Genomic DNA, 72,089 nt, shown 5'->3' with positions numbered 1-72,089 from the left:
GCAGAAAATGACGCGAAGCTTGGACAGCTCGGGTGTGCCTACTGGATTTTGATCTCTTTGTCAAAGTTGGCAGTCGAATCGCAAATCAGTTGACATGCTCCATGATCCAACCTAACCAGCGGCATGGTCCGCACTGAGCATTACTGCACGTCGGTTAGCAAAGCTTGTCAGGTGTGCTGTCGGACTCAACAGCTTGAGTACTAATTCCACAGGACCGTATATACTGGGGCCGATGCCTGCGGTCCAGCGAAGAAGTCGTCTGGGTGGTCACAGTTTTCTGCAAAAATTCCTGGCTGGTGTTATTTCTGACTGCTGTCCCCGCTCCAGTGCCTTAGCGCCGGGAAAAGACTCTCCAACAAGTAACACAACAGCGAGTGCGAAAGTAAACGGCGTCGCGCTACATCATTACGGCTTAACCTTGATTCAAGGCTGTCTGATCGGCGTTTAGTGTAGCCTGACGGTCTCGGAAGGTTTCGGGAGTCTGCTCTTCCTGACACTGTATGTACCCGAACGAATGCAAAGGTTCAACCTACCCCAGTGAGTCTGACGCCTTATCAGCTACAAACCATATACTACAATCGCATTGGTTCCACCCGCTTTAGTGTCAGTCACCGGGATATGGGACAGCGTGTAAGCGGAAACAGATTCACCGGTGACTGCGCCACTGGACAATTTCTGTCAGTGTCATTAACCATTGGTGATTTGAGTCCAGGAGTCCCTATCTAGAGAGGTAGCAGTTGTCGACCTGAGTCAGTTTACTAGCTAGTGTTTTCATACTTCGTTGCCAGCTCATACGTGCTCGGTTGCCTTTACCCAGCGCAAGGCTGGGCGAAATTAGATCTCCTAGGCGGACGGTCCTTTGACATGCGGAGTACACGTCCGACCCAGCGTAACCCACCTATCATGGGAGAGTTTGTTCTTCCTTAAACCCTCTGCCGTACCGTGGCATTGCTAATCCTATGTTCCCACCAGACCCGGACAATTATTCGGAGACACCGACCGTCAAACACTGGCATCTTTCGTACGTCCTGCGAGCGTAGAGGTAAGGGTTCTGATCCATGAATCGGTGTGGATCGCACTGTCGTGGTGTAGACTGTGCCCTTGATAGGTAAACTAACTTCATGTTAGTGCCGTAATTGCTGGAGATTGGCTTTTTTCTGATTTAAGAAGTAAACTCATTTCTAGTTAGTCTCCCGAAACATATGCAGCGGTCCAGGTAATTACCACGTCCATCGGCTCACTTGAAAGCATGAGGTGTGGGTTCAATCCTACCTCCTTGAACAAGCATTTTACACTTTGTAGGTGCGAAGCGCATGTCAAACCGTGTTAAGACCTATTTAGGTTATTTTTAGGTTATTTTAACTAGTTCGGATTTCTGAAGGACCGGAACCGTATGCTCAATGTCAATTAGCAAATGTGACCGGGTGCATTTCGACTCCTCAAAGAGAAATTCCAGCAGCATACCAAAGAAAGAAGGCAGTCTTGTCTTACACCAGTGGACGTGGTGAACTCAGGTGGGAGCTCCCCGTATACTCGTACGCGCTCACAGGAGGTCGCGTACATTGCCCTCAAAAGCGATAAAAAATTTGGTAGGGACACCCTCGATCAAACAACACAGCCAAAGATCCTGACGATCAGCAGGATCAAAACCAGCTTTCAGATCGAAGAGGATGGACGGCATGGAGCGTCTGAAAAAGTAGCGTTGCTCAACAAATTGTCTCAAGGTGAACATCGAGTCGGTGCGTCCTCGGCCAGGATGAAACACACACACTGGGATGACCTTCGACGAGCTCTAGTCTAATGGTATTCTAATTCTGAAGTATGGAGGTCATGCTGTTCACTAGAACTTCACTCTCTTCCATGAAGAATGCTGAGTGCAGACCTTCCCGGTCAGATGCCTCGTCGCGCATGAGGATTGATATCTCACGCTTGATTTTTGCTATTGATGGCAGACTGGTGTCGATGTTCCAATCAGACCCGTTGGGTTTCTCCAGAGGTTGTGCTGAAGGTGGCCAGCAGAAATATCCCCGAAAATGCTCAGCCACTGCACAAAACTTCAAGGAACGACACCATGTAGCTAAGGCTTTTCATCATCGCTAACTGATGGCCACATTGCTCAATGGAGTCCATGACTGTCTTGCGGTTGGCGGGCTGCAGCACCAGAAGCTGCGTTGGTTGGGACATGTGTTACGTATGCCAAACCATCGTTTGTCAAAGAGACCGCTGTTTTCCATGCCCAATTCAGAGTGGCGTAAACAGCGAGGTGTCCAACCCTTGACTTGGCAGAGGTGTATGAAGGAGATCACGAAACGCTTGGGTGCTGTCGGTGCTACTCGCCTTCGAGGGTGGGGACCGCGTGATCCTCACTGTGCCTGGTTGGAGACACTACAAGATATGGCTGCCAACCGATGTCAGTGGTGTTTTTGTTGTCAGTTTCTATCCAGATCTCCTGAGAGAATGTCTGGAGGTATATGCACCTCGGAATGATTGTGTTAAGCTAGCACTGAGTCCCTTCCCCGTCCAACTTTATTCTTTTCCTTTACAATAACGTTTTCAGATGAATCATGGTTGTACGGCAGTGAAGCATCGGTGTTGAACACTGATGTTATGCTATCGACGATGATGATGATGATGATGATGATGATGATGATGACTCCAAGTGATTCGATGTGTGTTCGAAGTTTGTACTGGTCAGTAACAGACTCTGTTCTGCAGACAACTGAATGATGTTGCCCACCATCATCCGTACGCTGAGCATCGACTACAAAACCTTCATATAACTGGGCTAATTCCTAACTTAGTCATTCATCTTGGTCACCTCCAGGATTACTACGTCCATCCTTCACAGGTCTCGATTAGACTCTTGCTCCTCAATCTCAGAACTGCAGCCTGTCGGACGTATGCTGGCCAAGTCAAGCAGAGCGCCCTCCGCCCTAGGGCTCAGTACTATCAGGAAGGTCAGATTCCTGAAAGTAACATCAGAACACCCGAAACTTACTGCTCCACCAAAATCTCAAAAGGAAAACCGGCGAGCATCCAGGCCAGTCAATCATTCAATCAATTCAGCAAAAGCTGATGAGTGTTCATGCACGCCACAGAAGCACGACCGAATGTGATCAGCGATCAGGCATTTCATAGAGGCACAAACAATGTTGATGGGTGTTCACTAACGCCTATCAGACAGCCTGGATCAATATCAGAAAGTCCCCTTTAAATAGCGTGGGGCCGTTGTAACTTTTGCTCTCGCACTCGCTCGTTCGGAATATAGCTGTTGTGTTCCCTTCAGCATTGGGCACTGGAGTAGGTCAACAGCAAATACCACAGATGGACGAATCAGCAGATATATCAAGTACATCCGTAGTACACCGTGGAGATCACGAGGCATTGGTCAGGTTCACCTGTAGAGGGAATTGTGGAATATGTGACCTCGCACTAAGCTGCTTGAGGACCGAGCTGGGCTACTGTGTGCAAGTTTTCGGACCCGACATTCACAGACCCGAAGGGAAAGCAAGGTTTTAGCAAGAGATCCATTTTGCCCAATTTGACAAGAAGGCTACGACGTGGATCAGATCTTTTCAGGTTAATAAGTGTTCACTTTAATTTGTTGTCTTAGGTGACTGTTTAGACTTGGAACAGTGTTTAACAAACCGGCAAGTTGACTGATCGCACTGCATCATTCGGTGATTGAGGAGAAGTTGTGCAGTAGTGCCGGCTAGCAAATAGCTGTGAGGATAAGTGATACTCACCGGTTGCCCAAGCCGAAGAATGGAGTCCAGTTGAAGTTCTTTAACTTGAGCCTTTGACTCAAAGTCTGAACGGTGAGCCCGTGGCTGTTGGGGCATTCTCGTGAGACCCTCCTCACAACGAACGACTCAATAGTTTGACCCACTTGATGGGCCAGCCTGCCGCGATGGCGTAGAGAGTAAAATATTACTGCCTCACTTCCAATGCGGCTGTGTACAGTAGGTGACTTTTGGGCAGCACCGGAATCTTTGGTTTTAAATGTATTTCGATCTTATCGAATAATGCGATTGGAGTGTGCAGATTTTAGGGTCGATTTTTCTTAACCCGTCGTCCCTCGGGAGAAGGGAGCATCGCTGCTTCCATGAAAATGAACATGCTAGTTTCCTTGGCAACGACCCTACTGCCTTCGTTGCGGAGGACAGTGGGTATTTACCTCCAGGAAGCCCGCAATACGATTACTCTCAGTACAGGGAGTGGATCTGCTTCATCAAACCGCCCCCCGTGAGCCTTCCTAACAAGATTGAACTGAGTTCAAGCCAGTATGGCCTTCAGGGTCGCTGCAGCGCACAAGCCCCCCTCCCACCAGGACAAGGTAGTTGCTTTAGTTCGGGATTAGAGCCAGTACGATGAAGGACAATAAAAGTCGGTGAACGAGTATCAGGTAATGATACTCAAATGATACCTGAAACCAAGTTAAGGAAAATATGAAAAAACCATTGCTAGGAATGAATTTTGAAGCAGCCCGTCGATGTAACTCCCCGCAAGATCATTGCGGCACCGGAGCCCGACCACAAAGACATGGTGAGAGGCTTAGGGCGGAATCAGTCTAGTTATATTGAACTTGACCAGTTGTGAACGATTCAATAGTCTATTAAGAAGTGAAGATGATGAAAACTCAGAAGCCAGGCTTACTTTTCGAGCCCCAAGAAGGTCGAAACCGGCAGTACATTGTCCGAGAATCTTCACCGGGCTTGTGTATAAAAAGCCTTCAGTTCACTCGTCCCAAATGGAACATAAGGTGGCTTCTGTGCAAGACGCAACGAAAGTAAGATGGATTATGAACTAATTATTACTGGTTGAAAATGTACGTTTAACCACAATCATAGGCAGACTGATAATATCGCTTCGGCGTCAACATATTCACCCGTTAAATGTTGTAGTCAGTAGGTTGTGTCCACTGTACGCCGTGAACACGCTCCCCTTTCGTGTGCGATGACCGATGTTCAAATCCCGAATTGGCCAAGGTCGCTCAAGGTACCGATGTGCCCAATTAGGAGGATAATACGAGTTAAGCGCCGCTGTCCTTTGGTACAGATTCAGTTCACGTGAACACTTCGCAGCAATGCGCGACCGTTTCAGGACTTGGTCGAAACTAATCGATGCTTCGGTGGCAAGGAATGAGCTTGACGAGTAGAGTTGGTCGTTAGCCGCCCTGAGTAGTCTGTTTCAGATTGTCAGGAGTAACTGAAGAATATCCAGCTTCTTGGTTGCAGTCCCCAGTGTCTTGAAAACAAGAGGATATATATCTCCAGTTTGACGGGAAACAAAATGCCCCGCCCTACATGACAGCGATGAACAAAACGCTCCGGGCATACACAATTCGTGACAAAAAGCATTAAAACTAGGGACCAAATGGGAGGTCACAAGTAAGGAGCATCGATTTACTGGGATAAAAAAGGGAGACACTGAAAAATATGGCGAAACTTTAGAAGATAAACAAGGAGAATTCAACTCATTCCTAGTTACGTTACCGTAAGGCATTCGAAGGAGCTGTATACACCCGGGGACCAGCGAAAAAACGCTTATCTTTTCTGGTAGTTGTTCAGAACTGCTCCGGCGACGAGAGATCAAGGTGAGTATCAATTAAATCCGTCAGAACGATGCTAGCACGGGAACGGTGACCTCGAAGGCAGACAAAACCGAATAACGTAACAAAAATGTGTATGACGCGGTTCATGGATTCAAAGAGTTCGAATCCACCAAGCATGTAGCTCATTTAGCCTATTGCTAACAAGTCCTCGTGTAGATGGGATATCAACTTATCTTATCGAGGAAATTTATGCAGCAACTTCCATCCACACACCATCAGCGGCCCAGTTACTGGGGCAAAATTATTCCTCAGACTGACGAGAAATTACTTCATCACTGCGGGGAGTCCTCAGTGTTATGCTGTCCATGACGATGACGAAACGATCCGAAAAGTAGTCAGCAGCAGGGCAGCAGGCAGGGCACAGCACAATTATGACACTGAGGCTGGCAGTCGTGGTAGTTACCCGACGATCTGAGTACGAACCCAAAGGTGTCATTGAATTATACCGTAATAGCGTGGTTGACGAAAACGATGAGCACGAAACCCTCTGCTATGTTTGTTGAACTACGCAGCACTGGGTACCTCACCAAGACAACAATCATGGTAAAAAGTCGCGAGGTAAAACCTTCGACGGCGGTTGGAATGGTTTCCCTCACGTCTGACCTTCAGCTTCGATCCATCAGAACGTCATCAATGAAATATTTCTGTGCAGATCGAAAACTATACCCATCTTTGGTGCATCGGGGTGGTTCGCCGATCACCGCAGAACGAAACGCCGGATCTGGAACAATTCAAAAGTCTGTAATGTGTCCGAGGGATCTTCGGAAAAAATCTTTGCGATGAGAGGTTTTGGAGTGGGGATGGCTGGAAAGATCATCTCTTGGAAGGTTTTCTGTCTACCGGTGAGGGTAACCTTTTTCACCAGCATAGAAAAGTACGTTCAAAAACATACGAAGACCTCATGGATATTTTCCAGATAAGCCCCGCCACCAATGCAAAAAGTGCATTTGCGAAAACCCCCCGCCCCCAGTCGCGAGGTAAAATCTTCGACAGCGGTTGGAATGGTTTCCCTCACGTCTGACCTTCAGCTTCGATCCATCAGAACGTCATCAATGAAATATTTCTGTGCAGATCGAAAACTATACCCATCTTTGGTGCATCGGGGTGGTTCGCCGATCACCGCAGAACGAAACGCCGGATCTGGAACAATTCAAAAGTCTGTAATGTGTCCGAGGGATCTTCGGAAAAAATCTTTGCGATGAGAGGTTTTGGAGTGGGGATGGCTGGAAAGATCATCTCTTGGAAGGTTTTCTGTCTACCGGTGAGGGTAACCTTTTTCACCAGCATAGAAAAGTACGTTCAAAAACATACGAAGACCTCATGGATATTTTCCAGATAAGCCCCGCCACCAATGCAAAAAGTGCATTTGCGAAAACCTAAGCCCCGCCCCCATATTCTGCCAGCCCCAATTTAATGCACACACACAACCTTTAATTATTTTCGATGAAAACAAGTCCTTATTCGCATCTAGGTTCATTTTGTGCAAACACTTTCTCCGTTCGGACGTAAAAACTCAAATGAACTCTTGACGCTTTCAACTCTCGTTCATGACAAGGAGACAACAATGCGTTTTTCGCAAAACCACGGATTGATTCATCAGCAGCGTTCATGCAACAATGGCCACCAAACGACACTTTCAACTGTTTCTGACTGGTGGAGGTGTAATGCTCGACAGTATCGGCATGAAATCGGTCTTCGAAAGGGAACTCGGCTGGAGCGGTCTACGATGGCGTTCAGGACAGTATTCTATTCAAAAATTCGGCAAAAATCAAATTCTGCTTGATCCACACGACCGCTGTTTACTGGAAGAACTTTCTTCGCGAAGTTTGCGCCTGGCGGGTTTTGTAGATTCAAACAGTTATCGGTGGCCCAGGTCTACACGTCGAGATCGATGAAACGCCAGTATCTCACCGTAAAATCCACGCAATACGAGTCTTCCCCCAGCAGTGGATTTTAGGAGAGATCTGCCGGGAAACTAAAGATGTGCATTGCCAGATCGAACTGCGGTCACTTCGATGGACACAATACAGGCCTTCATCGCTCGCGGCTCAGTCATCCTCTCCGATATGTGGGCATCATACCAAGGAATCGGAACGATGATTGACGTGAATTATACTCACAAAACGGTTAACCACACCGAAAACTTTGTGGATCCAACGACTGCAGCTCACACACAAACCATCGAATCTCTTTGGCACGTCTACAATATGCAGAATAAACGCCAATGTGGCACACACCGATCTTTAGTGGACAGCTACTGGTGTGAGTTTGTTTGAAGGCAAAAATACCGAAAAACGGACCTTTTCATGCAAATTATTAATAACACCCTCTTCAACGAAAACTAAAAGTACAAATTGGATATCCTTTTTTCTAATCTATTTTTTGTGTGGCGGGGGTTATCTGGAAAAGATCCGACTTCATTTGTGTGGACCTTGTTTTAAAGACGTTGCAGTATATTATTCATCTAGGTAACTAGACATCGGAAGTCGTATAAACAAGTTGAACAACTGAGAGTACGATACGAGCTGCCATACTTCTGAAATAACTCGGTTCAAATTGAACTCAGGTTTTAGGTGACTGCCTACGACATATTATTACGTGGCCCCAATTAGAACGTCGTATTGAAGATTGGAGCCTGAACACAACTTCTTAGGACCATATTTTTAAGAGCTTCCCATGAGTTCCAGTCGCCTACGCTTGCACTGTGGCTAATTGTTGAAAAACCACGTTCATTTCACGCCTAATTATACTGTCGATCGATTTCAGCAGTCCATACATACACATACACAAGCACGGACGCACGCACGTACCAGCACGCTCAGTCTGTCAGTTCACTCAGCCTGAGTGCCATTCACGATCGGGACACGTTCTAAGTCGTTCATAAATCAAAATCACTGATCGATTTCTCCTGCTGTCTGGACATTCCGTTATCGATTGCGTGCGCTAAACCCTGCCACAGCTGTCCAGGATTTTTTGCGTTGTCAAACTTTCAATTGAAGTTTTGATCTGTAGATGGACCCAAACTGTAATGAGTAGCATTTTGGACGGGGATGCAACTCAGCGGCTCCCTGACACTATTGTTTATAAGAACGGTCAAACGGTTAAACATACTACTAACTCATGCACTCAGTCTGAAGATGACCATAAAATCACACCTTGATCTAGGCGTACGATTCCATATGCTTCCATGTAAACAAACAATCATTTGTTCGTGAGCGTCAGCTTCAACGCCGCTATCTTGCCGACGCGGTATCCACAGACAGTTTGTCACTTGAGTATAGAAACTCGGACGATCACCCACAATCATATCTCTGTACTGGTGAATCAATCAACGGTGAATAGAAACTTGTGAACTGACAGCGCTCGTCAATAGTTTCTTTTAATATTCGGATGACCCTACCGACAGAGCTCATCCAGGTCGACGCTGGCACATTTAATTGTATAACTGTTGTTTTAAACTAACGTCCATAAACGGAGATAGTCTTATTACCTGTCTCTTATTTTTACTATTTTTCAACAAACCCGCTGCTCGAAACCTATTTTGTATTTTATTTGCTTTGATGTTGTGCGGTAACTCACTTTTTCTTGATAATCCATTGTATATAATGATGTGGAGGAGATTTCACCCAGCTTAGTAGTCACGTGACCGTGGCCGGTGTGCTGGACATTTTGATGAAACTACCTATTTCATGGTACCTACTTGATTGTAGTTTTTCTTCGGGGGGATTGAAGTTGACTTGTTCGACTGCACTCCCAACAAATGTTTCAAGTCGGCATTTGGCCAATCAGTCGCTTCTGGTACCAGTGTAACGGTGGATACTACTGATGAGACATGCGAGTAGTATGTTTTCTCGTAAATCCAATTCTGGTTAAAGAGCGACTCCACCACGGGAGGATTTCGCTGTCCAGGAACTCCGTTGAAAACCTCATCCATCGCAGTGTGGCGGAGCCCGATTACGAACAAGTTAAGCTCAAGACAAGACTTGGTGCACTTGGGATGTTGAAATTCAGCTATCGTTTGCATAATCGATCTCTGTGCTCGTCCAATGTGGGCTTTGGCATATTCTAAGTGGAGAGTAAGCCAGTGGTCCATCTCAGAGCCTTAGCAGGATCCGGTACAGGATTACAGTGGGTTGGACAAGACTTTAATCTTCTGAGAAGAACGGTTCATTGTAAGAAATGTTGAAAAGAAGCGGTAGCAACGTGTTACCCTATTCACATGTAGGGTTGCGTACAGATGAACAAATATCAGAAAGTTCAAGAGCAAAAAATGTTAACATTAGAAAGTAAGCAATCAGTGGGTTACTACGCACCTCAGCCAGTAACCTCACGGTTCAGAATGAGTTGAGGAACTGTGTTCGTGCAGCACTGTGTGTGTGGGGGAGTCTCAGGAATAACGAGCGCTGAATCCGTTCGGATTGAACGACAGGGGAGAGAAGGACTAGGATTCACGATTCCTCGGTAATGGAGTAGTTTTGGATGTAAGATTTGTGTGTCTTACTTGAGGTCTCTTTGTCAGTAAAAAGATGTTTCGGATGGCTTCAGGGCTTTCTAGGACCTGGTTGATTAAGTGAAAAGCATTCTTCTCCGCCGATATGCAGTCGTACGTATCTTGGGTCACATTCCGATAACTCATCTTTTTCAACTTGTAGCTCGCAGTCGGATTATCTGTGGCATGTGGTAAGTGATATAGGACCACCCTGCAGCAACTACGTGTGAAGAAAGGTCGAGGAAGTTGACCGGTGACAACCTCTTGGGTTCTGACAGGTACGAAAAAAGGATGTGATGAAATGAAAGCCGTCAGGATCAATGTTTCAATTCCCGAATATCTCAGTCTGTTTTGTTCTTGTTTTGATCTCACATTTCAAGGGACGCGAAGTGGATTTACAAGAAGACATACTACTTGCACGCCCTCCCATCAGTAGTATCACCGTTACACTTGTAATGTAAAGAGGAAAGCCATTCACCATAAACCTGAACACTAGAAAAGAACCCACTAAACGGTTACAAACTATTGGACAAGAAAGTAAACATCTCATATGCACTTTGTTTTTCTAACACGGAATATCCGAGTCTTACTTTACTGGGTATTCATTGACTAGTACGCAGTTGTAAACGAATGCTTCAAAGCAGTACCACAAATTCCGTAATTAACCCCACCTTCCGTTGGGTGCGAACCAGAGTTTTGAGAAAACCACATACTACTCACATGACGCATCAGTAGTTTCCGCCGTTACATTAGCATTGTCATTACTAATATCGTTGAAGGACCTGACCACGAGGACGGAACGAGCAAGTGACAGAATTGGCCAGTTAGGCAGAAAAATACGGCCAGTTGGCTAAGGAGTGTCTCCGCACACTTCAGCGTCAAACTCTTTGAAAAAAGGCATACAAGTATACAATATCTAATCATTCGTTTCTTGATGATGTTTAGCACTTTTACGGCGGTCGCACAACTTGTAAAATAGGTAAAAAAAAACTCTGTCACAGCCCTAGAGACAATATAGAAGGCAGAAAGATAGTTAACTCTCCACAAACTCGGAGAAATTAAACCACAAAATGCGCCTTGAACAGCAGAGAAACTGATGAAACAAACAACCTATTGGAGCCAAACTTGAACATTACCTCGGTTTACCGACAAATGTGTAAAATAACAGTGATACAATCTAAAAGGTGTTTGCACGGCTCATCGCGCGCGTCAACGGATCGTGTCGGCTTCGACCTCGATGCGTTCCGTCGGTAGGTTATCCAACCTTCAAAAGAAGATATTGACAACCGCTGTCAGTCGACAAACTTCTATTTACCGTGGTTTTGTCGTTGAATGATCTGCCGGTGATGAGCTGTGTTTACCTACTCCATTGACACACTGTCTGTGAACACCGCATCGGCGAGTCACTAACTATGTAAGAATACGGAATTGTACACCAAGATTAAAGTTTGATTGATTTGACCGTCTTCAGACGAAGCGCATTCATTATCAACTTGTTTGATCGTTTGAGAACCACGGAGATCGAGTCACGGTGTGATTTGATTCTGGACACACTTTTTGAGTAGAGTCTCCGGTGCACAGCCCAAAGCTTACTAACTGTCTGTTTGTGGATTTCCCCACATTGGTCTACACTCTCATCAAATTTGAAGCTGGGGCACTCACGTTATTACCGGTTAGCTAAACCGTTTCCGGGCGTCAAATTCAAGCTAGCATGTTAGACTGGCGAGAGTAAACACCGCACATGCGTTTTGAGCCTACTTCGGCAAAATATGGAGCGGGGCCGAGAAACTTCAGGAGCAAAGACAGACCACCTCAGCGTTGGCTTCGATATCTTCAGATAACCGGGATTCTAGTTCAGGCACTTAACTCGCTCTTAGAAACTGTGAACTGTATGGGACCGCGGCGTTACTGTGGACTCGTGCGACCATACTTAATATGATAATACAAACTCATTTCTGGCAGAGGATATTGGACTGCGGCTGGCCAAACATAGCCGATAGAATTACCGTGCAACTGTGCCCCAATCTTTTACAACGCCCTAACTGTGTGGCTTTCTGTCATTTAAAAACCTCTAGTGGAAATTTGCAGCTTGTCGTATATCAGGTGTATGCTGAGACAACGTTCTGGAAAGTCTGATGCGTTCTGGATGCGCCTATGGCAACCGGAATTCGGCGAAAACTGCCTCCTGATTGGCGGTTGGGTTCAGACTTTTGACCAATCGGCTTGATGCCGGACCGGCAAGCTGCCCTAACGTTTGGCCATTCACCGGCCGGATGGGCTTCTTGGCCAGAGCACCACCCAATCGCGAGCGGCAAAGCGGTTTCAGTGTGAAATTCCGTCTAACAAAAAGCCGGTTCTGAGGACTCAAATGAACAAAATATAAAATGTGAATGATACTCACAGTCCGTTGATAGCTAGTTCAATTGAGCTGATCCGCATTATTTTACATCCCCAGTGACACGGGTAACTGTTTTATCCTACTGCTCTCTATCGCCATATAGCCTTGGTGTCGGAAAAAGCCTCACCAACGATCAACACAGAGGTTTTGTTGCTAACGGGGGAATGGAACAGTTAAATGGGGCCTAGCGCTATTTGAATGGCACTTTTAACTGATCCAGCCTGCTGCTGAATTGCTTGCTTGCTTGCTTGCTTGATTGATTGATTGATTGATTGATTGATTGATTGATTACCTGGCCTAGAAGCTTGCCGGTGGTGAAGTTTGAGGACTTCATTAGGTTCCGGGCATAATTTGATCACTTTCAGGATTCTGATCATCATGACGACCACCATAGCGGGATTCATTTCACATAGTCTAGAACCAAAAACCCGTACAACAGGCGAGAATCGATGAGCGATATTGATCTGCGGTCGATTAAGAATGGGCCTCGGTTTTGAGTGACACTCCGGCTGAGCGAGGTGGCAGACTGAATGCGTGCTTCGCGTGTGTTCTTCACGGCAGATTGTGTTGACTGACCCGGTTCTGCAAATGAACCGAAAAAACCTCATGGAACAGGGAGATCAAAGATACAGGAAACCGACGTGATAAATAAATAGGGCTGACGCGAGAGGAATACACTTATTTGCAAACCAATTTGGTTTTGCGAGAGACTCACCTGAAACCCAGCTGAATTTCTCGTTTATGATGCTTCTAAGCAACTGAATGTGCTGCACCAGACCGCCTCACGTCTCCGTTGGTTCGATATTCGAGGTATCGCGATATACGTACAGACCTAATACACTACTCACAAGATTGCTGAAAAATCTCCAAAAATCCAGGTGAGTCTCCAGTCAAACCAAACTGCTATGCAAATGAGTGTATTTCGCTACTTTCGTGCAATTTGGTTTCAGGTAGAAAGTAAGGATGACCGGATCTCGGGGACTGTGCCTACTTGATGGACCCCGAGATAGGCGAAACCAGTTGTGGGCTGTCGGAGAATTTCAGCAACCTTATGAGTAGTGCATTATGTCTATACTGCGTTGACGCTAAAATTTGATTGGCCAGTAAGTTGAGAAGGGTGACAAAGGAGAAATCAATGAAATTCCAGCTGAAACCCCCTTTCATGGTTTTCTTCAACGGAAAGTGTTGGATATTGATCGCGTCCAGTTTGATGCTGGAGTGGGACGTGAGGTTCGATGGGAAATGAGGGAGTATGGCCACCTGATAAGCTCCAAGAACCGGCAGTTGGTTGACGAAATATGTCCTATAAGGAGTGCGATGTTGGTCGTTCACAATAAAGATGGCTGATCCGTCGTGCCTTGCAAAAGATGTTGCCAGATATGGCAGATTTATGATCATCTTTGTCTTTCTAACTCACTGAGTAGTTTTCAGTAAGACATACGTGTAGCCGCGGTGCGGTGTGAACTACTGACACGAAGCATCTGAACCAGTAGACCTCCGTGAATCTTGGAATGACGCGGCTAATTCTGACTTCCTTCCGACTGTCCAACCTCACGACCGTTGATGAAGAGCGCAGGATTATTACGACAACTCGGTACACTCCAAGGTGCGCACGAAAGTGGACAGCCTACACAATCAACTGCGGTTTCATTCAGGGTAGACGTTCGGGCTGTCTTTGAGAGGAGGAAATGTGGAATCTTGAACTAAACCAGGGTCATAAGTCGTAGCTTAATTTTTCGCCATCCGAATTGCACTTGGATCTTGTGAGGGATCCCCGTCGACGTATGATGATGACTAGGACCGGGTTTTTAATATTGTCACATGAATCGAATCTGCAGGAGCTGCCCGAATTTTCTGTGTTTGATTTTCTGCTAAATCGACTTTAAGTTCCCGGCCGAATGCAACATGATGAATTAGTTGAGAGAAGATTTATTGCACTTGTTTATGCTGAAAAAAGCCCGTGTGTTCCAATGTTTCTGCGATGACTGGACTCGAGCTGGTGAATCACGGACAAGGGTCGGTCTTTCCGGTGTACTGTTAGTGGGGAGGAAGTACATATTCCGTTAGAGTACAGTGTCTGAATTTGAAAAAAATTCTACATTTGAATTGGGCGCAAAACAAATACAATTTTTCCAACTATTTTGTCGACAGAGGCAATTAGAACTCTAGCCATTCGTCAGCACGACGTTTTAATTAGGACCACGTAATAAGTACGTCCTTGACAGTTTCTTAGGCAATCGCCTAAAATTTGAATTCAATAAAATTTGATTTATATAGTTAAGTTTATACTTTCCTTTTCCCTTTTTATTTCTTTTGTTCCTTACCAATACGTAGCCTTATGCGTTTGTAGTTTCATATCGCCCTAGAAGAAAGCTCTAGTGAGTATAACGGTTTGACTGACTGCTGTCTCCGCTCCAGTTCTTAGTGCTGACATTGATCCAGGCTATATGACAGGCGTTTAGGGAATATCGATCGACATCGACCGTGCCTGAACACTTATCATGGTTGGTCGTGCGTTTGTGGCGTGCCTGAGCACTCATCGGTTTTCGCTGAGTTGATTGAGTAAGTGAAATAGCTTGAATGCTTGCCGGACTCCCTGCTGAGAACTTGGTGGTTTTCGGGTCCAGAGAGATTCCGAACATTTTGGAATTACTTTAAGGAACCTGACAATCCTGTGACATGTTGAAATGACTCTTTCTCCAGCCGAACATAGATCACGTATGCCTTTCTGGTTACGTAGACTGCAGTGTTCTGTTACTTGCCACTCTGGGAAGTGCATTCTTTTGCGTTCAAGCCACGCAGAATGGTCACAAACTGCATGCTGTCCAGTTCCTCGAGACCATCCGGAAAAGACTATTTACGGTGGCTGGCGAGCAGCTCCGTTAGTCTGACTCATTCCTCGTCACGTCTTCCGCAGCACGAATCAGTTTCGACCAAGCCCTGAGACAGTCGCGCATTGCTGCCCAATGTTCGCTATGCCAGGTCATGTGTACTGATATTACAATACATACGGAGAAATTGCCAGCGTCTAGTCAAAAGTAACGTGAGAAAAACTGTTCATTTGTGGGTTTGGGTGAGCCGGCCGTGTGCTGGTAAGTCTCAAGTGAAAATATGGAATGAAGACCATGGGTTCTCCCTGCGGATATAACCATCAAACTGAAACGGTGTTAGCGTGAGGTGCGAAACGATAGCTTGTGCATAGTTTTTCCCACTGGAATGTGCCTTGCAAAGGTCGTCTCTCGGCTTCGTTGCGCAGGCGAACAGGTCAACTGTAAACAGTTCGAAGTGCATACCTTCATCGCACCTCCCCTCAGTCTAATTAGCTTAGACTTCTTTTGCAGCCGAAGAAAGCTATTGAAATGAATACGTTGAACTGACCAGATTTGCTTTCGTGTCATTTGCGCTGCATGATCCGGGCAGTCTCTTTTTGAAGAGACTTCCCAAGAGTTGAAATGAGAATATTGGAGCCGAGATTCCTCAGCGTTTCTTCAAAAATATGGGATAAACATGTCTGTTGGTCAGACGTCAACCACAGCTACCAGACTACCAAGAACATGCTTGATCTGGTGGCACTTCCTACCCACTTGAACTGCTGAGAAAGTCCGATAAAAATCGATTTGCTGCCAGAGATGAGTCTGAGTAGTGCGAATCGATAGTAAACACCACAGCAGCACCATTTCGCTAAACTCAACCGTGGAATAGAACCGACCAATGAACGTTCGCGTTACACGCGACAGTAGAACAAGACCGGCATCATAAAAACAAATTTTCGTACATTAGCATTTGAAATCGGATGATAATGCTTGTTCTGTGTTTGTTCCTCACCGTCTTGTCTTCAACCACATGTTTTGGAGCGGACTTGGGTAGGTCATCTTTGGTTTCTCAATTGAGGTTGTTAATCACGCTACTCAATAAAAAGTTTTCTCCAAACAACTAAAAAACGTCTCGTCCGATACAAGCAGAAGCAAGCTTTTGGAAAGAATATCTTCTCCGGTTTCCTCAGTAACCGCAATTTTTGAACATGGTTAGGCTTAGACAGGCTCGCACTGATTGGCTTAAATCACAGGACGGAATCCCCATTGTAAATTATCAAATTTCCTCACCCTACCATCAGTTTGTAAGTAGCTTAGAGGGAAAATAATTTGACAAGATGAGCCAAACTTTCATCTGACAAGTCATCACTCGAACAACCAATCAATACGTGGCGCTACATTTAGTCTAAGGGGATGGTGATGATGTTCAAATTATAAATACTAGCCAGGTCGTCGCGGGTTCGCGACTCTCTGGGATGAGGACCGCTGATGATTCTCACTAAGAATGCAACAGCTTCACAGAGCTTCCGGCTTTTCAGCATAGAACAGCTTTACTAACAAGAGGAAATCTCAGTTGAATAGAACAGTTCATTCGCGTTGTAACTGCATGGACCATCTGAGTCGGCATTCGAGGATGCCTCTGAAGACAATTCGTCTTAGTTTCTAACACTTTACTCAATGCGCAGATGAAAGCTTGTTACCCAAAACTAGAGACATATATCTCCGCAAAAATTCCTCTATCAGTGGCCAGAAACGTGCAAAACCCAGGATTTTAAGATTATTTGAGTGGCAGCGCTTGTTATTTATCGATTATTGAGCTACATACCATAACGTCCATGTATGTGGATTTATTCATTTCATTTCGAGAGAGTTTAGTGGTTACTTACTGAACTCAAGGTCCGTGGTTCGAACGCAACACTTGCTTCTTGACTTCGTTTCTCTAGGCTTCAGCTCTCGTGCTTCCCTCATGTGGCATGGAGGCCAAGATCCAAATAGGTGTTACAAGTTGACGAGTTGCGTCAGGACCGTGTTTTGATATCATACTACTTAAAACGATATCAACATATGCGTGTGATAAGTATGTTGAAGGACTCAAAGAAAATGACAGGTCAAAATCAGATAACCAGTAAAAATGGGTCACAAATTACTACCAGAGTGAAACAGAAGGTTACTTAATCCCTTAGAATGAGCTGGACTCGTTTGTTCTTTAGTACCTCATCGCCAATAGCCTGGCGTGTCACGGACAGTAAACGAAATACTTTCGTTTAGCTAGGAAGCTTCACATTTCGGAACGTAGTCTTCATCAGTTTTTTGACTGAATCTCCCAACGCGAGATAAAACTTGATGCTGGTTAAACGGGAGTAGGATACCATTGAGGAAAAATCAACACCTTAAGGGATAACAACTCTTTATCTGATGAGTACTCACAACTGACCAGGCATCTCCAAGTCCGCTGATCGAAACATCGATTGAATTTGGCGGGATACGCATGCCGCCTGGACTCGACACTGGACCGCAAAGTGAGGAAAACCGGAGATTTTACAAAGAAAACTACTCACAAGGTTGCTGAGATCTTTTTGACAGCTCATAACCGGTTTCGCCCTCCCACTTTGGGCTCTTCGAGTAGGTGCAGTCCCCGAATTTCCATCAAACTTGTGTTGTATTTCCGGTGCTTCCGGAGTTTGGCATTTTTGAGCAGCGGAACTGAGACGTCTCCAGGTGTTCGATAACCGTTGTGTCAGGACCATAATTTGTGTGCGTTCGCGTTGGCGAATCCGTAACAAGGCAATTGGAAAGCGAGTTTTCGGTTGTGTAGCTGGTACTTCCAATGAAGAAAGTGTCCAGCACCAGAAGCTGCGTTGGTTGGGACATGTGTTGCATATGCCAAACCATCGCCTGCAGAAGGGAATGCTGTTTTCCATGCCCAATTCAGAGGGGCATAAACAGAGAGGTGGCCAACCCCTGACTTGGCAGAGGTGTATGAAGGAGATCACGAAACGCTTGGGTGCTGTCGGTGCTACTCGCCTTCGAGGGTGGGGACCGCGTGATCCTCACTGTGCCTGGTTGGAGACACTACAAGATATGGCCGCCAACCGATGTCAGTGGCGTTCTTGTTGTCATTTTCTATCCAGATTGCCTGAGTGAATGTCTGGAGGTGTAGGCACCTCGGAATGATTGTGTTAAGCTAGCCCTAAGTCCCTTCACCGTCCACCTTTACTCTTTTCTTGACAATAAGTCTTTCAAATAAATCATGATTTTTCGACAGTGAACCATGGGTGTTGAACACTGATGTCATGCTGTCGATGATGATGATGATGATGATGGCGCTTCCGAAATTGTTAGACGGGTGAACATTTCTTTGTAACAGACAACAGACAAGTGCTTGGTTCACAAATGCGGTTCGATAGCTGAAAATTGAGTTTTGCTTGTCTCATTCTGTGTGGTCAGTGTTGTAATTGGTCTTGAAGTAAAGGCAACGGTAAAAAGTGGTAGAATGAAAAACCTGGCTGGGTATCACTTATGCCGTGCTCAGGCTCCTAGTGGGATAGCACCGACTGTATATGCATACTGAATATAGTTGTATGGAACAAAACGGATCAACTTGGTGGCTTGCTTTAGTGGTCCAGTCATTGCTACCAACTATGGATCACCTTCTATGGCAAACCAGACAGTTGACCGGCATATGTTGATCCTGTCCCCCAGTGTGACTTGGTATCCGCGTTCATCGGCGACTACCGAACCTAGTTCCAACTTGCGAATGTCATACTCAACTACCTGTCAAGTTTGCACCAAGTTTTCGGCCTCCCTAACTGGACAGCGTATGGCAGTTGCTGATTGGCTGACCAACCAGTGTAATCTCCCATCGTGAGGAGCATGGGCGACCCTTATGGACAAACTCATGAATGCGAAAGACGTATCGAAAAACCTGGTTATTGATACCTAAGAACATCTCCTCGATTTGGTCACCTGGAAACCAAAAATGTATAAGGACACCTAGCAGTCAATCACTATGTCTTTACTTATGCACAAGCCACACTAATCGTTCGTTTGCTTAAGTTTTACGCTTACCGTCAATTTCTCCCGTCTTCCCACGATTGTTTGCAATGAAGTGAACCGAAGTCAAACGTAGCTCTGTGCACCTTGTCAGTGTGAACAAATGTACGACTTCATGACCCACAGAAATGCAGGTAGGTCGGTATACTTCAAGAAGTATCCATCCTCAAATTAGCGAGGAACAAAGTTATTAGGCAGTCTAGTGAACCCTGCGATGACATATGTGAGGATCCTACAACACGTTTCCAATTATTTCTAATTTGTCACCGCTGTTCGGACAGGATTTGAGGAAATCTCGGAAGACTTCTAAAAGATTAGCGAAATACACTAATTTGTAAGCAAATTTGGTTTTGTGAGAGAATCACCTGGAACCCAACTGAATCTCTCGGTTTTGATGTTTCCAGGCAACTGAATGTGCTGCACCAGGCCACCTCAAGTTTTCAATCGCTACAATATTCGAGATATCGCGATACATGTGTATATTTGTAATGCATTACTTATAAGGTTGCTGAAACTTTTTACAAACTAGAGATTCAGCTGGGTTTCAGGTGAGTCTCCCGTGAAAACCAAATTGATTTGCAAATGAGTGTGAGTGTATTTCTCGAAATCAATCCAATTTGGGTTCAAGTAGAACATAAAGTTGATGGAAACTCGAGGGATGCGCCTACCTGATAAGCCTGAAGTGGAAGAGCGAAACCGGTCATGGGCTGTCGACGAATTTTCAGCAACCTTATGAGTAGTGCACTTCTAAAAGATATTTATTATGACAGTATCTGAAAATACTTGACAAAGGTGTTTTTGAACGTCATCAACCCACATTCATAGTCAAGGCTCTCGCTACGATTAGACAGGTGACAGAGGAAGGACGCGCCCAGACCTGAAAAAAACACATGTACAGAGAATTACGCATCCTCAAAGTCACCATCGGCACAACACGTTCGGAAAGCAGGTGCGTTGGCGGAGCTCACTAAACACGGCTTAGTAACATACGACCAATGGAGTGGGACTGGAATAGTTCACGACCGGAACACCGCCATTGGCTGTACAGGGCGAACAAGTGAACGACCATATTTGGCCATTTAGTCATCCTATATATTTACGCAGAAGCTCCGTATGTTTTGTCCTGACAAGACAGTCATGTCGCGAGTTCTCTGTCTTCTCCCTATCGCGTAGTCTGGCAGGCTCAATGCAGACGTAACCATTAGACGGCAGCCCACGATACAACACTGGAGGTAGTTCACACCGAATGACCAACTGGAACACTCAAGGTCATCTAACATGTGTTCGGATTTCTTGTCTGATACAATTCAAACTGCATCAGTTTATGCAGGAGAGGATCTACGAAATGCGACGAAGCCGTCAACGGGAACATGAGAATATGCCGCACTTCTAAAAAAAAGCTGCTCAGGGAGATAGCTCATTCAGATTTCACATCCCACAACCCAAAAATTGAATAGCTTGCAGCTCTGTCTTCATGTTATCAGACCTGACCCTTACGGATTTGCATGAGTCTTCTATCAGAAATTGTGATGTGTCTACGTATTTTCTACACTATACGGACACACGACAACCCCCCACGTTGCTTCAAAACAGATACGGTCAGCTGGATCACTTGATAACAGGTGTCATTTTCCTACACCCCCTTGCGTCAAGCTGCAAACAAATCTGCGCCAACCCAGTCAACGTTTGTCTCGCACTCAGAAGTGAACAAACGTGCCTGTTCAACTTCAATAATTCAGGTGCTTTGATGGCATAGCACTGAAATTGCTCGCTTCGAACTTTGGGCATACCAAGGTAACATTCTGGCAGGCTTTTGTAAGAGTGAAGCCCCAGTCTAGTCTTTTCCTATTCAGTGTCAATTCACCGTTGTTTAACCAATAATGCTTTGAACACAAATTCCATAAACGCGTCTTTGGTGATTCTGGTTCTCTCTGGCAAATGACCAATCAGAGCGAGCGACAGTACATTCCCGACGGCTAGTGCCAAAATGGTAGATCGATACTTTAATTTGATTGAGATCTTTTCGACGTTAACGGCGATGAACAGCAGCCAATGGAAGACTTTTTGTTTCGAATTACTGTGCCTGCCAGTTTGTGAATCGAACGCTAGTAGAAAAGGTTCATCATAATGTTAAGGGAATTTGGAATATTCAATCGAAGTCTCCTTCTGTCAGTAGAGTCAGTCTGTGCTGAAAAGCCGAGAAGAACTTTGCAGTTGTCTGATCCTTATTGGGAATCATCGGGAGGGCGCGTCTCAGGAAACTTCAGGGATTCCTGAACCCGCGACCTCCAGGATTGGAGACTTGACCTATCGGCCACGAGTGGCTGATCAGTAGTGTGATTAACTCGCACTTAGACAGGATATAGCGCCACTCAGTTACGGAATTAACATAACCTGGTCACGTGACAAGCGGTGACTTTTCGGACAAAAAGCCCCGCTGACCTTGTGAGATTATTCTTCCTCTGAGCTGGTTACTGTCTCCCGTGATATACACCTTCTAAAGGTATTAGTTATTTGTCGCCAAATAGACAAATATTTGCTTCCATGGGGCTTCCAGACCAATATTCTGATGTCAGCCTTTTCAGAAACGTGGTGGAAGGAAGGTGTGATAAGCCTTCAATCTCATCTTTGCAGTAAAGTCTATCAGCTCCAGCCTGACCGTTCCCATCAGTCTGGTTGTTAAATTCTTCTCATTTTTGTAAGACGATAAAGTTGCTATGGGAACAGACGTTCTTCCAAATAAGATCAGTTGATTTCCGTGACGACCAACCCTCAGGAAGGAAGTATTGATTATCGGACCCAGAAGACTCAAAACCGTGGTAGAATTGTTGCGTCTTCAGTTCTATCACCACTCAGCGTTCGTAAATGGCTTTGAATAACCGCCACTCAAGGTCGAGCGAATGGTTTGCCCCTGCCGTATCATGTTTTCAGACGGCGCAAGGGGTGAACTGATGTGATCACACAGAACAAGCAAAGGTAGTTCCCGCTCGAGAGTAGCGGGAAATAAGGACTGCCGACGAACCCATCTGAACCCAAGCGAAAGTTCTACAATGTTTCCTACCGGTTGAGGCATCCGAAACACTCAAACCAAGGTAAAACGGCTTGGCAGCGGTCGTCCCTTGATGAAGCTCACCGAATTCTGCCTTCCTTGATAACCTTCAATGACCAAGTAATCAGTATGAAGTAAGGTAACATCGCTCAAACGTTTGGGTAGCCAGTGTAACGACGTAAAATGACTGAATTCGCGTTCGTTTTCCGTGTTCAAATTGTCTCGATAACCTGAGGATGACCACATTTCCGTCCTATCCACGCAAGTCCCCCCTCCTTGAACGGTTAAATCTATCGGCTGATATTTGAACTGACCGTCTTGTTAACAGAATACTGACGATGACAAATACGCTCATTTGCATATTAATGTGGTTTTGACGGGGAGACTCACCTGGAACCCAGCTGCATCTCTTGTTCATCATGTTTCAGCCACCGTATGAGTAGTGTATTACGTCTATAGAATACCGATGGTTTCGCACCAGTATTCTCATTTCACTGTCATACCAAATAATGTATCGTATATGAACCTTGGCCTAGTCGGGTTTTGCTTGTTGAATGGCGATTGCAAGGGTTAGATATGTCGAAAGATTGGTTACCGAGATAATTATTGTCCCCCTGGCTACTTCAGGTCAGAGAGAATGCGAGGTAGACTTGAGGTATGACTTGATCGAAGTGATTACGAAGAGTTCAGATGTTTTAATGAGGTTCGCCTTCCAGAGAGGGACACCCCACCCCTGGCTGGAGACGCTGCTAGAATTGGCACTCTGAGACTCTCAGCAGCCTTCGAGCTATCAGTTTCGCTTCAGATTGCCTGACTGAGGACTTGGATGTGTGTGATTTCCACTGGGTGTGGGCAGCACCAAGTCTCCTACATCACCTTTTCTACATTCTAAGGATTTAGGTGTAATTAGACTAAATTGGGATTATACAGCAGTCTCTGAAGATCATGACGATAATGATGATGATGATGACGATGATAATGATGATGGTGATAATGATGATGATGGTGATGATGATGATGATGACGATGATGATTATGGCGATTATGGTCAGACTGTTTCATCTTAGTTGCCAATGAACCTCACGAAGTAACTCATACTCCCCACACCGAGGACTTGAGATTTCGTCCAACATTTTTGGCCACTTTGCGGTTCGGTGGGAGACAGAAGATACTGTCTTACAGGGGAGTTCTTCCTTCATGTGATGAAATTTACACATTGGAAAAGTCTCAAACTGCCAAAATCGTGGATCGATCATTTTCCCCTCACAGTCAGCTGTTCATCATTGCCCACCCGTCCATGCACCACTGGTTCGCGCACTGTTCGCCCACTAAAGTATCACTCACCTGTCGTAAATATCACAGTATAACTGAAATCTCTCACCCAACTGACCCGATCATCATCATTCCAGGCTAGGAGAAGCTGAACTTCAGTGCGCACGACCTCACCTAAGAGGAAAAATAACTTTTTAATGCACTACTCATAAAGTTTCTGAGAATTCTTCGATAGAGCACGACCGGTTTCGCCCTTCTTAGGGCTCATCAGGTAGGCGCAGTCCCCTAGTTTCCGTCAACCCTTTGATCTACTTAGAACCGAACAGCACGAAATTTGCAAACTACACTCATTTTCAAACCAATTTGGTTTTTCCAGAGACTCACTTGGGACCCAGCTAAATCTCTCGGTTTGGATGTTTCCAGCTAGCTGTAAGTTATCAGTAGTATGGGGAGATTTTAGAGGTTCAGTCGTATATTATCTTACCGAAAACTTGAGAAACATTGCAGTCACTGGAGAGCACTACATAACAGTCACGTGATCAATCTGGTCGTCGGTAACACATAAGGTTGCTCAAAACTCTTCTTCAGCAAACCTATGAGTAGTACATTACGAATATACATGTATCGCGATATCTCGAACATTGTAGCAGCTGAAACATGAGGTGGCCTGGTGCAGCGCATCCAGCTGCTTAGAGACATCATAAACGAGAGATTTAGGTGGGTTTCAGGTGAGCCTCTCGCAAAACCGAATTCGTCTACCAATTGGGGCATGAACGAGAATGCTGTGAGAATAACTCTTTACCACTTGATATCCATCATACGAAAATAATTCGCTCTACAAAAACTTTCATTTCTTAAACAGAGATGGTCACCTTCATGAGCTCCAAATCGACGCTTGCGGTTCAAACCAGACGGAACTTTTGTGATTCGGTAAGCTCTGGTACAATTATATTATATTATATATTATATTATTATATACATTATATTACCGAGAAGCGGGCTTGTACACAAAACACAAATGTATACTTGTGTGACTGTACCGAGCTGACAGGACGCTTATGGCCGTGTGGAACTCCGTCCAGTTCGATGTAAATCTTTCTGCAGTGACTTTACGGTGCTACTCATATGTGTTTCCAGAAGATGTCGTGACGGCAGTTTCTCATTCTTGCTTTGAAATAACCCGAAAGTCCACCTCGGAGCCATCGAATGTCGCGCCTTTTGGTTCTGTGCACGATAGATCAGAGGTCAGAAATGCTATAGGATAGTTTATCGGGCAGTTTCGAATAAATGAACAACTAAACTTGACCAATCGGTGATCCGTGTGTAAGAACCAGCTATTCACACTTTATGGCACTATCTCGGTCACACAACTGTTCTGCGAACCGATCGGTCCTGCTCAGTACCAGAGTGCTAAACCACGGGAGAGTGATGTAAGCCAAAGGTGCGAAATTCTATGACGCGAATAGTAATTTGGTCTTCCTTTCAAGGTAGCACATAAAATCATACTCAATGAATGCAACACCGAAGAGTACTGGAGATTTTGTGGCCAATCGGGCGCTAAACTTGTCGTTAAAGCCACTGATTTGACCGCACCAAAGAGCTTCAACATTTTTTTCTGGTTACTCTTTTTTCCAGTTACTCTTCTGCCTATTCCTTGAACTCTCGCTGTTAAGTTACCTCCCTCAATGACCAGTGACTGCTTCCTCGTTTTGGCGTTCAGTTGAAAGTTTCTCTGTGCAGTTGGATACAGAAAACTTATCACTACAGTTGCGCGCACCAGTCGCTGTTATTCGCCTTTGCAGAACCCCAGCTCGTAAAACTTGTGAAAAATTGGGTTCCATCAATCAATTCACCACTCAGCTTACGTAACTCAATATACTTAGCTTTGTACAACGACTCCAACGGTCCAGGAAGACCTGAGGTATCGACTTCCATCCGCAATTCCCGGTACCTCGCCACCTTGCGTGGATAAGACAAGACACTTTTTGGCGTAAACAGTTCGACCGAGGATTCTAAAAACGGTACTTTCAAAAGGAATATTGCATTACAAGGTTTAGGATATCTTTTCTCAACAGATCAGCGAAGCCAGTCCATGCTTAAAAGCCGAGAAGTACGCTTATTTCATCCTTGTTGTGGACCAGTAACAAGGACGAGTCTCTAAGCAGTTTTGAACGCGTGACCTTCTGGTTTGCCAAACTATTGCAATACTCAACAGTACGGTGATATCTTCTAGTCTAAACTCTGGTTAAAATCATCCAAGACACAGGATGCTGGCAACGTGGGACACTTCGTAGCTCGGCCGTGGCCCCTTTCGCCAAGTTTGGCCATTGGCTTGTAAACGATTCGTTACTACTTTAAGAAAGATGCTTGGTGAGCGTAATTTTTTATAGTGTCGTCAAGCCTGCTAGTTCTGCGTACATTCGGAGCGTCAAGTGAGTCGATAACTTAATTCACAATTCACAATTGCAATAGCGAACTAACTTTGTAGTGCACTTCTCATGAGGTTGCTGAAATTCCTCGACCGCCCACGACCGGCTTCGCTCTTCTTGGACCTCATCAGCTAGGTGCAGTCTCCGAGTTTTCGTCAACCTTATGTTCTGCTTGAAACTAAATTACACGAAATTAACGAATATACACTCATTTGCAACCTAATTTGGTTTTGTGAGAGACTCACCAGGAACCCTGTTACCTGGAAACATCGAAACCGAGAGATCCAGCTGGGGTCCAGGTGAGTCTCTCGCAAAACCAAATTAGTTTGCAAATGAGTGTACTTTGCGAACTAACTTGTTTTGAAATCTACTTGCGGCAGTTAATTTAGCTGACCAGAGAATTTTGGTAGACGACTATTCACACCCTCAGTGATTCATGCTGTGATCTTCCAGGCATGCGGCCCTACATTTAAGCGCACATACGCCCGTCGCCTTATTGGGACAGGGGTGAAGAGACTGCTTTGGTGTTTGTGCCTCTAAATGCGGTCATAATCGCTTTAACCAGGTGATAACAGTCGTAAAACTGACGATTACGCCCGTCACCTTATTGGGACAGGGGTGAGGAGACTGCTTTGGTGTTTGTACCTCTAAATTCGGTCATAATCGCTTTAACCAGGTGACAACAATCGTAAAACTGACGATAGGGAAAACTCTGTCATGAGGGTTGGACAAACCTACTCGTTCCTTCTGGCGTTCTTATGGGTGTTTTGATATCGTGAAGAATCTTAATGGGACAAAATATTGACTTTTGTTCTGTTCTCCGAGCTGGGCAGTTTGGTTGCAAACACCTCGCCAATCAGCGGATGGGAAATCAGCGTCGCACCGGCGTAGGGAATTTCTGCCATTCTGGTTTCATTTCTTGCAAGGATGGCAGCTGTATAGCTCAAAGAAAAGAATGGACCATGATGCTGGCTATAGAAACGGTTGCGGCAATCTGGGGTGATGCTAAGGAGGGAGCATGAGAGTAAATCAAGGCTGGCATGCCCAGGTCAGCAGATCAGCTTGACCAAACCAATTGACATCACAGTAGGCGACCAACCACATGCTTGTTTGTCTGTCTTTCTGCTCATCTACCTGTCTACATGGCAGCCCGCCTGCCTGTTGTCTGTCTGTCTGTCTGTCTGTCTGTCTGTCTGTCTGTCTGTCTGTCTGTCTGTCTGTCTGTCTGTCTGTCTGTCTGTCTGTCTGTCTGTCTGTCTGTCTGTCTGTCTGTCTGTCTGTCTGTCTGTCTGTCTGTCTGTCTGTCTGTCTGTCTGTCTGTCTGTCTGTCTGTCTGTCTGTCTGTCTGTCTGTCTGTCTGTCTGTCTGTCTGTCTGTCTGTCTGTCTGTCTGTCTGTCTGTCTGTCTGTCTATCTGTCTGTCTGTCTATTATTGCCTCCATCCGTTTGTCCGTCTGGCGTCCCAAAAATTAGAATGACCATTTGCCTAATAGCTGTGCCCCGCTTCATGAAGCTACGATAAAATCTTTCCAGCATCGTCCAGGATTGCACAATCGAAGTTTTCGACGAAAAGAATGCTTTTGCCCTCCTCGTTCCTTCCGCACCACCCCATTTTCATTTGTGGAAGTTCAGTTATTCTCCTTGGTTTCGGGTAAACAGTCGAATGCCAAAACAAATTGCTCGTCAATTTAAAAACAAAAATTAACCGGATAATACCTTCCCCTTTCAGCTACAACAGACTGCGTCGAAAATGTTCGATAGTGGCGTGTTTTTCGGATGCGAACGTTTGACCGAAAACCGAGGAATTCGATACACTTTGTTCAAAGTTAAAACGCAACTGCTTTTGCCTAAAATAAACCGTCCATCGAATCAGGTACTGATGTGGTCGGTCAATAACAGGATCAACAAGCAGCAACAACAGTGTGTCATGCCCGTAGGTATGTTCAGTTTTGTGAAAAAGTAGACGGAAGCTTGAAATATTTGGGCAAAACGCCATGGTTTTTGTGTTCCCTGTCGTGTAGTCCGATTAGGCGAATTGTTTTCCCAAACACCACTCTACTGAGAGTTATTAGAGTATACTAACATATCCAGTTTTCAAAGACGCAAGAATCGGTGGTCCCGGGACACGACTTGCGGCCGAGTTGAGATAAAAATGAAGGACGTCGGTTCAAAATCTATCTGTTCACTCACCAGACGTGTATTGATGTGATTTACTGAGTTTTTAAGCAAGGTTTTGTGAGATATTTGGGAGACAACATTTTAATCTTTGTTTATATCGCGCCTGTTTGCTTCCTGAAGGAACACTACTCACAAGGTTGCTGAAATCCACTGGACAGTCTACAACCGGTTTCAGCTATTTTCGGGCACCTCAGATGGGCGCGGTCCTCGAGTTTTCATCAGACTTCGGTTTTACTTGAATCTAACTTGTACAGAATTAGCGAACCACACTCATCGCAAACTAAATTGGTGTGTAACTGAATGCAATTCGTCAATTTTCTACAATTTTGGACCAAGTGGCACATAAGGTTGACGGAAATTCAGGGATGGTGCCTACCTGATTGGCCTCAAGAAGGATGAAGCCGGTTGTGAGCTTTCGAAGAGTTTTGATCAAACCTGTGAGTAGCTTCCTGCAAAAAATATATGCTGGAATATCGTACCAAGTGAAACACGGAGCGGCCATGTGTTCACCCTTGACCTTTCCACGTATAAGTTGAAAGCTGAGAGCCCCGATACTATCAGCGGTACATACTTCACGAAAAATACGTACGGAGCTCTGAATCAGCGGCTGGTAGTTTGCTCAACTAGCTGCTTGTGAGAAGCGCACTGACAAGGGATTTCTAAAGAGATATCACCGCACTTCCAAATTATTCAATAGAGATTGGTTTCATTTATTCGAAAAAAATTTCACATAAATTCCTAAATTTCTCGCAATAACATCAGAAGAAGATGAAGTTCACAAGATGAGATGTGATAAGTCGAGAAGCCCGTCTATATCATCTTCATCATCTTCATCATTATCATCATCGTCATCACCCCGATCATCATCATCATTATCATCATCATCATCATCATCCGAATCATCATAATCATCTTCATCATCACCATCACCTTCATCATCATCTTCGTCATCATCTTCATCATTACCACCATCATCATCATCAACATCATCATCATCATCCTCATCATCATCAACATCATCATCATCATCCTCATCATCATCAACATCATCATCATCATCCTCATCATCATCAACATCATCATCATCATCCTCATCATCATCAACATCATCATCATCATCCTCATCATCATCAACATCATCATCATCATCCTCATCATCATCAACATCATCATCATCATCCTCATATCATCATCATCATCATCATCACCATCATCATCATCATCATCATCATCATCATCATCATCATCATCATCATCATCATCATCATCATCATCATCATCATCATCATCATCCTCATAACCACCATCATCATCATCACCGTTGTCATCATTATCATCAATCGTCATTTTCCTCATCATCATCATCACCACCACCATCATCATCCTCGTTGTCGTCGTCATCATTATCATCAATCATCCTCATCATCGCCATCATCATCATCATCCTCATCATCATCATCACCAGCTGCAAGAACCGCGTACTTGTCGTACAGTGATTATAGATGCCACACTCTCGTGCACCAATGATTTGGTCCGGTGGGGTAGGTAGATGCGGCAAAATTCCTTGTTTAACTCAGAGCGCTAGTTATACCACTGTTCAGGCGTTCATGGCCGAAAGGCCAAGTGCTCAACTACTGGCCCGAAGATCGTGGACTTAGATTGTACCCGATGGAATTTCGTGGGATGTGCACTGCAGATGATTCCCAGTAAGGATGAAACAGTTATACAGCGGTTCTTGTCTATTCAGGATGGATCGACCGCATAGATATGACAAAAGCTCAGTTCAGGGTTGGCTATTAGACCAAGACTTCCATCTCCCAATAACCGAAACGCGAGTAGACGAACTACCTTCACGTAAGATTAATGACTACCTGGTTGTGTGTCCCCTACATACTGTGAGAAACTAATCAGTTATCGTTAGCAATCAGACTGCATATGATCCGTAAGTGAAACTTCAAATTTTTTAATCTGTTCCATTTTATGCTTGTTCGAGGGTGGGAACGAGGTTGAATCATTTGAACTGACTGGCTTCAAATTTGGGTAACTTATCAGTGAAGTAAACCAACTTTTGAAAGAGCTGAAAAAAATTGCACTTGAAAAAGTGACTATTTGTTGGAGTGCCACGAAATGTGACCTTGGCACATCGAAATTGGTTCCTCTCGGTTTCAACTGACCTGAATCACTACAAAAATTTTTTATCACCGTCTTAAGATTCAACAGCGGTATTTCTAAATACCGATCAGAGAGTAACGCGTAATTTCTGACGCAGAGTCACCTGAATTCCAACTGAATCTCTCGTTTATGATGTCTTTTTTCAAAGAAATTTCAGCAACCTTAGCAGTAGTCTGTTACGTCATTACACGCATAATTTCCTTACCTATGTAGAACGTTTCTCAAGTTAAAAATTGAAATGAACTTACGACTACGGATATCCGAAACAGTGTGCCTCAAGTTCTGTATAGAACCTGGTGAGGTCAAGTTGTAAGGACACGGTTCTGTTGCAACACGCAGATTTGGTGGTGTGGCTCCCAGAATGCTCACCGTGTTTGAAGAATGTACTAAGCACATTGCCAAGAATAGTAGGTTGCTTCTTTTAAATGAAACTTCGGTTGGACGTGCAGTGGACAGGTTCTCAGAATCATTGAATAGTGGCGTCCTTTTGAGGCTGAGGTAGCTCAGAATTTAAGGCGTAAAGATCCACAAGGGAAGCTCCTGGTTCGAGCCCAATCTCGACTTCCCTGTTGCTGACATCTACGGCAAATGGGCAACACTTTAGCCGTTGTGCCTCCTTCGGATTAAATGGCTGCTACTAACCAAAAGAAAGTCATGGCTATACATCCACTCTCTTCGGCGAAATATCTGATCCCACTTGCTTTGCGGTCGAATCCTTTTTTAAACCTGAGCAAACGAACCAAACTTCGAGATCCAGCAGTTTAGCAGGTGGAAAAGATTCATTTGTTTCAGGGAAGCTGGAGGCAGATGGGATGTCTTTTTACTGTAAAACTACATTAGACAGCATCTCGTGAAAGTGTCCTGGAAACTTTGACAAAGCGCAAACGGTCAACAAGATTGCACGGCCATTCTTGAGTTCAGCAAATTTGCCAAAAAGCCCTTTGTGCGAACGTCCTAGAAGCTTCGCTGATGGACATTTAATGATTTGCTTAAACTGTAAAGCATGATCTTGACAAATACTACTCACGAGGTTGCTGAAAACTCTTTGAACGATTTCGTCACTCTTGAGTTGACCACAGTCCTTATGTTCAATTTGAGTGCAAAGTGAATTCGCGAGATACGCTTATCTGCACACCAATTAGGTTTTCGCCGGCAGCGATCTTTCTGGTCCCAGAATCCCTCGGTGAAGTAAACTCGGTGCTTTGGCGCAACACGTCTTTGCATTACCAGGTCGTCCGGCAAGGGAATTCTCACAAAAGCTGCTTTTTGCAGCGTTACTAAAGTCCAGCCCTCACCCATCTAGCTCTCAGCCCCAGCCCTTTCAGTGAGGACGTAGGTTTTCAGGTTCTTTTTTCAGTTGAACAGTTATCCAACCAAACGTTTTTGTCATTGACTCCCCGAAAATCGTTTGGCACAACCTTAGTAGGAGATATCACCTGGAAACTTATCACCTGACATAGAAAAAAACTATGCTCTAAATTTTTCAGTGGACAGTGATGTGCTTCTGACTGTCGCGATCATCGGAGTTCAAAGTAAGTCAAAGATTCATAATAGCCATTCAAGACAACACTCTAGTGAATTTTGGTGCATATGTTACCGTGATTCTATGATTGCTGAACAATAATTTGACTAAAAACGTATCTTGGCAGCACTTATGAAATTTTTGGTCAGAAAACAAAGGTCGCCTTGATAGGCCCTCTAAGAATGTTCGTTGATCGGGGGAAAGGTTTTTTTATAGCAAATCACACTGAGTCGAGGAGTCTAAACCCTCGGAGAGCGCAACCCCACGGGTATTTTCAAGTAGAAATCCGTCCAGACGGCTTGCTATGTCGGGGGATGTCGGCAGCAAAAATGTTGGTTGGTTTGTCTCCTACCCTGAGTACTTTGACTTCAAGCGTTTCATCGCGTTTCTGGAAAGTGGAGTGTGACGAAGCGGCACCAGTGAGTGGTCCTGAAGTGAAGGCGTAGCGACCCAGTCACCCACATTCTTGACTGTTCAACTCACAGTCGCTCACTGAATCGCGAGGCTTGTCTTTCTCTCAGACTCACAAACACGTCACATTAAGCGGACTCATCGGACATCGATTGTCTGCACCGCCTAGTCAGCGTAGCGACCACTCATGTGCCGATGTGCCCACCTATGCGCACTGGGACCTACATAAAGGGAAACCGAACCCAGTCAGGACACAGACTTGCGCGCGCGCAGAGAGCAAGCACTCCAAGACCACGGACAATCATGTAGTGCATGTAGCAGCCAAACTGCGGAGAAAAAACTTTACCGCCGTCCGGACTTTCACCAAGGAACTCTCACATACGATAAGTTCATTTTGACTTGCTCCCATTTCGCATTGTATTCATTTTTATAAGTGTCGCAACCATGTTAAAAACTTCTATTGGTGCGCATTCACCTTTTGATTTGTATTATGGCTATCGCCACCTGTGCACTAATAAAGGCAACAGCGACGAATGGTGACAGGGTATGAGTCCTTACACGACTCGCATACTGTGGTTGAATGCTTCTTCGACCTGTTCAGGGCTTTTGTGTATGTACGTCCAACTGGCTACAACATAGACTTGCAAAATGGGTTGTAGCCTAACGGAAATTGGCTCGTAACCCCTTGTCACACACTCTGGGACAGATTTAATTGGTTGGAGACTATTGAAACTAACACCTGAGCGGCGTTAAAACCAAGTATTTTTTCACCAACGCGCCACTTGGTTGACTTCGTTGTTTTATTCGATTTAACCAGGGCGCCGTGAGAAGTCATTTTAGCCTCATATTAACCGATATTTTCTTGGCATGCGGTGAGCAGTGATTCTCAATCGGATTATTTCTGGGTGATACATGAACAACATGCCAGTCAACAAGAGGTAACGAGCTTCCGAACTCTGCAAGTCAGCACAGTTTGAAACACGAAGAAAGCGGATACTTATTGTTTCTTGTAGTGCAGATGTAGCCACCGAAAGGTCATTAGTTCGCAAGACAATACCTGTCCTTTGGCTTCAAGTACCATCTTCAACTTTCCTTTGAGCTGCAAACTTTCACTTTCCTAGCTTCAGCCCGACAAATTCGTGCTAATACCGCACTTCAAGTGGAACCCCCAATAGACCCTCGATTCTAACAGGTTCCTCAGGATTTCCAAATGGAGATTTACTCACCCTCGAGGTTTGACTATCTCACTACTCTATCTTTCATAGGAAACAACCTCAGAAAAGCCACACGACTTTGTCTGACATTTGTGGTGCATGTGGCTTACCTCTTACTTACTTACTTACTTACTTACTTACTTACTTACTTACTTACTTACTTACTTACTTACTTACTTACTTACTTACTTACTTACTTACTTACTTACTTACTTACTTACTTACTTACTTACTTACTTACTTACTTACTTACTTACTTACTTACTTACTTACTTACTTACTTACTTACTTACTTACTTACTTACTTACTTACTTACTTACTTACTTACTTACTTACTTACTTACTTACTTACTTACTTACTTACTTACTTACTTACTTACTTACTTACTTACTTACTTACTTACTTACTTACTTACTTACTTACTTACTTACTTACTTACTTACTTACTTACTTACTTACTTACTTACTTACTTACTTACTTACTTACTTACTTACTTACTTACTTACTTACTTACTTACTTACTTACTTACTTACTTACTTACTTACTTACTTACTTACTTACTTACTTACTTACTTACTTACTTACTTACTTACTTACTTACTTACTTACTTACTTACTTACTTACTTACTTACTTACTTACTTACTTACTTACTTACTTACTTACTTACTTACTTACTTACTTACTTACTTACTTACTTACTTACTTACTTACTTACTTACTTACTTACTTACTTACTTACTTACTTACTTACTTACTTACTTACTTACTTACTTACTTACTTACTTACTTACTTACTTACTTACTTACTTACTTACTTACTTACTTACTTACTTACTTACTTACTTACTTACTTACTTACTTACTTACTTACTTACTTACTTACTTACTTACTTACTTACTTACTTACTTACTTACTTACTTACTTACTTACTTACTTACTTACTTACTTACTTACTTACTTACTTACTTACTTACTTACTTACTTACTTACTTACTTACTTACTTACTTACTTACTTACTTACTTACTTACTTACTTACTTACTTACTTACTTACTTACTTACTTACTTACTTACTTACTTACTTACTTACTTACTTACTTACTTACTTACTTACTTACTTACTTACTTACTTACTTACTTACTTACTTACTTACTTACTTACTTACTTACTTACTTACTTACTTACTTACTTACTTACTTACTTACTTACTTACTTACTTACTTACTTACTTACTTACTTACTTACTTACTTACTTACTTACTTACTTACTTACTTACTTACTTACTTACTTACTTACTTACTTACTTACTTACTTACTTACTTACTTACTTACTTACTTACTTACTTACTTACTTACTTACTTACTTACTTACTTACTTACTTACTTACTTACTTACTTACTTACTTACTTACTTACTTACTTACTTACTTACTTACTTACTTACTTACTTACTTACTTACTTACTTACTTACTTACTTACTTACTTACTTACTTACTTACTTACTTACTTACTTACTTACTTACTTACTTACTTACTTACTTACTTACTTACTTACTTACTTACTTACTTACTTACTTACTTACTTACTTACTTACTTACTTACTTACTTACTTACTTACTTACTTACTTACTTACTTACTTACTTACTTACTTACTTACTTACTTACTTACTTACTTACTTACTTACTTACTTACTTACTTACTTACTTACTTACTTACTTACTTACTTACTTACTTACTTACTTACTTACTTACTTACTTACTTACTTACTTACTTACTTACTTACTTACTTACTTACTTACTTACTTACTTACTTACTTACTTACTTACTTACTTACTTACTTACTTACTTACTTACTTACTTACTTACTTACTTACTTACTTACTTACTTACTTACTTACTTACTTACTTACTTACTTACTTACTTACTTACTTACTTACTTACTTACTTACTTACTTACTTACTTACTTACTTACTTACTTACTTACTTACTTACTTACTTACTTACTTACTTACTTACTTACTTACTTACTTACTTACTTACTTACTTACTTACTTACTTACTTACTTACTTACTTACTTACTTACTTACTTACTTACTTACTTACTTACTTACTTACTTACTTACTTACTTACTTACTTACTTACTTACTTACTTACTTACTTACTTACTTACTTACTTACTTACTTACTTACTTACTTACTTACTTACTTACTTACTTACTTACTTACTTACTTACTTACTTACTTACTTACTTACTTACTTACTTACTTACTTACTTACTTACTTACTTACTTACTTACTTACTTACTTACTTACTTACTTACTTACTTACTTACTTACTTACTTACTTACTTACTTACTTACTTACTTACTTACTTACTTACTTACTTACTTACTTACTTACTTACTTACTTACTTACTTACTTACTTACTTACTTACTTACTTACTTACTTACTTACTTACTTACTTACTTACTTACTTACTTACTTACTTACTTACTTACTTACTTACTTACTTACTTACTTACTTACTTACTTACTTACTTACTTACTTACTTACTTACTTACTTACTTACTTACTTACTTACTTACTTACTTACTTACTTACTTACTTACTTACTTACTTACTTACTTACTTACTTACTTACTTACTTACTTACTTACTTACTTACTTACTTACTTACTTACTTACTTACTTACTTACTTACTTACTTACTTACTTACTTACTTACTTACTTACTTACTTACTTACTTACTTACTTACTTACTTACTTACTTACTTACTTACTTACTTACTTACTTACTTACTTACTTACTTACTTACTTACTTACTTACTTACTTACTTACTTACTTACTTACTTACTTACTTACTTACTTACTTACTTACTTACTTACTTACTTACTTACTTACTTACTTACTTACTTACTTACTTACTTACTTACTTACTTACTTACTTACTTACTTACTTACTTACTTACTTACTTACTTACTTACTTACTTACTTACTTACTTACTTACTTACTTACTTACTTACTTACTTACTTACTTACTTACTTACTTACTTACTTACTTACTTACTTACTTACTTACTTACTTACTTACTTACTTACTTACTTACTTACTTACTTACTTACTTACTTACTTACTTACTTACTTACTTACTTACTTACTTACTTACTTACTTACTTACTTACTTACTTACTTACTTACTTACTTACTTACTTACTTACTTACTTACTTACTTACTTACTTACTTACTTACTTACTTACTTACTTACTTACTTACTTACTTACTTACTTACTTACTTACTTACTTACTTACTTACTTACTTACTTACTTACTTACTTACTTACTTACTTACTTACTTACTTACTTACTTACTTACTTACTTACTTACTTACTTACTTACTTACTTACTTACTTACTTACTTACTTACTTACTTACTTACTTACTTACTTACTTACTTACTTACTTACTTACTTACTTACTTACTTACTTACTTACTTACTTACTTACTTACTTACTTACTTACTTACTTACTTACTTACTTACTTACTTACTTACTTACTTACTTACTTACTTACTTACTTACTTACTTACTTACTTACTTACTTACTTACTTACTTACTTACTTACTTACTTACTTACTTACTTACTTACTTACTTACTTACTTACTTACTTACTTACTTACTTACTTACTTACTTACTTACTTACTTACTTACTTACTTACTTACTTACTTACTTACTTACTTACTTACTTACTTACTTACTTACTTACTTACTTACTTACTTACTTACTTACTTACTTACTTACTTACTTACTTACTTACTTACTTACTTACTTACTTACTTACTTACTTACTTACTTACTTACTTACTTACTTACTTACTTACTTACTTACTTACTTACTTACTTACTTACTTACTTACTTACTTACTTACTTACTTACTTACTTACTTACTTACTTACTTACTTACTTACTTACTTACTTACTTACTTACTTACTTACTTACTTACTTACTTACTTACTTACTTACTTACTTACTTACTTACTTACTTACTTACTTACTTACTTACTTACTTACTTACTTACTTACTTACTTACTTACTTACTTACTTACTTACTTACTTACTTACTTACTTACTTACTTACTTACTTACTTACTTACTTACTTACTTACTTACTTACTTACTTACTTACTTACTTACTTACTTACTTACTTACTTACTTACTTACTTACTTACTTACTTACTTACTTACTTATTACTTTACTTACTTACTTACTTACTTACTTACTTACTTACTTACTTACTTACTTACTTACTTACTTACTTACTTACTTACTTACTACTTACTTACTACAGTCAGACCAGCCTTTTTCCGGAAGACAAATTGCGTCCCGGTTCCATCAGTCTAAGTTTCGTTACGAGCGTAAGCAAAGCCCAACGTTATCCACCGACGAGGAGGGGAACCTGTCACTGAGACTACGAGAACAGCTGGACCAATCCGATGCATCGACACAACATCAAAGCCAGACAGGCTGACGGCCGACACTGCTGGCTTCGTCAGTGATCCATCAGCTGACTGATAGGATGCGTCGCATCGATTCAGCGACTTCATGTGTCATAGTGTTCGGTACCGCAAACAGCTGAGTTACGAAATTTGCTGAAGCTATTTCAATTAGCAAACAGATCCGGACTTTTGTTCAATCAGCTGGAAAAATGTTCGGAACCGATTGACAGATCATCGTTTCAGCAGGGTTTTGGTAAACGTTCGGAAGTCTATTGCTACGAAACGTTTTCCCTTTGACAAAAAAACTTCGTCAGGTCAAGTGTGTAGATTACCGGACCGGCCGAGTTTTAACGCAGACGGATAACAAGATCTCCTTCGACTAGTATACTAGATCGCTGATGATTGTCGATTAGTGTGCGTCAGTAGTTTGCAGGTGGGCTTAAAGAAGTCAGATCGGGTTTGAATCCTTAGTCCGCAAGCGTAACTTCTGCACCAATGTGGGCGTAGGACAGAAGCCGGGAGAGTTTCACACCAGGATCAATGGGCACGAGACCAAAATAAACGGGTAGTCGAGAAACGCAGATGAGTATCAATCGCCACTAAAAGACCCAGCGACGGCAGGACATTCGCTAAACAGGAAATACAAAATCGATCTTGGGCGAGGACTACCCCAAAGTGTTTGTGTTATGTCTGCTGATTCGTCAATCTGTGGTACCTGCTGCTGACCCAGCTCCAGTGCCTAGTTGCCGGAACAAAGACTCACAGAAGGGAACACAACAGCTATATTCCGAACAAGCGAGTACGAGAGCAAAATTCACAACGGCCCCACGCTATTTAAAGGGGACTTTCTGATATTGATCCAGGCTGTCTGATAGGCGTTTGTGAACACCCATCAACATTGGTTGTGCCTCTATGAAATGCCTGATCGCTGATCACATTCGGTCGTGCTTCTGTGGCGTGCATGAACACTCATCAGCTTTTGCTGAATTGATTGAACGATTGACTGGCCTGGATGCTTGCGGGCTTTCCTATTGAGATTTTGGTGGAGTAGTAGGTTTCGGGCGTTCTGAGATTACATTCAGGAATCTGAATGTAACGGAAACTCGCGGGCTGTGCCCTCCAAGGCGAAGTGCACTGAACCAGAAGGTCAAGGAATCGATCAGACTGATTCAAAACCTATGTGGGACTTAGACATCTATACTAACCGACAAGACTGTATAACTGGTATTCAAAGCCGATCTAGTATGCCAGTCTGGTACTGATTTCTAGTACTGGTTTCTGGTACTGGTTTTCCATCTGCGGCCAACCTGGTAACCGGCTCACTTGGCCTGACGAATTTTTCTACGATAAAGGCGCAGTGTTGTCTGGAAACGTTTACAAAACCCCTCTGAAAAGACCGCCATAAGCCACGAAATCACCTGGTGGTCAAACGTCTGAGATAAGCTCTTCTCTTATGATGACATCATAAACCTTTGTGGGGATGCGCGCGGATCTGCGGTAAGCTCCTACCCGTATCCGCCTTGTCCACTGGTGTCATACAAGTCTTCCCTCTCTTTGACAATTGATTAAGTGGCTGTCTATCTGGAGTTTGCCGAAGTTTCGTCACCATTCGAGCAGAATTGCTCATCCGTACTTTCTCGCAATGTCCTTTCTATCCTGTTTTCCTTAAGTCCGTTAAAACTTCTATACCTACCTCCGACATTTCAGCAGGTCGGAATGCTGATCGATCTGTCCATACGTTTGTTTGCAGGTGCTCAGGTTGTAGCCGCAGAGGTTGACAGACCATCCTGTGATAAGGTGAGTCAGCAGGAGCTAGTAAAACGTGTACACCGTGACAGCAGTATTTCCTCAGTACCCATATATAACAACTGGTGAATACCTGAACGATATCGTCATCATCGTCATCATCGTCATCACCATCATCATCACCATCATTATCAGCATCATTATCCGACTTCAGCATGAAGACAATCTCCTCTAACCAATTTATCGTGAAGGTTAGTCATTCCCACTAACCAACAAACAGGAACTTCAGACCGACACCTAGCACTGACCAAGCCGGCTGGTCATACAAAATCTCACGGAATGGTTTTCAAACCCGATCAACCTGCTTACTTATTCACTTGACTTTTGTGTCAAAAGTGAAACGTCGCCCAGCCATGAATCCACCACCTCTCTGAAACGATTATGCTCAGGCTTCAGCCGAATTTGAGCAACCATCTTCCAGGCCCACCTTACCACGATCAGTCACCCAGCCCACTCCCCTCCTACATCAGATGCGAACATAGGGTTGTGGTACCTGGTTCGAGACGTAGGGAGACAGCGTGATAATAGATAATGGAATTCATATATGATTATCTATCACCACTTAGAATAGTTGATGTTAGTAGTATAGCACCGAATCCGCACATCACTTAACTATCCTCCACTTGAGTTAGCTGGTCAGTTGGCAGTGGACAGACAGACCAGCATTCGCTGAAACAGTACACAAGTGCAACTCCAGTGCGGCCCATTGAACTGAAGTATGCTGGGAACCAGCGACGCCATCGCATCTTCCATTGGCATCATTTGAATCTGAAATTGGGGTTTTCATTGTCCACTTTGGTGTCCACTTCATCGTTTCTATTTTATCTTTTCAGTTGAGGCAGAAAGTCGAGACGAATTTTATCAAAATAGTCAAATGTACGGAAACTCAGGACAAACCAAGAGATGGTCAGGGTAGATTTCTCAAAATCTATGAAATTGAGTACAACAAAAAACTCACATTCAAGCAATACCTGGACGTGCAAAGTACGCTGAACGGACGACAATTGTGCTGAACCCGCCCCTCCCCCCACAATGCTTTGCCTAGTGAATATCACATACGACTGCCTAAATATACATAAATATACAGCAATTTTTCGATGACTTTTCTGCTTTCGGGCTGTATGTAATCAGACAGCGCTTCAGCTATATTCCTATGAGAGTATGAAGCGATCACCTGATGTCGCAGTGTGGCGGCTGAAGAAAAACCCTCAGTAGGACGGGGAGGGTCGTGGGCATCGGTCTCCCTAAATCTCGGGAGACGTGCGTATCAGGTCACAGTGCAGGTTGTTTATAGTACGGCTGTGAGAGATGACATCTTCTAGTAATGGAGATGTCTTCAGGTGTTCGACAATCGCTGTCTCAGAACCATGCCTTGTGCAGTCTGATGTCGACGAATCCATGGCGAGACAACTTGAAAATGACTGTCCGGTTGTGTAGCAGGAACTTAAACCGAGAATTGTGTGCAACACCAGAAGCTGCATTCTTTAGGCCATGTATTGCATATGCCGAATCACCGTTTAGCAGGAGAGGTGCTGTTTTCTTTGCCCAGTCGAAAGGGCAGCAAGCATGAAGGCGATCGTCCTTTGACCTAACAGAGGGGTCTCAAGGGGATCACCAAACATCTGCCTACTGTGGATGCGACTCGCCTTTCAGGATTGAGTCGACCCGGTCACCAAAATGTACGTCTGGGGACTCTGTAAGTTATTGCTGCCACCCGCTTTAAGTAGCGTTACTGATGTCCGTTTTCACATAGTTTGCGTGGGACATCTCTGGAGAGTGATCAGATAAACTGCGTTTATATTCAGCGAAGCATTAGTGTTGTAAACTGATGATGATGATGATGATGGTGATGTAACATTGTACCTACGAGGAGCCCAGATAATCAATACCAAGGCATTGGAAAGGGATGATAGTGATCTGTGCAGACTAGGGGGCAGTGAATTCAGCGTTTATTAAGAAAGGTGCTAATATTCATAACAATACCCAACACTGAAAAGATTGGGATTGTTATCAATGACTTGGCAGCGAAATGTGAAAGCTGTTGCCATCAAACTCAGCTGCGCTTGCTATCGCTATCTCTCCAAATGGGAACCGCGAGACGCGCCATATCACTAGTCAAAGACACTGTCAGACATGGACCAGTCGAGCTCTCAGTGGCTCACGTACATTCAAGCTATTGCCTTCAATGCAAAGCTACCTAGCGTGCTTTATTTAAGCACCAATTTATCAGTACCCGCCTCCAATGAGCGGCTACCTACCCCATCTCCCCAAATCACCGATGGACTAAATTCTGGCAGGTACGATCACTAGGCAACCAGTACGCGGTTCCTAAACCTGATGTTGATGATGATGATGATGACGATGAGGATGATATCATTTTCATATAAACCATTGAAAGGATTCTATACCTAGTCAAATTTCCAAAAGGGAAATATTCTGTGCTTGACAGTGTTGTAATTGAAGGTTGATCACCTGGAAAACATAGTCAGAGACTCTGTCTGCGAAATTCTTTGAAACGCATGGACTAAAGCCTATGTAGGACAGACGGCTAGGGGATTTCACACCAGAATCGATTAGCACGAGAGAATAATAAACAGGTTGCTGAGAAACGCAGATGAATATTGAGGGATACTGAAGTACTGAGAAACGGCGGGACATGCGCTAGACGCGGGACACACAAACAGAGTAAAGGCCGTAGAACCGGCATGCGTTTGGTTCCATATCGATCGAGCTGACACGTGGTGGTGTGCAATCATCAGCGAAGGAGGCTCATCAACAGAATTAGCTTTGATCTGAAGTCCAGAAACCAGGCTGACCGGAAGTTCAAGTTATCTCATTCCCCTAACCAAATTATCGTAACAGCTACAAAACTATATGGATCAGCAAAGGACGGTCAGGAAGAATAACTAAGTGGAGCGCCCTGAAGCAGAATATCAAGGACTTAAAGCCATTAGCACCCACGCCAACCGACCATCAACACCGTGTGTGTGTGCTAGTCAAACCAGCTCTCTCTCTCTCTCTGATTTGTTCTCAGGTTGTCTTAAGAATCGGCCAACCTAGGAGCCTGCTCACTCAGCCCAATAAAGTTTTCGCATCAAAATTGGAGAGCTGCCCAGCTTTTTCTACTGGCGCTTTCTCATGATTTCAAACCATGTCTACGGTACCATACCGTAACACACTGCAATATACACTCCAATTCCATCACAAAACTTGCGCGCAAGATCTGGCTCTATTTTTCCAGAACTGATTGGCGTACCCGAGTTAGGAACACCATCTTTGAGGCAGTAAATGGTTTACCGTTGTGCACTTCCCGAACCAGGCAACATTGTCATCCTGGCGTTCGGTGTTTAGTCTCCCCACATTTGTCTGCGCCTATATAGTTTCTAGAGAGAAGTCAGCATCTGCAAAGTGATTGGTCGTTTGGACGTCCGCTAGCGCGTGGTTTGATTGGTCATTTTGGGCTTTGGGGTTCCGTATGGTTTGATTGTCTGGCAACACTCAATAGGTTCAGTTGGAGCGGAGTTTTTAAATCGCCACTCACACAGGCGTGTTTGCGTTCGCGTTTGTCTGCCAACCGTCGTTCTGACAACCCCATCAGAGTCTTAAGTGAATGTCTTTAAATCGACTGCAGACCCCTCGTAACCCGTGTGAATGTCATTTTCTAAACAAAGGAACGAGAAAGGTTTGAGTAAAAAAAATTCAAGGGGAAGCTACAGGTCACAGGACCATCTCACAAAACTGCTGGCTGTGGTGGAGTAGAGGCTGGCTTGCCATACCTCCTTGATCAAACGGTCCCTGCAAGATCAACAGAAAAGAAACTTTTGGAGCCGTATTCATTCCTTCCGCGACTCTAAGTTGGGTAAGGACAACAAGACTGTCTTCGGCAAAGGATGGCTAGTTCCGCTGGTCGAACAGGCCGAATGTCGCAGCCGTACACTGCACATGAGCATAGTAACTCTATTTTTATCCGATTTGATTGTGCTGCTGTTGCCAAGTGGCAACGCACTACTCATAAGTTTGCTGAAAGCCCTTTGACTGCCCACAAATTCAATTGGTTTTTGTGTATATCTTACCTTGGTTGTCCACTAAGCTCAGGTAGTTTCCAAGAGGAAAGAATGTTGACGCCCTTGGTTACCAGGATCAAACTTCCGAAAAATTTGCTTGAAAAACAGTTACCATTTAAGGCAGATGATATGTTCTGTCCTTCGTACAATAAAACTACAACTACAATAAAACTACTACTGCGGTAGTTGGTGGCCCGGATCACTTCGTGAAAACTTGGTATGAGGATCATCCATTTACATACTCTATTCTGTTGAGCCTTTTCATGAACATCTCCCGAATTTGGGTGGGATGTTATCTATCCTTGGAACAGATACATGTATTCTTCGGGTCAGATAATTTTGGTTGATAGCATACTCAAACCTGATTGGCTAGTTACGGACAGCCCCACTTAATCACCTTTGAACAACTCTCTACTCTGGAAGTGCGAGTACAGCCACCAACCAGCCTAAAAGCAACAACGCGCGGTTGTGTCAATGACGCAAACCTGTCTTGATAAAAGTAGACAAAACAAACATGCGTTGCATATCGGCACATCCATGCATGTGCTGAATCGCACCTCCGGTGCTTGTCCAACAAGAACCAATCAGCTTGGGTCGTTATCATTCATGCTTCTGTTATCCAGCATCGTTTACGCGTGTCCATTGGTGCATACAGTACGTACCACGTGACCAACACGGCTGACTGACACCGATCGAATCGCAGCGGTATCTGCCGGCCTGCGTTGTCGTTTCGCGTATGACAAACTGATGAAGTTTTAAGAAGCCCATCATAAAGTCGCTTGCAGAGGTAGCACGATCACAGCAGAACACCGAAACTCTCAGAACACAACTGGGCTAAACCATGAAAAATGGTCACTTCAGAATCATCCTTTAAGGGGACCTTTAAGGGGAGAGTCCTGTCGCATTTTAATCCCGGTGAAACGGCTCACAGAATTTTTCTGATTGATTGCCGCAACAAGCAGCCCTCTGACACGAACACATGCAATAATGCGATTCCATCTTTACATGAAAATCACGTGACTTGAAAAATGAGAAAACTGGTTACGAAATTGCAGCCATCTGTTGACAAACGTACATCAGTTTTGAATAAAGATGTCTTGACAATCAAGCGGAAGTTCAGTGGTAAATCACACCGTGGTCAGTCCAGAATGTAAATGAGATATAAAAACTACGATATCCGAAAGCACCCGTTGTCAGTGGACTCTTCGTTTAGGATTTGAAAGCTGAATGCGTACATTGAGTGAATCTAACTCAGACCGCAGAGTTGCTACGACCCTCTTTAAGCTGTAGTAATGACCCCCTTGTTGACTGAGTTACGAGATACAGGTATACAGTAAACGTCATTCAGATCTATTCCGGATAAGCCCCATTACCAATGCAAAACGTGCATGTGTGAAAAGTTAGGCACCGCCCCACTTTTGCCAGCTCCAGTTTAATGCACGCACATAAACCTGATCTATTTTTGATGAACACAATTCCTTATCCACATCTCGGCTCATTTTGTGCAGACATTTTCTTCGTTCTGTCACGGAGTGATACATCAGCAACGTCTATTCAACAATGGCCACCAAATGACACTTTCAACTGTTTCTGACAGGTGGAGGTGTAATGCTCGACAGTGTCGGCAAGAGATCGGTCTTCGAAAGGGAATTTGGCTGGAGCGGTCTAGGATGGTGTTTGGGACAGTAATTCTATTCATTTATTGCTGGTCCAAAAATTTGGCAAAAAGCAAACCATGTTCAGAGGAATTATCTATTAGCCACATGGGCGCTGTTGACTGGAAGAACTTTCTTCGCGAAGATTGCGCCTGGCGGCGGTTTTTGCAGACTCCAACGGTTAATCGTACCAAAACCTTTGTGGATCCAACGACTGGAGCTCACACGTCCACAAGATGCAGAATAAACGCCAATGTGGCACACACCGATCTTTAGTGGACAGCCACTTGTGTGAGTTCGTTTGAAGCCGACAACGGACCTTTTCATGCAAATTATTAATGGCACGTCCCAATTTCACCCTGTTCAATAAAAACTAAAAGTACGGATTTCATACATTCTTCTTTCTAATCTTTTTTGGGTGGCGGCGGTTGATTTTTTGGAGGGACTTAACTGGAAAAGATCCCCTATTCAGAGTTAACCCATCTACTCACAAGAGGTAACATTCACCACTGTTTTACCTTGGAAACACGAGACGAGAAAATGACGCAACGGCAACTCTGCTCTCATCCATAAATGATTGGAATGAAAGATTTAGCAAACCGTTATACATACTCGCCCGTAATAAATGGGCCCATGGGGAACATTATGTACAGTACAAACGAGCGATGAAGACACTGGTGAAGGCGGAGTTACGCTTGTAGCGCAAACCTGATTGCTCCTAGATTTTGCAGATATACTCAACTGGTAGTGCTTGCAAACTAGTGTGGATACATATCCTAGATTTCTCCGCTTCGCTTAGTCAACAAAACAATAACGAGGTCCTGTTTTACTAACTTTTGTACTCTCAGAAACGCTTTAAACTAATTAGGAGTTGCAAATCACTTTGGAGATGTTTTCCTGGTTCTGAAATTCTTCGGTCACAAGCCGATAACCTTGCAGTGGTGGCTTGATCGATTGGAAGAACTGATCGAAACAACGGCTGGACCGGACATGGTGTTGTCTAGTTTTAGCGCAACCGTTTCTGGCATGATGATGAAATTACGTTAGACATTCGATGATGGTATGAACTGTCTGAGGCCCATTCCGAGTTGTAATTTTTCCACTCTTGGACTGACTTTCAGGCTAAAAAAATCGGACCGCGCACGGCTTCTTGTAGCGATCAATCATATAACTACCTTTTCAATATGTATTACTACTCTAGGTAACTTTGGCACGCCATCCAGCTCGTGCATGCCATTGAAAAAGGGCGAAGCATGTCAGCCAATCACAAGTCTTGAAGCCAAGCACTTGATCGATCAGAAAACCAGTGTGAGGTGTTTTCAGCCAATGGCAGCGGAGCTTTTGGCTTCGGTGCCTCGCTGCCAATGCAGTCGAGACGACGTCGTTTATCTCACACTGTATGGGGCTCGTAGGTTGTGAACAGTCTCGAGGCCCAATGTGACTGTTCGTATTTAGTGATGAAACGCGTATATGCCGAAATAATCGGGACACAACCTGTACATCTGTGCACTGGCGTGACCATTCATTCACTCCCCACTTGAGCATTCGGCGGTGACTTTGTTGCTTACCTTGTGCGGATTAGAAATGAAGAAATTGCTGAAAATAACTTGGTAAGTACGTGTTCTACCTCCTCATACCTAGAACATAGGATATCAAGTGAACCTTACCGTCAGATTCAAACGAAGGATACAAATAAATCAAAAAGACCTTCATACCTGTCGCGGGTCACGAAACTCACCTCATTGTCCAAGCACCTAATCCCGTCAGAAAGCTAGATGGTTTCAGAACAACAGTTTAAATATAATTCATGACAACACGGGTGTTCCAACACCTCTTTGGTCTCTTACATAGCAGTGGTCTCAAACTTACTGGCTAGAGGCTCGGCAATTTCCCCCCCCCCCAAGCTCATAATCCATTCGTCAACCCGGTAATTATCTAACCGCTAAATTTGGTCGTTCCTATCTAGCCCAATCGCTAGCAAACCCAGCTGATTTTTCATTCTGCTAACTTGTGAATCATCTTCATAAAGGAAATTACTACTCACAAGTTTGCTGAAAACTTTTCGAAAATATATTTCGATATCTCGAATTCCGTGCCAACTAAAACTTAAGGCGGCCCGTGGGCAGCAGATCCAGTTGACGAACAGTATAAACGAGAAATTCACTTGAGTCTCCCGTGACGACCAAACTGCTTCGCAAATGAGTGTATTTGTGGTAGATATCCTTATGATATTAACTTCACACCTGGAAATTCACACATGTGACCTGGTTCGCAGTTTGTCTTATGGTGCTCTTGTGTGTTCCACTTGCGCGATGACGTGAATGGTCTGTTGCTCATTGTAGACACTATTTGAGCACAGCTTGGAGCTGAGGTTCAGACGCTCATCTCCCTCGCTATAGAGTTTGATTTTGTTTCAAATATAATGACCTTGTTTAAGAATATCCGCACCGAAAGTCACGTGTGTGTCATACTGACTAGCGTGGTATTTGGGTTGAATGGCCCATAATTCGTGTTGTCTCGGGCATAGGAAAGAGAACATGTGCCGATCGGTGCCAACCGTGATGCAATCTGTGCGCTACATCGATTACTCAGTATCATATTTTGGAGTGTGAGTTGTGTTCAGGCTGATGATCAGGTGAAATCCTTTAAATAAAGCGGTTTCATGCATAAATTTGGTAGATTTATCGCGCGGATCTGGAAAGTTGGGGGATTGCCATTACCTGTTATATTATTTGAATCCAAATGTAAGCACTTGCCACCTGCTGCGTTGCATGCGGTTCGCATGTTTAGGCTGATTTTTTTTCAATTCGAGTTATTCCGTATTCTATCCATGAACTTTTACGTGACACATGGTAGACCGAGCGTAGTGCCATCAATTGAGATGGCTCTGCAACGAGATCTTACACATGCTTAACAAAATTCATTGCACAAAAAGGCTAGCTTGTGTAATATTCAGAAACATGCAGCAGATATTTCAACACAAAAGAATAAAGTAGAGAAATGGGATGATAGCTGGTTGACAAATTAGTTTTTGTGTATAACAGTCATGTGTTAATAGATATTCAACGTGTGGTAATAAAACGGCAGCCAGTATGAGCCAGTTTTTCAAAATTCATTAAAGTTTCAACCATTTCGTTATCATTAGCGAGACTGGATAGAGGCTCGGCAATTCCCCCCCCCCCAAGCTCATAATCCATTCGTCAACCCGGTAATTATCTAACCGCTAAATTTGGTCGTTCCTATCTAGCCCAATCGCTAGCAAACCCAGCTGATTTTTCATTCTGCTAACTTGTGAATCATCTTCATAAAGGAAATTACTACTCACAAGTTTGCTGAAAACTTTTCGAAAATATATTTCGATATCTCGAATTCCGTGCCAACTAAAACTTAAGGCGGCCCGTGGGCAGCAGATCCAGTTGACGAACAGTATAAACGAGAAATTCACTTGAGTCTCCCGTGACGACCAAACTGCTTCGCAAATGAGTGTATTTGTGGTAGATATCCTTATGATATTAACTTCACACCTGGAAATTCACACATGTGACCTGGTTCGCAGTTTGTCTTATGGTGCTCTTGTGTGTTCCACTTGCGCGATGACGTGAATGGTCTGTTGCTCATTGTAGACACTATTTGAGCACAGCTTGGAGCTGAGGTTCAGACGCTCATCTCCCTCGCTATAGAGTTTGATTTTGTTTCAAATATAATGACCTTGTTTAAGAATATCCGCACCGAAAGTCACGTGTGTGTCATACTGACTAGCGTGGTATTTGGGTTGAATGGCCCATAATTCGTGTTGTCTCGGGCATAGGAAAGAGAACATGTGCCGATCGGTGCCAACCGTGATGCAATCTGTGCGCTACATCGATTACTCAGTATCATATTTTGGAGTGTGAGTTGTGTTCAGGCTGATAGAAATGAACTTGCATGTTCATATTTTTTAATGTTGGTCGGTCCCCTGTGCAGATGACAATGCAGCTCGAGACAGCTCAGTGGTTACGGCGCGAACTTACTGACCTGAAAGTCCGTGGTTCGAATCCAACGTTCGCATAGGTCGGCCAAAAATCGACGTTATCATCTTCTACTTGATCAGTGAACCATCAAGGGGCCAGACGCGGACATTCAAACGCCGGCGCGTCGCGAGCTTCACTGGACATAGAAGCGATGCTGCAGAAATACCAGGAAGAACACGCATCAAACTTTCAACACATTGAATTCAAAGGACTTGCCAATGAGTTGCGTTCATTTCGGACAAAAAAATCCGCCCTGAGAAAACTGATGGAGGAGTTTTGAAGCGTTCTCAAAACGCAAGTTTTTCTTGGGAAATCAGCTCAGGTTGTTGCAAACATAACGTGAAAAGTTTGTGATTACTCATCACCACTGGTATGTGAAGCAGAAACAGTGAAATGATAGCTTAAGTATGAGCCACCGAATGAAGGGTTTGTGAGCCTTCAAGAAAATTCCAGAAATTATGTGACACTTGATGAATCCTGTTAGCCTGAGCGTAGAGAACGCGACGAGTTGAGGCGAAATTTGTTGGTCAGTGAATTGTGTCAGCCAATCAAAGCTCAATCTGATATGTTCTGGAAACCCTTTGACTGCCATGATGCATAACTTAATGCCATGTTCATGACTTGAATTTCAGGTGAGTTTTGCTCAGCTTCTGTAGATTTCATCGGAATAGTTGACTCATTCTTTGTGAACTTGCGTAAATGGCATTACGTTGAATTTTCTACATCTACGCCAGTTTTTTAAGCCAGATTACAGGAAGTCACACTTGATACAATCTATGAGGTTTCAAAGGTATTAGCGCCCGAATGTTCCCGTGTGAACATCCTTCATTCCGTAAGCAAACGGAATGAAAACCTGGCAAAATGCGAACTTATCGTTTCGTTGCCCCTAGAATCACATGGATCGATTGAGAACTACTTGGAAATTCAGATGCCAGAATGTACATTCCAAATGGCCCTGTGAGCTATCCGAATCCTGTTGCGGCTTCACTCTCCAAGATTCCAACCTTCTTGCCACAATGTTCGTTGCAATCCTGATTGCTCAAAGGATTTACTCTCAATTTTCGTTTCTACTCCAACATTCTTCAAAAATCACGTTATCGCGTTGGTATTTCGGCATAGTATTTAAGCGTAGTTTAACTTCTTAAATTGGCATCCACCAAGTATCGCACATTCTGCCGACATTGTTGAGCTGCGAGAATCTATTAGTGCACATTCGATGATGGTCATAACACAAAGCAGAAGGTATGTGCACTAATAAAGGTTTTTTAGTATGTTTGACAGTGGAGGGTTGGAACACGTATAAAAATCAATACAATGCGAAATGGGAGCCAGTCAAAAAAGGAACTTATCGACTGTGAGAGTCCCTTGGTGAAAGTCCGGACGGCGGGAACGTGTTTTTCTTCGCAGTGCGACTGCTACACGTGTTCCATGATTGCCCGTAGACTTGTGGAGAGGTTGAATTACTGCTCCCTGCGCGCGCGCGTCTGTGTGTGTTGAGTGTGTTCGATTTCCCTACGTGTAAGTCCGTTTGCGTGTACGTGGGCGCCTCCGCACACAAGTAGTCGCTACGCTGACTAGACGGTGCAGACAATTGATTTCCGATGAGTCAGCTTAATGTGGCGTGTTTGTTAGTATGAGAAAAATGACAAGTCTCGTGATCCAGTGAGCTACTGTGAGCTGAACAGTCACGGGTGTGAGGGACTAGGTAGCTACGAATTTACCATCTTTCATCGCCAGAGCACACGGGTTCGGGTTTTATCGATGACGTGTTCACACTTCTGCCCAATCTATTGTTTTCCGTACTTCCGTTTATTGTGTTGCCTTTGTATGCAGTGAGTAAGGAGCGGACTTACTGACCGAAAGGTTTCATGGCCGGAGCCCAACCTCCCAGCTTCCCGACTGTTCCAAGCCGGGCTTGGGCGACATGGCAGTATCTCAGCCCCCCTGCTCCCTTCAGGTAGAAACGCAGCTAGGCACAGTTAAACGATTACATATTGTATAGTATTGGTAGGGCTAGATGAATCAAGTGGTTAGAGCGCGAATTTACTGACCGCAAGGTCCGTGATTCGAACCCGGCCTCTGCCTCTCGACTTCCCCTGTCTAGACTTGGGCGACCTGGCAGTATCCCTGCCTCCTTCGTGTGGCATGACAGCTAGGCACCGAAAGGGTGCTGCAGCTGAACGATACAGTATTAGTTATCATTTATTTATTACTTCGGTGGACACATGCGGTTCCAGAATAAATAGCTAGAACATCCGCACAGTGACGTTCTGGGTATCCTGGTAGGTGGGTGAAGCAAATTTTGGCTTGATCGAAGAGAACCTCAAGGCCCTCTGACAGGACATGACGTGAAATAGCCAAGGGCTGGGTGGAATCCTAAGTGGTGTGCGTATTTTATGTTCAACGAACCGTACGCACAGCTAGCTGCTTCCTGGCTTCACAATTTGCGCACCGTACTTTCGTTGGCGTTATCGGGTTGATAACCATTTCTCTTCTGTTTTCCATTCGAAACACAGTCTGTATATTAAACCGTGGGGGGGCTATTTCGCAACTTTTTCAAGGTTCATCGTTCCTATACAGTTGTCGCACTCCTTGAGGAGCTTTACAATGTATGGTCAACCAATACTAAAGTTGTGTTCCTCTGTCGCATGCGCGCTTCCAGGCATTAGTATCCTGACTGTCCAAAGTGTAACTGAGCTTGATACGTATGGTTCATCACCCCATGGAGGTCTGACAGAGGTCGGGGCACTCAAGGTTTCTTTAGAATATGATAGATAGAATAGTACGGCGTTGGTCTACCGGGGTTTATTGCTTTCTTCCAGAATCATTTTGGTGAAGTCAGTCACTTAACTCCATCACAATTCCAGTGACATCCCGGCTAGTAGTTTGAGCACTTGACCGTTCGGCCATAAACGGCTGATCAGCATTGCGATTAGCCCACACTTGGACAGGATTGAAAGATGAACACCCTTGTTTTTTGTCCAAGTATGAGTTACTCGTACCGCAGGACAGAACAGGCGAGTGCCCTCTTTACTAGCCTCAGAGGTGTGGGGTCTAGACTCTGCTGAATTTTGGTGTTGAACACTGCTGATTATTCTCTATGAATGACGAACGGCTGTACAGTGATTCTCGGCTTTTCAGCTCCAATTGGCTTCATTTACAGAGCGAAAAACCCGAAACGCCTGATTCTAGCAGCAACTCAAGATTTTAGATGGCTTGTCATATGTGATTGCACCTCGCGAACTGGTGACAGTTTCCACCTGGAAGTCACCAATGAAGAATGAGTTGGCTTACGCATGTTACTTCAGTGTGCATGTCACAAATCTCCAGAAGACCTCCAACGCGCGGCCTCCTGGTTGATACCTAAAGGCTACATCATTCGGGCACACGTGACTGATCAGCAGTGTGATTGGCTCGCACTCGGACATGACAGCATCACTCATTTTCCAGTCACACAATCCATATCGAGTGGTCACATGTTAGTTTGTGTGATGAAGGGTGCCGGGTGCAAAAGACATCTGCGCTCAGTTCGGTACGAACGAAGTAGGAAAACTTAGTTAGGTTGGATTACTGTGGAAATCACATCAAAGGACCGAGATTTGTTGCTCATCGTTGCGGCTACCGTGGATGTCCTCTTTCAGAACAGACAAGTAAGGAAGAAACCGAAATGACAGGCGCTTCTGCTGATTGGCCAGCAGCATGCGGCTTAACGTCAAAGTCAACATGTCACGCATTTGATTGGTCTGATTAGTAATTATCGATTGGTCCTGACTACACTGCTGATACACGCAGACTATGGTTTCAGCTGGCACACGAACGATGGACATGAAGCGTCGGAAAATTTGCACTCCATCCTATACACACAGTACGTGTTCCGTTCGATGTGTCAGAACTGACACTCTAACTGTCAAATGTCCCAGGCAAAGTTTTCCCCATCGTTCTATTCTCGAGGCAGCATGAGCTCCGAGGTTTTGCACTTTTCCCCAAGTTTTCAATACAAATATCTGCCTCAGCGGAGAGCCCATTGTGACTACGTTTGTTTTCTTGAATAAAATCCGTTTAGTTGCACACACCAAAAACTAGATCGCGGACGGAGCTCGACTTCCGACACTAGTTCAGTGGATGACAGGCTAGTACAAGCACCCTAAACGATTACATGTTAGGCGACTGTGTGTTAGACTGGTGATAAACAATGCTTTATGAAATCGTTATAGTCTTTTGCTTTTGAAGTTCGGAAAGAACCAGTTAGTTTACGCGTGCTTTTCTTTGATGTTTCTTGGTGTATCCTGGTAACAAGGCGACAATGGTTTTGTCGATTTTTGTGGACCCTTCTCATTTTAAGGACTCCAGCGTCTGATGTTCTGCAACCTAGAAATTTGACTGTCTTTGTCCTTTTCACTGTATAACGCTTGCAGTCCCGCACATAGCTCCATGTGGAACTTCAGTAAATAGTTTCCAAACACTCAGCTCGTTTTTTAGTATCATATCCGGTGCTCTTTGTAGAATACTAGGTTGAAAACACTTTTGGGATAATAGGACTTCATCTTCATCTGAGCTCTCTGATGCTTTTTGAGTGCTGGAGTGATAAGCTGCGGAATTTCTTCGCTATTTTAGGTGAGTCTAAAAAAACCTCTTGGTGTCTGCGCGAGGCACTTTCCCTCACAGAGTTCCTTTGGACTGACCCGTCCTAATTACTCCATTGTGAGATCCTGTTCTAAGGCCATGATATCAAAGCAAGGAATTGGTTAACTAGCCTAAACGCACGATCTACGTGTCCCATCAGATAGGTAGCGTGTAGTCCAATTCAACGATGGACGGTCAGTAATAATTGCGGTGAAACCGAATGCTGCGAACTTCACCTGCGTTTGTTCAGTAGTCGCAATTGGGCAGCAAAAATATATTGAATAAGACGTGGGCGGACAGTACAGACAGGTAGACCATGGTTCTATAAGAAACTAACAGTAAATCGTAAGCACAGAAAGAGCAGCGTGCTATCGAACACAAAAAGCGGGAAAAAGTTGTGCAGTTCAAAGTGGGGCAAAAGGTTGAACAACAAACCCAGAAATGAATGTGAATAAATCGAGTCATGAAAACAGTTAATATAGAATCGAAACACTCAATGTAGAATCGACTTCGTGTAAAATAGATTAGTACAGTCTTGAAACTTGAGCAGTCGCTGGAAGGGTAATGAATTAGTTTGAGGAATAGGGATGCCAGCAGCTAAACGACGCTGTGCGGAATTTCTAAGGCTATGAATTCAACACGCCTGCATCGACCGATGCAGTAATCACCTATATCAACTGTCTGGTTAGGACCAATCACCAATCAGACCAACCGGTGGCGTGACTCGTTGCATTCAGCCCCTTGACCAATCAAACAACGCCCTCGTAAAAATCGGTTTGCAGGTTAAGCTCTTCTGTACTCATCAGGTAAGTACAGTTCCCGGGTTCCCATCAACCCTATATTCTACTTAAAACCAGATTGCACGAAATTAGCGAAATACTCTCGGGGGCTGCGTCTATTAGATGAGCCCCAAGAAGGGCGAAACCGGTCGTGGGCTGTCGATGAATATTCAACAGCCTTATGAGTAGTATATTGCGTCCGCACAAGTATCGCGATATCTCGGATATCGTAACAACCGAAAAATGAGGCGGCCTGGTGCAGCACATTTAGCTGCCTGGAGACATGACGAATGAGAGATTGGGCTAAGTTCCAGATGAATCTCTCGAAAAACCAAATCAGTTTGCAAATGAGTGTATTTCTTTTGTACTTGTTATTTTTTCTATATAGGATTGCTCCCCTCTGAAAAAATCAGCCCGAATGACCCAGACTTTGAGCGTTGGTTCATCATATCCAAAGTGAACCTTGTTTTTCCACGAGTTATTTCACAACGCTTTCTATGAGTCACAACTACAGACACTAGAATAGTTCAGCGTATTGTTGATGTAGTTTCCGCAAACTTTTCCTTGATCAGTTCGAGTGAGATCCCCATCATCTACTGTCTGAAAGGTCATTTTCATTCTGATTTGTGAACACCACTCAACCTGGCCATGTCACTTTTCAACGTTTTACTTTCTTCCCAATTCTAGCGCCCCATCTCTGGCTTAGTCAGACGATATCGTTCGGGACTTACTTAACTTAAGGCTTCCAAGACGGATTCCTCCACCTTGGGCGTAATATGGACTGGGCAAACGAAACTGAGGAGCTCGCTGATGAGTTATGGAATTGCAGTTTCTCACCTGATTGTGACGAAATCGGGTGTCCGACTGTTCAAACTAGTGTCGATTGTTGTCCGCAACTTGGAAAGCAGGCGACATTACGATCGATTTTGCATCACTCGCTTCAAATGTTCTATACGACTGACGTTGGGATTATTTGTCCGGAACGTGTATATGATGGTTCGATTTTAGGAACTGCCGCTTTGGCAATGGAAATTTTGTCTCTGTTCACCCACCAGAACAACACAACCTGCCTACTGCTCTTACGCACGAACAGCGGCCACCATTGGTTTGGAATGCTTTTTGAAATGAGTGGCGACGGACAACTCACAGGTTACTACTATGTAGATGGGGTCTCAGGACGGCACAAGCTGCCAGTTCGATTGCTTGCTTTCCTCTCCGACTTAATCCAATTGGTATATCAGAACATTACGATTAATTTTGTGCCACACAATGACAACTATGCGCGACAAATTCTTCAGTGGAACCAGCATTCGCCAGGATGTAGTCTGGATGTGATTCTACACCTGGTATACATGCTTCTCTGTTGTCGTTTCCATGATGACATTGCGAGGAGTTCACTGTTAGACTTGTACGAAGACATTCCACGGATGTTGCTCAATACCACTGAAGAAGACCAACCGTCCATGGACTATGCTCAAACAGCTACTAGCGACATTGAATACAGCAGGCAGACAGAGGAAAACATCCTGTACACGACAAGTTTGAACAAGCGTGTCAGTAAGCTACTCAAAGACGTACAGAAAGCGTCAAAAAGAGTTGGTCCAAAGGACACTTCAGTCGCCGTTGCATATCTAGTCAGCGTTATGGAATTTGACGAATCTCTTCGTTTTCATGCATTCAGGCTACTTTCATATGTCCTACCTTTCGGCTACTCAGCGAACCGTTACTACGCTTTTGATCACAAAACCATACTCAACTATTTCTCCGGCAATCCACCAAGCACACGCGACTTGGCTCTTTTCATTGCAAAAGACAAAACGATCGATTTATCGGGCATAGTCGACCGGCTGTTGCGTAGCATTTCAACCTGTCCGTATGCAATCGAAGAAGCCGCAATTCTCGGAGAATTGGCGTCAATTCCAAGCGTCCAGACACACCTTACGAGCTCAGACTTTGAGTTGTTTTTGTTACACTTAGCCCATAGAACCGATGAACTCAGTGTACGGAAATGTTTGCTGGCCGCTTTCGAGGAGATAGTGCCTGCTAATCGGCGATCTCAGAGTGAACTTTATATGCTTCTGAAGCAGCTGGAACATGCATTTTCGGACATGGACAGCAAAAGTACACAGGAACTTGTAGCTCACCTTCACCATACTGCTGCCTCAGGATATAGACTGACAGAAGCCCAGGTGACTAGACTGGCGAAGAGATTGGCTACAGAAAAACCGTCAACACACCGGCGTGACTTGGCCGAGTTCCTGTTGCACACGGACGTTGAACTGAAGGTTGGTGAGGATATCACGACTCTGCTTGACACCGTCAAAGACTATCCTGACTTGCTCCTCTCAGGAAGAACAGTCGAGATTCTCCAGTGTGGAATAGCCGAGGGATTCGATATTTCCGTCATGGTCTCCGAATTAGCTCTAAAAAGCTTTGTTCAGCACTTATTCGACGTCTCCATCACACTAGACATCCCGATGGAATTGATAAACCTTCTGTCAAAACATCACAAGTGGGGTGAGCATGCCTTGGAAAGACTCGACGTCATTACCAAACAGCCGATTAACCACACCTGCCTGATACGTACGGTGCTTCACACACTCTCTAAACAAGACAAGGCCACACTGTTATCGATTGCTCAACTTGAGAACTACTACTTCGAACTTTGTAAGCAGCTTTGGGAAACAGGAACTTGTCCGTCCGAACTGACAAATTTCATCAAGCAAGGTGAAGATAAAGACTACGTTTTATCCCTTTTGACAGTACTATATGACATCAATTTCCTTGGTATACCAGTAAGCATGGAGATTTTTTCGAAACATCCCACGAATGAATGGCGATACATGCTTCTTGCCTATGGCCTACAGCAACTCGTGCAGTGCCCTACCGAAACCGATGATGACCTTGCAGTCTACACGCGCCATCTGAGTCGCTTAGCCGAGGTATTCGGTCCGGACGGACGGGATAAGATCTTATACGTCCTACTTAACGATACCGATATGGACACTTGCGATCTCAACGACGTTAACGAAATCCTACAAATGTGTTTTCAGTCCGGACCTTCTGTGCTTCCCATAATTGTCGACAGCTCATTTCAATTATCAACGCATTTGGAGTTGCTCCAAATCCATTGGCTGACTTTCTTTTTTCGAAATTTACCATAATTGTCGACAGCTCATTTCAATTATCAACGCATTTGGAGTTGCTCCAGATCCATTGGCTGACTAGCCTGTTGTCAAAAGTTGCGGTCGTATTTGAACATGACGATTTGGTCAGTTTAAACAACCATACAGCACACATCGATCGTCACTTATTGGACACAGTCATAGCAAAGATCATTCCCGGGACTGATATCAAGGAGCTGGTAGGGTTTTTCTCGAAGCTATACAAAGCCGATTTGTGTGAAGCTGACAAAGAAGAACTACTGAAAAACCTTCCTTGTGATACACAAATCGTTAATTGGTACACATTGATGTATGTCGACATAGTTGACGAGATAATGTCAGCGCATTTGCACAACTATGAAGCCCTCATTCATTCGGAAAGATCGATTCCGCAAGTGTTGTGTAAGAATGCTTACACTGAGAGTGAGGACCCAGACTACTGGTACACGGCAGACGATATTGTGACCATAGGTGAAGCATGGATGACGGCAGACTCCCACCACAGTTGTCACATCATCTGGGGTGTGGATTTGAATGAGCAAGCGGCAGAAGAGACCAGTCGACTTGCCGAAATCTTAGATTTGTACAACCGATCCAGACAACCGACCATAATCGTTCTAAATTTTGCGCAGCTGCACTGGGTTGTTGTCGCCTGTTACCCCGAAGGAGCGAAAACCGTTGTTCTCTACAAGGACTCTATGGGCGAACAGAACTGTGTGGCAGAACGCGAAAAAGTACAAAGTCTCTTCGAAACATGCATCGAGCAAACGGAATTCCACTATCATCCGGAAAAAGAGCAACAGGACAATTCAAGTTGTGGCATCTTTGTTTTGTCGAATATGAAGATTTTAGCCAGGCACATGGAGCAAAAGCAACCAGACAGAATGTTTGAAACGCTTTGTTTTACCAAACAGACCGATGTGAAGCAACTTCGAACAGTCGAATTCCCCAAATGGTATGCCTGGACAGTTGCGCGGAAATACTGGAAAGAGCATTTGCGTGAGATGCATCACTGCGAGCTGGATGCTGTTAGGCGAGAGTTGGCAGCGGTGTGGGGAGACGGTGTCACCATTGGTTTGGACGGAGATGTAAAAAATGAAGTCGAATCGGATATTGCTCTGTCAATACACTTTCCTGAACAGGAACTGTTTTTCAACGAGTCCTACAGATATTTCTATAAAGTCCGTATAAAGCGGCCACCCAGTGATGTACTGCAAAACAGCGTTTACGAAACAATGTTGATCATGTTTGGCGAGCCAAGTGTTGTTCCCGATCCCCCGGATGGTTTTCTAATCAACGCTCGTGAAGCCAATTTTCTGAATGGTCGCAGTTCAGTGACACAGCCCGCTAAGTCCCTTCACTTCCTCTCCGGATCGCAGCAAAGGGAAGTTCTACGGATTCTAGGTGTACCATACACCTACCTGGAAAGACAGAAGCTGCTGAGGACACTCGGTATTGCAGTCGCAGAGAGAAATTTCCCAAACGAAGGTCAGGATACTCTCATCACCGATGAATTGATGGTACGCGATCTTCGAGACAGGTTTATACAGCTCATGTTGTTGGGTTGGAGTCAAAACTCTATTGAACATTTGCTCAAATTGTTGCTACACCTATGTCCGCAAGACTTGCGAGCATTTATCAACACGCTGGATATCGTCTGTGAATACCGACTCCGGGAATATGACAGAAACCGAGCAGGGAGAAGCCTCATCTCATTCTTGAATCAACCGTCCAATGCCGTGCTGGAGAGCGAAGTTCACCAGCTGGCCATTGACTGTAGATTCCCAGGAACTGCAGACAAGACAGTAACTGAAATAGTCCACGAACTAGTTCAACAAAACAAAGGTTTTGAGACCGAGTGTTTGAGCGAACAACATCTGCTAGGCAACCACGAACGGATCTTGCGTGCGTACTGTGATAGTTCCCTATTGGTTCCAGAGTTGAATTCAATAAGACATTGGAAACGAGACAGCGTGCAAAACTGGGCTAGGAAATTCAAACAACAAGACAATGCACGTCATCCGGACTTTGTTTATGAAATGATTGCGGTGTTGAAGAGAGCAGTTGAGCTATCGAGTCAGTTTACACCTAGGGATGTGCAGCTAGTCGCTCTGTGGTGTTTGCTGAATCCACAACCTCACCAAGGCAGACTATTACAGGTGGACACAGGAGAAGGGAAAACCACGATCGTAGCCATGTTTGCGGCAGCCAAGGCATTACAAGGTCACAAGGTGGACATTGTTACCAGTTCTGCCGAACTGGCCGTACCACAATCGGAACAGCAAAAAGAATTCTATTCATTGTTTGGTCTTACAGTCGGTCATAATTCCCGGAAAAAGGTCAGGGACGAGTCAACGTTTTTCGAATGTTACAAAAATGACATAGTGTATGGTGCCGCAGAGGATTTTCAAGCCGATATACTTCGTCAAGAATTTAGTCGCATCACCACACGCGATACTCGTAGCTGTGATGTCGTGATTGTCGATGAGGTGGACAGTATGCTGATTGACGGGAGGAATAGTCTGGTACGTCTTAGCTCGACAATGCCTGCGATGAACTATTTGGAACCCATACTAGCGGTTATCTGGTTGCATATTGAACAGGTGGGCAATGGGATTGTGGTGCAAGATGGCGAAACGTTCTACAGACACATCAAGCAGGTTGCACCTGCGGACGAGAACATGGTTGGGAAAGCAGATCCACCGGAAATCGAATGGATCCCGATAACTGTATCAAAGTCGGAATTCCTCAAGCAAACCACAGTGGATCATGTCCGAAAACTGCTTCGTTTTGAGGTCGATGTGCCGGAAGACTACCCAGAACTGAAAGTCCCAAATCACCTGAGACTACTGGTTTCCGAGTATCAATTATCCAGGTGGGTGGATAGCGCTATCAGTGCCAAATACCGGTACGAAAACGGAAAACATTATATTCTTAGAGATGGAAAAATCGCAATTGTGGACGCTGCCAACACGGGTGTCGTACATTCCAGCATGCATTGGAGTGATGGCCTGCACCAATTCCTTCAAATGAAACATGGCGCTAAGCTAAGTCCGGAAACCTTGACATCCAATTATTTGTCTAATGTCACTTATTTTCAGCGGTACGGAGAGTCGATTTTCGGTCTGACTGGCACCTTGGGCAGCTGTGCAGCCCAAGAGATGTTGCAAACAACTTACAATGTGGACTGTGTAAACATACCGCCGTTCAGAGAGAAACAACACTACGGGCTAGTTCCGCGAGTCGTCGACAACGAAGACGAGTGGTACGCAAGTATAAGCGCTAGCTGTTTGAACAAATTGCGGAACAATCGAGGAGTTCTGATCATCACTCAGTACATCGAAACATGTCGTAAGCTAGGGCGGCTTTTTCAGCAGCTTGGAGTAATCCGCAGCNAACAATCGAGGAGTTCTGATCATCACTCAGTACATCGAAACATGTCGTAAGCTAGAGCAGCACTTTCAGCAGCTTGGAGTAAATCCGAAGAAGATCAAAGTCTACGCGTCCGGAGATGATTCATACGTCATTGATGATGAGTTAGACTGTGGTGAGGTGATCATCGCGACCAACATCGCTGGGCGGGGCGCAGATATCAAGCCAACGAAAGAAGTTGAGAGAAATGGGGGTATGCATGTATGTATAACATTTCTACCGCAAAATGAACGCGTCGAGCGGCAGAATATCGGCCGAACATCGAGGACCGGTAACAAGGGTACCAGTCAGTTCATTATCCAACATTCTGATTCGGCTAGCATTGAGTGGCTCCGGACTCACCGAGATCGATTGCAAATGGCAGTGCTCGTCAGTGCCGTTTCCGAAATCCGTTCCATTGTTATGCGAGACAAGCTGTTCAGAGAATTTTGTCTTTTACTACACGAATTCGAGGATAAGTTTGAAGCGAAAGCCACTGAAGAACGGTTTGCTATCTGGCTGAAGATGCAACAAGATTTAATTGAAAACAATGACACGAAAAACGTAGCCTCCAGATTTAGGGCGTTTGTAGAGCAAATCCGCGATGACCAGAGAATGAACTGCCTGATCAGAAATCCGTATTTCTACACACTTCGAGGAAACCAACTCTTACAAAGTGGCGACTACGTGAAAGCTCATCTTGAGTATGACAAAGCCGTAGAACTTGACCGGGAATATTCGGAAACCGCCCATTACAACCGGGCCTATGTGAGACTGTATCGCTGTGGTGGTGTCATAATCCACAATGAAGACAAAATCCAAGACGCGATAGAGGACCTGAAGCAGGCCAGAAACCTGATCAACAGGCGTTTAGATGATTTGAATCTTGTTGGTTTCATCTCGCATTCCAAAGTTTTAGCCCAACAAATAGTCCACAAACGCAACATCTTTGGTGTAATGCTGAACGCTATCGAAGCCGCCATTGGACCAAAGGACGACCTCATTGAAGGGTCAATCGGCCATGCCTTAAAAAATAAGGATAACGAATTGAAAACAGAATTAGTACCCCTTCTGGATGCTCTGAGTGAGAACAATGACATTCATCTTTTGAATGAAGAGCTCCAGGAGTTTACTGAGACCGGTTACTTTGGCGTATTCCATGTTTCTGTACTGCCTCCCATTCCTTGGGGGTCCGTGATCGGCATGTCAGTTATTGGATTGACTCAAATCCTGATTGGAGCTTCCCTAGCTGTTTTCTCTCTTGGCCTAGGGTCAAGTATCGGTCTGGGCCTCATCGCCGAGGGAGTGGGCGATCTTATCACAGCCGTAAAATCTGGCATCATCGGTCGAAATATCGATTGGAAAGCGTGGGGAGTACAGAAAACAGTCTCCCTAGTTGTAACGGTTGTTTGTGCTGGAGTTGGTGCGGCTCTCGATGCCGCCATGACACTTGGAGCTGCAGGAACACAGGTGCTGCGTGCGGCAGCACAAGGAGTCAAAATCACAAAGTGCACTGCGTCTTGTTTTGGCACAGCCTTAAAAGCTGTCGGTGCTGGTTTGGCCAAAGGAGTGGTGAGGGAACTCGTCGCCAACATAGCTAATTACGGTCTCACCAAGATGATTGTGCCAGAGATCCGCAAGATGCTGGATTCTCACATCAAACCATGGGTAGAAAAAAACATCTTGAAAAATTCCATGGTTGCGTATCTTTTGGAGTTGGATTTCAAAAACGGCACCAATGAATTTTGCACGAAAATCAAACAAACCATTTTGGAATTGCTCACACCCGAACAAGGTACCGCGAGTGTTTTTTATGAAATAGGTCAAGGTATTGTCAAAGGAATTTTAGAGACAAAAGTTCCGTACGTTACAGAGGCCCTCTTGATGAAGAATATACTTGTAGCGGCTCAGGAATTGTGGCGATTTCTCGAATCAGTCACGACAAGACTTGGAGACAAACTTGAGAAATTATATGAGAAAGCAAAGTCGGACGTCAGCCAACCGGAACAAGAAGAGGAAGAGAGGATTTCGACAGAAGAAAGACCCACTGCTCAAACTTGCATTGAATATACCGGCGTTGATTTTCCCGCGGACGACATTGATTTAAACAAAGGTCGAGTGCCTCAGGAACAAGTAAATTTGGAACAGAAATCTGGAAAACCACGCTTGTCAGAGTTACAACAATCTTTGTCAGACATCATCACCGATAGTATGTCCACTGTCATTTCGGACAAAGTTCTGTCACCTCTAGTTGACTACGGTTTGATGAAAGGTGTTAACAAGGGCTTCTCAAAGTGGGATAAAAGTATACAAGCTGAAATCGAGCATCACAAACAACGGAGGCGGATTGTCCTCGGAAAAGACCCTCGTTTTGCCAAACGGATCCAAAAGATTTATGCAGACCACGAACTTTGCCTAGCTGATATGCAGCAAGCTGCGGAATTTATCGGTCAACAGGGAGCAGGCGGCGAGGCAAATTTGGTCGCACTGTGTTACGCGGCCGATCTACTCGGTAGACCCATCAAACTGATCGACAAAAATGGAAATACCATTCACAATATTCGGAGTGGAGCCACGGGAGAACCAATGGTTATACAGTACAACAAAGAGGAAAAGCATTTTTGCCTGCCAGGAAACAAAGACCCCATTTTGACGAGTAAGTCGGGACGGGACGGAGATAACAATTGCCTGTACAACGTGCTCGCAGACCACACTGGTCTTGAGGCGAATGAGATTCGTATGAAAGTCGCGCAGGCCATGTCCCAGAACTGGGGTACGCTGGTGCATCAAGTTAGGGACTATCATGCACTGGCCAGCTACAACAAAAGTGCTCAACTTAGTGGAGGTCGACGGCCTCACAAGAGGCGACCACCTAAACCACTGGAGCAGGACAGTTATGGATTTTACGACGACCAGGTTGTCAAATGTGAAAGTTTGCTTCCAATGTTGAATAAGATGGCCATCGAAATGGACGGTTCACTACGTGACTACTTGGAGTTTGAAAAAAAGAGCTCACGCGCCAAGAACAAATTCACCGATCATGCTGGTTTCTCCCCTCAGTTTACCAGAGGCCAAAAACCTGAAACGAACGGTATTATGCTAGGAGCCATTGAGGTAAAGTTCACCAATGGAGAGACACTAAAGCTGCTCACTCTTGCTGGCCAAAATCCACTCATCGTTGCTCAGCTAAAAGACGGGACAACAAAAGAGTTTTCCTTCTCACACAATGGCTTCAAATTGGCTCATCCAAAGGGTGATATCGTGGGATCTAATGCATTCCAACCATTCGACCGAAAAACACTAGGTTGCGCGAAATTTAACACACGCTGTGCCGCTCAGAAATTGATATTCATGTTGGGTGAGCACATGAAAGCGAATCCACACTTGAAGATTGAGGGAAAAATTCAAATGGCAGAAGGCTGGTACAGTTTCCACCCGAAGGATAGAGAAAGGCTGTACAAGATGAGCAATCCGAAACAGTACAAAAGACAGTATAAAAATTTAGACAAGAAAAAGGGCCAGAGATCCAAAAGGCCACTTTTGATCACGTCGCATGCTGAAAAACCATGCACAGAGTGTGACAGTTTGGGCAGACAAACGTCAAAAAACAAGAAGTGATCGATAGTTGTGGACATATATGGCCACGTGACTTTCATCACACCGACATTTTCGCTTCGACCGTATAGATTTAGATATATCAAGACGCGTGAATCTATATTACACATTCATGGTTTATTTTTCAGTTCTTTCTTAAACACTTGAAAAAATATTGCTCACGAGAGTTCATCTTCCTTGTATGGCTGACATTTTTCACTTTGAAATTCAGTCACTCAGATAGCTCACCTTCGTTATGACATGTGACCCTCCCCATTTCAGGGAACAAGAGGGAGAGTTCTCATCAGGATTGGAGAATTCACATCTTACTCAGGTTTCTTTTTTGGAATGACTTTCCGCCAGTCTGACAAGTTGGACTTTAAAAAATCTTCTAATGCATTTGTCCCGTCATCCTTAATATCAGATTACACATGCAATCTACTGTCTTGGCAACGTCGAACTACTGGTGTAACGCTATACACTACTGACGAAGCATGGAAGTAGTCTATTGGTGACGAAACGGCGACGAACAGACCAACACCCACCTGACTGACAGCCATATCGGGTGCTGCTTGCAAAGGAGACTACTCAAAAATCGATCCAGTAGAAGCCCGAGATAGCTTTCTTACTGCATAGGTGTTTGGAGTAGATCACAACCTCCTTCGAATGGAGTCCCCGCGAAGGCGGGAACCCATGCTAACTTTAAAATTGGGTACTAGCAAGTAAGGGTCTGCTAATGAAGCATGTCTAGTAGTTTTCAGTAGCAGGCGTAAGTAGAATATTTCGGTGGGAAATTCTTACATGGAGATGAACCGCGGTTAGATTTCCCCTATTTCGTAGAACCCTTTTGATGCCTAGTGTCAAGCCAACGGAAGAGGGGATGGTAGCTTGGTTGTTGCCAGGTCGCTCAAGCTTAGACAGCAGCAGTCGAGATGCTGCGGCTGGACTCAAACCATGGACGTGTCTGTCCTTAAACTGGCGTCTTAACTGCTGAGCTGCCTCTAGCCTGCACGGCGTGTGCTGCGGCTGGACTCAAACCATGGACGTGCCTGTCCTCAAGCTGGCGTCTTAACTGCTGAGCTGCCTCGAGCCTGCATGGCGTACTGAATCGCGCGCTGACAGTGGGTATACTTTTCAGAGCGCAGAGACAGGTATCCTTTGCACTCATGAGCTGTCGAAGAATTTTCAGCAACCTCATGAGTAATGCATTACGAATATACATGTATCGAGATATCTCGTATATCGTAGTGACTGAAAACATGAGGCGTCCTGGTGCAGCACATTCAGTTGCCCGGACATATGACGAACGAGAGATTCAGCTAGGTTCCATGTGAGTCTCTCGCAAAAACCAAATTAATTTGCAAATGAGGGTAGTTCGCTAATCTATTGCACTTAGTTAACAAAAATCTGAGTGTGTGATTCAAAACACAGCAACAAGGTCTGTGATTAAGCCAGGTCACTCGAACCGCAGTTTATGCTCCAGGAATTCAGTAATGTTGATTAAGAAGGAATGCATACATCAACAAGGTGTGAGCTTGTGCACCGTCGTTAGTATCTTTAGAGTGCCCGCCCGAAACAGAAAAATGTAAGGCCTTGATAAGCAGGTGGGTTGAAAACAGACTGATCCCCAGCTTCAAAGGAAGCAAGTTGGTGGCGACTTTCGACTACGAGGATTATATTCTTAGAGATGGAAAAATCGCAATTGTGGACGCTGCCAACACGGGTGTCGTACATTCCAGCATGCATTGGAGTGATGGCCTGCACCAATTCCTTCAAATGAAACATGGCGCTAAGCTAAGTCCGGAAACCTTGACATCCAATTATTTGTCTAATGTCACTTATTTTCAGCGGTACGGAGAGTCGATTTTCGGTCTGACTGGCACCTTGGGCAGCTGTGCAGCCCAAGAGATGTTGCAAACAACTTACAATGTGGACTGTGTAAACATACCGCCGTTCAGAGAGAAACAACACTACGGGCTAGTTCCGCGAGTCGTCGACAACGAAGACGAGTGGTACGCAAGTATAAGCGCTAGCTGTTTGAACAAATTGCGGAACAATCGAGGAGTTCTGATCATCACTCAGTACATCGAAACATGTCGTAAGCTAGAGCAGCATTTTCAGCAGCTCGGAGTAAATCCGAAGAAGATCAAAGTCTACGCGTCCGGAGATGATTCATACGTCATTGATGATGAGTTAGACTGTGGTGAGGTGATCATCGCGACCAACATCGCTGGGCGGGGCGCAGATATCAAGCCAACGAAAGAAGTTGAGAGAAATGGGGGTATGCATGTATGTATAACATTTCTACCGCAAAATGAACGCGTCGAGCGGCAGAATATCGGCCGAACATCGAGGACCGGTAACAAGGGTACCAGTCAGTTCATTATCCAACATTCTGATTCGGCTAGCATTGAGTGGCTCCGGACTCACCGAGATCGATTGCAAATGGCAGTGCTCGTCAGTGCCGTTTCCGAAATCCGTTCCATTGTTATGCGAGACAAGCTGTTCAGAGAATTTTGTCTTTTACTACACGAATTCGAGGATAAGTTTGAAGCGAAAGCCACTGAAGAACGGTTTGCTATCTGGCTGAAGATGCAACAAGACTTAATTGAAAACAATGACACGAAAAACGTAGCCTCCAGATTTAGGGCGTTTGTAGAGCAAATCCGCGATGACCAGAGAATGAACTGCCTGATCAGAAATCCGTATTTCTACACACTTCGAGGAAACCAACTCTTACAAAGTGGCGACTACGTGAAAGCTCATCTTGAGTATGACAAAGCCGTAGAACTTGACCGGGAATATTCGGAAACCGCCCATTACAACCGGGCCTATGTGAGACTGTATCGCTGTGGTGGTGTCATAATCCACAATGAAGACAAAATCCAAGACGCGATAGAGGACCTGAAGCAGGCCAGAAACCTGATCAACAGGCGTTTAGATGATTTGAATCTTGTTGGTTTCATCTCGCATTCCAAAGTTTTAGCCCAACAAATAGTCCACAAACGCAACATCTTTGGTGTAATGTTGAACGCTATCGAAGCCGCCATTGGACCAAAGGACGACCTCATTGAAGGGTCAATCGGCCATGCCTTAAAAAATAAGGATAACGAATTGAAAACAGAATTAGTACCCCTTCTGGATGCTCTGAGTGAGAACAATGACATTCATCTTTTGAACGAAGAGCTCCAGGAGTTTACTGAGACCGGTTACTTTGGCGTATTCCATGTTTCTGTACTGCCTCCCATTCCTTGGGGGTCCGTGATCGGCATGTCAGTTATTGGATTGACTCAAATCCTGATTGGAGCTTCCCTAGCTGTTTTCTCTCTTGGCCTAGGGTCAAGTATCGGTCTGGGCCTCATCGCCGAGGGAGTGGGCGATCTTATCACAGCCGTAAAATCTGGCATCATCGGTCGAAATATCGATTGGAAAGCGTGGGGAGTACAGAAAACAGTCTCCCTAGTTGTAACGGTTGTTTGTGCTGGAGTTGGTGCGGCTCTCGATGCCGCCATGACACTTGGAGCTGCAGGAACACAGGTGCTGCGTGCGGCAGCACAAGGAGTCAAAATCACAAAGTGCACTGCGTCTTGTTTTGGCACAGCCTTAAAAGCTGTCGGTGCTGGTTTGGCCAAAGGAGTGGTGAGGGAACTCGTCGCCAACATAGCTAATTACGGTCTCACCAAGATGATTGTGCCAGAGATCCGCAAGATGCTGGATTCTCACATCAAACCATGGGTAGAAAAAAACATCTTGAAAAATTCCATGGTTGCGTATCTTTTGGAGTTGGATTTCAAAAACGGCACCAATGAATTTTGCACGAAAATCAAACAAACCATTTTGGAATTGCTCACACCCGAACAAGGTACCGCGAGTGTTTTTTATGAAATAGGTCAAGGTATTGTCAAAGGAATTTTAGAGACAAAAGTTCCGTACGTTACAGAGGCCCTCTTGATGAAGAATATACTTGTAGCGGCTCAGGAATTGTGGCGATTTCTCGAATCAGTCACGACAAGACTTGGAGACAAACTTGAGAAATTATATGAGAAAGCAAAGTCGGACGTCAGCCAACCGGAACAAGAAGAGGAAGAGAGGATTTCGACAGAAGAAAGACCCACTGCTCAAACTTGCATTGAATATACCGGCGTTGATTTTCCCGCGGACGACATTGATTTAAACAAAGGTCGAGTGCCTCAGGAACAAGTAAATTTGGAACAGAAATCTGGAAAACCACGCTTGTCAGAGTTACAACAATCTTTGTCAGACATCATCACCGATAGTATGTCCACTGTCATTTCGGACAAAGTTCTGTCACCTCTAGTTGACTACGGTTTGATGAAAGGTGTTAACAAGGGCTTCTCAAAGTGGGATAAAAGTATACAAGCTGAAATCGAGCATCACAAACAACGGAGGCGGATTGTCCTCGGAAAAGACCCTCGTTTTGCCAAACGGATCCAAAAGATTTATGCAGACCACGAACTTTGCCTAGCTGATATGCAGCAAGCTGCGGAATTTATCGGTCAACAGGGAGCAGGCGGCGAGGCAAATTTGGTCGCACTGTGTTACGCGGCCGATCTACTCGGTAGACCCATCAAACTGATCGACAAAAATGGAAATACCATTCACAATATTCGGAGTGGAGCCACGGGAGAACCAATGGTTATACAGTACAACAAAGAGGAAAAGCATTTTTGCCTGCCAGGAAACAAAGACCCCATTTTGACGAGTAAGTCGGGACGGGACGGAGATAACAATTGCCTGTACAACGTGCTCGCAGACCACACTGGTCTTGAGGCGAATGAGATTCGTATGAAAGTCGCGCAGGCCATGTCCCAGAACTGGGGTACGCTGGTGCATCAAGTTAGGGACTATCATGCACTGGCCAGCTACAACAAAAGTGCTCAACTTAGTGGAGGTCGACGGCCTCACAAGAGGCGACCACCTAAACCACTGGAGCAGGACAGTTATGGATTTTACGACGACCAGGTTGTCAAATGTGAAAGTTTGCTTCCAATGTTGAATAAGATGGCCATCGAAATGGACGGTTCACTACGTGACTACTTGGAGTTTGAAAAAAAGAGCTCACGCGCCAAGAACAAATTCACCGATCATGCTGGTTTCTCCCCTCAGTTTACCAGAGGCCAAAAACCTGAAACGAACGGTATTATGCTAGGAGCCATTGAGGTAAAGTTCACCAATGGAGAGACACTAAAGCTGCTCACTCTTGCTGGCCAAAATCCACTCATCGTTGCTCAGCTAAAAGACGGGACAACAAAAGAGTTTTCCTTCTCACACAATGGCTTCAAATTGGCTCATCCAAAGGGTGATATCGTGGGATCTAATGCATTCCAACCATTCGACCGAAAAACACTAGGTTGCGCGAAATTTAACACACGCTGTGCCGCTCAGAAATTGATATTCATGTTGGGTGAGCACATGAAAGCGAATCCACACTTGAAGATTGAGGGAAAAATTCAAATGGCAGAAGGCTGGTACAGTTTCCACCCGAAGGATAGAGAAAGGCTGTACAAGATGAGCAATCCGAAACAGTACAAAAGACAGTATAAAAATTTAGACAAGAAAAAGGGCCAGAGATCCAAAAGGCCACTTTTGATCACGTCGCATGCTGAAAAACCATGCACAGAGTGTGACAGTTTGGGCAGACAAACGTCAAAAAACAAGAAGTGATCGATAGTTGTGGACATATATGGCCACGTGACTTTCATCACACCGACATTTTCGCTTCGACCGTATAGATTTAGATATATCAAGACGCGTGAATCTATATTACACATTCATGGTTTATTTTTCAGGTCTCTCTTAAACACTTGAAAAAATATTGCTCACGAGAGTTCATCTTCCTTGTATGGCTGACATTTTTCACTTTGAAATTCAGTCACTCAGATAGCTCACCTTCGTTATGACATGTGACCCTCCCCATTTCAGGGAACAAGAGGGAGAGTTCTCATCAGGATTGGAGAATTCACATCTTACTCAGGTTTCTTTTTTGGAATGACTTTCCGCCAGTCTGACAAGTTGGACTTTAAAAAATCTTCTAATGCATTTGTCCCGTCATCCTTAATATCAGATTACACATGCAATCTACTGTCATGGCAACGTCGAACTACTGGTGTAACGCTATACACTACTGACGAAGCATGGAAGTAGTCTATTGGTGACGAAACGGCGACGAACAGACCAACACCCACCTGACTGACAGCCATATCGGGTGCTGCTTGCAAAGGAGGCTACTCAAAAATCGATCCAGTAGAAGCCTGAGATAGCTTTCTTATTGCATAGGTGTTTGGAGTAGATCACAACCTCCTTCGAATGGAGTCCCCGCGAAGGCGGGAACCCATGCTAACTTTAAAATTGGGTACTAGCAAGTAAGGGTCTGCTAATGAAGCATGTCTAGTAGTTTTCAGTAGCAGGCGTAAGTAGAATATTTCGGTGGGAAATTCTTACATGGAGATGAACCGCGGTTAGATTTCCCCTATTTCGTAGAACCCTTTTGATGCCTAGTGTCAACGGAACGGAAGAGGGGATGGTAGCTTGGTTGTTGCCAGGTCGCTCAAGCTTAGACAGCAGCAGTCGAGATGCTGCGGCTGGGCTCATGGGCGCGCCGTGCCTGTCCTCAAGCTGGCGTCTTAACTGCTGAGCTGCCTCGAGCCTGCATGGCGTACTGAATCGCGCGCTGACAGTAGGTATACTTTTCAGAGCGCAGAGACAGGTATCCTTTGCACTCATGAGCTGTCGAAGAATTTTCAGCAACCTCATGAGTAATGCATTACGAATATACATGTATCGAGATATCTCGTATATCGTAGTGACTGAAA

At 44.0% G+C, this 72,089-nt stretch overlaps 1 protein-coding gene across 1 annotated transcript; it reads left to right on the top strand.

Moving 5' to 3' along the window:
- Positions 1-46,300: 46,300 nt before the first annotated feature.
- Positions 46,301-70,941, top strand: T265_05649 (hypothetical protein; the record flags this gene model as incomplete). Its single annotated transcript, XM_009170714.1, has 9 exons — positions 46,301-46,352; positions 46,877-47,083; positions 55,829-58,152; positions 58,176-61,634; positions 61,678-63,490; positions 63,776-65,276; positions 66,347-66,586; positions 66,861-69,151; positions 69,359-70,941. 9 exons carry the CDS (start codon positions 46,301-46,303, stop codon positions 70,939-70,941), a joined length of 13,470 nt encoding a protein of 4,489 aa, XP_009168978.1.
- Positions 70,942-72,089: the final 1,148 nt, after the last annotated feature.

The sequence above is a fragment of the Opisthorchis viverrini genome (genome assembly GCF_000715545.1).
Source record: "Opisthorchis viverrini unplaced genomic scaffold opera_v5_111, whole genome shotgun sequence".
In the NCBI taxonomy this organism is placed as follows: domain Eukaryota; kingdom Metazoa; phylum Platyhelminthes; class Trematoda; order Opisthorchiida; family Opisthorchiidae; genus Opisthorchis; species Opisthorchis viverrini.
Note: the sequence above shows the minus strand (reverse complement) of the source record. Positions and strands in the feature narration are given on the sequence as shown.